This window comes from Chiloscyllium punctatum, chromosome 29, assembly GCF_047496795.1.
Source record: "Chiloscyllium punctatum isolate Juve2018m chromosome 29, sChiPun1.3, whole genome shotgun sequence".
Lineage (NCBI taxonomy): Eukaryota > Metazoa > Chordata > Chondrichthyes > Orectolobiformes > Hemiscylliidae > Chiloscyllium > Chiloscyllium punctatum.
The window spans coordinates 11406288-11478376 of record NC_092767.1 but is presented as its reverse complement, the minus strand read 5'-3'; the positions used below and the strand labels follow the sequence as shown (position 1 = coordinate 11478376).

Here is a 72089-nt window from a genome sequence, read left to right as displayed (position 1 = left end):
AGGCAAATACACAGACCAGGATGAGCTGTATCTTAGGCTGACGTGAGGAGATTACAGTCTCTTAACTTTCATTTCTGTTTCGCCTCTGGCCACAGAGAAGGTGTGATAGGACAGGATAACATCTAATATTGGATACAACTTTCAAACAGAGTGCTAGAAATACCGCATGGGGTTAAAGACCACCAAGTCTCACATCAGTGAGAGGGAAATCATTTTCAAAAATTCTTCGGGCTGTTGAGGCTGGCTCAGTAAATATCTTTAGGATTGAGGCAGACTGATTTTATGGGGAAAATATAGACAAGTGGAATGGGGGATTATCAAAATCGTTCTCACCTAATTGAGTGGAAAAGCAGACTCAGTGAGCGGATAGACATATTGTTGTCCCTCTGTCGAATTGTATCATTTTTACAATAGCCTTGTATTCACTGGAACTTCAAACTCTCTCGCTGTGGAGTGGGACACAGTTTGGAATGCAGTCGACGGATTCAAGGAATTAATAAATGCAGTACTCTTAAACAGAAAGGATCAAGGGACTGTGACAACGCAGATTGGCTGTCGGGGTGAAGATTAGCATCAGCACAGTTAGCACTACCAGAAGGAAAATCTCAGTAAGACATCTTCCAAGGTCAATCAGTGATCTTGGATGGAGAGCAGGTAGTCAGCAGCCAGGTGTCAAGGAGTGCTTAATGCCCAAATGCTACATCACTGCAGTGTCTCCCTCCTTCCCTCACCAAAACTAAATGTGAAGGGGTAGAGAGACATGCGGTTGGTAGCAGAGTCAGTAGTAATGTTTGGCTCAAGAGGTTTTGGACAGCAGCAGCTCAGCGAAAACTACAGGCAAGCTCAAATAAAGTCCTTTCAACTTTAGTCTTGCAGCAATGGAGATGGCAGTTAGGACTGTTGAACGTTCCTCCTACGGGATGTGGGGAGCTCAGGGAAATTCCCACAGTCCCTGGTAACTACACGTGTGGAAAATGTACCCAGCCGCAACTCCTGGGAGACCGTGTTCGGGAGCTGGAGCTGGATGCACTCAGGATCATCTGAGATATTGAGAACTTCATAGATAAGAGCTTCCGTGCTGTGGTCACACCCAAGACTCGCCCCAATCATGTTTCTGCAATGACTATAATATCCCAGTCCTGCGTTAAGATCCATGCTATGAGTACATCAGGCTTACCTATCTGTCCTGTTGAATTTAAATAAAGGCAATTTAATCCAACAGGAGTCCTTACTCCCTGTTGTGTTCAAGACAAAGAGGAAGTTGGCGACCACCTGGAATGGCGAACGGAGTAGGCAGAGAATGCAGGAATCCCCTATGGCAATTCCCCTCGAAAACAAGTACACCGTTTTGGATACTGTTCAGGGGAAATACATTCCAGGGGAAAGCAGCAGTAGCCAGGTTGATGGCACTACCATTGACTCTGGGCACTACCATTGATTTAAACTATATTGGCGAGGAGCAATACCATCATGATCAGGGAGGCAAGAACGAGGCTGATAGGAGATACAGTAATCAGAAACAATAAAGTGAAGAGACAGGTCAGGCTGGAACATGATAAGGAGTAAGGAATGCCTGTTGGATTAAACTACTTTTATTTCTGTGCAAGAGGGTTGGCAGGTAAGACCAATAAATTAATGGCGTGGATAGGAACATGGGATTGGGATAATATAGCCTTTATAGAAACATGGCTAAGTGAGGGTCAGGACTGGCAGCTTCACGCATCAGGTACAGGTGCTTTAGGCGGGACAGGGATGGTGGAAGGAGGGGAGGAGGAGTTGAATTTTTGATTAAGGGCATTATCACAGCAGTAATCAGAGATAAAATAACTGACCAATCATCCAGTGAGGCTTCGCGGGTGGAGCTAAGAAGTAGGAAGTGGATGATGATGCCACCGGGGTTGTACTATAGGCCTCCAAATAGTCAACGTGAATTTGAGTAACAAATATGCAGGGAGAAGGGAGACATGCAGGAGCAATATGGTTGTCATAAGAGTGGATTTTAATTTTTGTAACAGACTGAGACTGCCAGAGCGGGAAGGGATTTGATGGAGTGGAATCCGATAAGTGAATTCAGGAAAGTTTCCTCCAGCAGTATGTAGAGGGTCCTACTTGGGAAGGGGCAAAACTCGAACAACTCTTGGGAAACGGAGCAGGACAGGTGACTGAGGTGACAGTGGGGGAGCACTTTAGGACCAGTAACCATCGCCCTATTAATTTACAAATAGCTATGGAGAGGGACAAAGCTGGTTCACAGGCTGAAGTTCGAAATTGGGACAAGGGGAATGTTGATGGGATTGGACAGGATCTTGCAGGGGTCGACTGGAGTAATTTGTTTGCAGGAAATGGCCCGCTGGCTAGTGGGAAATGCTCCTCTTCAAATCGCCCTGCCCCCACCCAGGAAGCGGACATGTCCATGCGCCTCGCTGTACCTTGCCCCCAATAAAGATGGTGGCTAGAACCCAGGACCTATCATTGCCTGAGGGCCACAGACATTTTCCCATTTGCTGCAAACGTGGGAGCAGGAGTTTCCAATTCAGGACTAGCGACCTGTACAGAGTGGAATTAAACCCCTCCCAGTCTAAACTGATACATTTAATTCGGTTTCCGCTGCCACTCCCCCTTTCCCGTTTCCACCTCCTTCACACACCAAGTGTCATTCCGGTACCTGTGACCCTTCCTTAGATCCGATTGTAGGAATTCTAAATTTTCCCAGCCACAGTGTGGAAACAGGGCCATCGGCCCAACAAGCTCACACCCACCCTAACCCATTCCCCGACCCTATAACTCTACATTTCCCCTGACTAATGCACCTAAACTATGCATCCCAGAACACTACGGGAAATGTAGCTTGGCCAATTTAATGAACCTGCATATCTCTGGACTGCAGAAGATAGGGGATAAAGAGTAAATAATAGGTTGAGATGGAGTGCAAAGAGAGACAGGAATATTTGGAAAGACAAAGGAGTGGATTACGATCTGGCTGGGGGGCGGGGGGTGCATAGCTGTTAATGGAGGGGACAGGAACCTGTGTCTGGCAGCATTTCAGTGGAGGTGGTGGAAATGGTGGCTGATGATCTACGTTCTGCTGCAAAAAAGACCCTGAGCTTCCAGTTGCCTGCTCTTTAACACACGAGCCTGTTCCCTGGGCAACATCTCTGTCTCAAGCTTACTGCAGTGTTCCAGTGAAACTTGATGCAAGCTGGCAGAACCCTCCAGAACATACCAAATTACCTCCTCTTTCAACGATTCACAATTTCCCCTCCCATGTGGTCAACAATGTTCTCCAGTGTATCTCCTCCACTTCCTGCACCTCTACTCTTGCACCCCACACCTCTAACCGCAACAAGGAGAGAACCCCTCCAGTCCTCACCTTCCACCCAGATACAACACATCATCCTCTGCCAGTTCCACCACCTACAATCAGACCGCACCATCAGAGATATATTTCCCTTCCCACCCCTTTCAGCATTCCACAAAGACCATTTCCTCTGCGACTCCCTCATTAGATCCATGCTCCCCATTAACACACCCTCCACTCCCAGCACCTTTGATTGCCAGTTCAAGAGGTGTAAAACCTGTGCCCACACCTTCCCCTCACGTCAATCACGGCACCAAAGGATCCTCTCACATCCAGCAGAGATTTCCCTGCACGTCCAGATACCTCACCTATTTTATCCTTTGCTCTCGATGTGGTCTCCTCTACACTGGGGAGTCAGGACGCCAACTTGATTCAGAGAACATTTCTGGAACACATGCACCAAACAACTCCACCACCCTGTGTCCGACCACTTCATCGCCCTCTCCCACTCCACCAAGGACATGCAGGTTCTGGGCTGCCTCCATCGCTAAATCCCAGCCATCCGACGCCTGGAGGAATAACACCTTATCTTCCACCTTGGGACCCTTCAACCACACGGTATCAAGGTTTGCTCATCTCCCCTCCCCCCACCTTATCTCAGATCCAACCCTCCAACTCGACACTGGCCTCTTGAACTGTCCCACCTGTCCATCTTCCTTCCCAAATATCCACCCCACCCTCTCATCATTACCTCCCATCTACATCGACCTATTGCCTTCAGAGTTCCCATCCCACCAACCCCACACCCCCCTCTTATTTACCTCTCAGCCCTCTTACCTTTGGAGAGCTGATGAGTTAAGCAGCCTCCTTTCTGCATTAACAATTGTGAACATTTCATTCTGAGCCCTCTAAGGGAATATCAGGGCAGGGTTTGTAAAGAGGTCAGATTGAATGAGGGTCTCAGTGAACAAAAGTGAGACACAGATACAGAGGTTTTGTGATGGATTGAATCAAATGTTATCAATTTGCACGGCTGCCAGCATTACAGCAGTTACAGATGAGAGTGATCAAGAGAGTGGAATTAGAGCAGCAAATAAATCTTAAACATTTATGCAGCTAAAGGGGATGCTGGGTAAAGATACCACAGTTAGTGCTGATTTCATTCCAGACACACCAGCCAGGGCACACATTCTTGCTGTGTCTACCATATTGATCTCTTTAAGATTTCTGTTCATTTGAAGTGTTTCATGTTTAGATAGTCCAGAGAAGACAGTTTCATTCTCCTCAACCTCTTCTGCCAAGGCAATGCTGCTGTTAGAATTCAAGTCACAATGGCATGTTACTGGCTACTTCAAGGACTGGAACTGGCAATTGAGACTGAAAGGTTACTGTATAAAATATCTTCGATTGTATTGCCAGATTGCCAGACACATGAGGGGCTTTAAGAAAAATAACTTAAATGATGGGCACTGAGTGTCAGAGTGCCTACTGTTGTGGGGACATTCTGTTCAGATACAATCTATTGGTAATTGTTAGAATTGACTTATCCTGGCTCCAGAGAAGTGGGCAGGGCATTATAACGGTCATCGAAGATGGGAACAAATTTCCCAGAGGTTACAAATCGTAAATGACAGAGTAGGCATGAGTTCTGCTGGTAAAGTGTAAAAATTTATTCAAAATGGCTCCAATTTACTTTCAGAAAACAAGTGAGAGAAAAGCACATTACTGAGGTGCATTAGTCCAAATTTAGAAATTCAGGAGAGCTGAAGGGAGAGCTGGTGTTGGGAGTTGTAGTAATGATAGGGAAAAACTTGTTTCACAGATAGAGAGAGAGTTCACGATGGAAAACTCAGCTTTAACATCACATCAACTGCAGAATCGTCCAATTCTGCAGGTCCTGCTCCTTATCAGTAATATAAAAGGGGAAAGCATCATTCCTAGCTCAGAGAAATCATTCCCATGTTAGGCAGCTGGTCGAATATTTAACCGGTCATGTGATCTGGGAAGACACCACTGTAACGGGACCAGGGCGAAGCTGTGTAAATGTGGGGACTGTGGGAAGAAATTTACTTACCCCCCCCAGTGGGACACTCACTGACACAGTCACACTGGGGAGAGGCTGTTCACCTGCCTCTCGTATGGGAAGGGATTTACTCGATCTTACAATCTACTGAGGCACCAGAGGGGGCACAATGGATTTCGATCCTTCACCTGCTCCGTGTGTGGGAAAGGATTCACTCAGTCCTCTGATCTGCTGAAACACCAGTGAGCTCACTCTGGAGAATGACCATTCACTTGCTCCCAATGTGGGGAGAGATTCACTCAAATGCACCACCTGCTGAGACCCCAGTGAGCCCACACAGAGGAGAGGCCTTTCAGATGGTCAGTGTGTGAGAGGGGATTCAGTGATTCATCCTGACTCCCTGAGACCCCAGTGAGCCCACACAGGGGAGAGGCCATTCAGATGGTCAGGGTGTGAGGGGGGATTCAGTGATTCATCCTGACCCCCTGAGACCCCAGTGAGCCCACACAGGGGAGAGGCCATTCAGATGGTCAGTGTGGGAGAGGGGATTCAGTGATTCATCCTGACCCCCTGAGACCCCAGTGAGCCCACACAGGGCAGAGACCATTCAGATGGTCAGTGTGTGAGAGGGGATTCAGTGATTCATCCTGACCCCTGAGACCCCAGTGAGCCCACACAGGGGAGAGGCCATGGTCAGTGTGTGAGAGGGGATTCAGTGATTCATCCTGACCCCCTGAGACACCAGCTGGTTCACACTGGGTAGGAGCTGTTTCCCTCTCTGTGTGACAAGGGATTTGCTGAGACTCAACATGACTGAGAGCCCAGTGAGTGCATACAGGGAAGTGGTCATCCCCCTGCTCCGTGTGGTGTAGAGTTCACACATCACTGCAGGACTCGGATTCTGCAGTTACTGTCCATCAGAGTCAGGAGTGGACCTGGTACATGATGACACTGCTGGAGTATTGATGTTGTTGTTGTTAACCACATTAACTGGGCTGGAGGTGACTGAATTTATATTGCCACTTTCTGAACCTCAGGATGTCTCTCTGGGCAGTAAGTCGCCACAAACAGCAATGTGACAAGGAGCAGGATTCATCTGTATTGATTTAAAATGTGATCATAGCACTGCTGTTTCACAGCACCAGGTAAAAGGTTGGAGTCCAGCCTTGGTCAACGGCCTATGTGGGGTATCCACATTCTCCCCAAAATAGTGTAGGTCCCCTCCATGTGTGCTGGTTTTCTCCCACAATTCAAAGATATGCAGGTTAGGTGGATCGGTCGTCATAAATTGTCCACAGTGTTCAGAATTTGCAGACTAAGTGAATCAGCCATGGGAAATGCAGTGTTACAGGGATGGAGTGCTCTGGGCGGGATGTTCTTCAGATGGTTGGTGGGATTTGATGGACCAATGCTCTCCTTCTACACTGTAGGGATTATATTCTATGATTGAGGATAAAGAATATTCTCAGGGTCTCCTTGGAGGAGGAGCATGTGGAGTGTTTCAATGCTCTCTATGCCATTAGATAGAGGTGGGCACCGCAGGGGATACAGTGCATTATCTCCACCGCCACCACCACCCCCTCACCCCCAACTCTACTTTGATTTAGTCCCTTCCCACTCTGTCACTTGTAATGGTTTGCTTTGCCCATAATGGGCTTTGTTTGTAAATATTCAACTGATGACACTGGTGTGCTACTGCTGGTGATTATACGTTAACAAAAAGCAAAATAATGGAATAATGATGTTGATGGTGGGAAGGTTGCTCAGCTGGGTGAGATAACACTTCTGGGGAGGAGAAATGGGAGAAAAATGCTTCACAGCTCACAGAACAAGAACTGAAAGTAGTTAAATCAAACCAAAGGTTCAGAGAGGCAAGGAATATTTCCCTGGAGTTTGAGGAACTGAAAAGTGATGGGGTCCGGGAGTAGACAGGATTTTGTTTAAAGGGCATTTGAAATTTTAAAAACTGTTATATGCAGATAGTTTCCATTCTTAAAGTTTTATTTATTGTGGAATAAACTTGTACTTTAAAAAAAAAAACAAATTCACAAACCTTGCGTTAAAGACAAATGTTAAATAAAATCCATCAAACCATCCCTCACTGAAAACTGAGGTGGAAGTGCAATCTCCTGCAGAATCCCTGCCCTGACTACTTCTTCCTACCCGGGCTCCATGGCTATATACATACCTGGGAGATAGCAGCAGGAAAAGGCCATTCAACCTTTGAATCCTGCTCCACCATTCAATGGGAAACAGCTGACCATCCAGCTCAGTCTCCTGTTCCTGCTCTGTTCCAATCCCCTTTCATGACTTTACCTTGAAGAACTATATTTCAGTCCTCCTTGGGCTTCACTGCCTTTTATACCAGCGATGTTGCTGTGTTACTGTGTGGGTGTAGGCAGGGGTAATGTGATGGTGATCTTCCTGGAGGACACACTCAGCGTCCCTCATCATCCTGCAGTAACATCAACTGGGTTTCAGCAACTAGAGATAGAACCCATTTCCAGGATATGGGCATCACTGGCTCAGCCAGCATTTATACCCCATCACTCGGTACCATTGAGAAGATGGTCGTGAGCTGCTTTCTTGAACCATTCGCAGTCCATTTGGCGCAGATAGACCAACAATGCTGGGAGGGAGAGTGTTGCAGGATTTTGGCCAAATGATTTTCCATCTTTGGTTCTTCAAATGCTGGTTAACTTAATCACAATCTGCACATGATTTTGAGATTTCAGTCTGCAAATCTTCACCATCTCGCACCCTGTGTAAAGGAATATGTACAGATTAGAAATTCAGAACAGACTATTCTAGTTTCTCTGGAATATCTTTTTCCCCTTTCTTCCCCCAAAGCTGTAACCCTCCAGCCCACTTACTCTCTCCTACCATTCTGACTCTGCTGCCCCTAATGTACACCCTCCTCATTCTCATGGAATTACTGATAAACAGATCCATGCCACCACTTCCCATCCTGGTTAGACTCTGCACCCTTTCTGGGTTCACTTCCTTTCCCTTCAGTTGCTGCAAGTCAATAATGTAAGAGCAGAATGAAACAGACGGAAACAGAAAGGGAGGTGGCAGATCCTGGACAGAAGAGGAACCTTCAGTCTGGGAGAATGGGTCAGATTCTTCATTGTTTCCCATTAGTTTATTCCCAGCATGACAATGAACTGGGGATGGAGAGTGGTCCCACGAGAGTGTAGTGACACTTTGACCGCCCAATTGATCAATAATACAAACAGATACGTTCCTCCTCTAGCCAATCACGGTGTGAAATACTTTCCCCTAATTACCCCAAAACATGTGCTCCAAAACCCGCCCACATTCTGTACATATACAGTGCTGGGTTTTCCAGTACACCCGTGGTTCCTGCCTCAGGAATTATGGGAGTTGCAGTCCCCATGAAGTCACTGGAGCCCTGTCTCTGGAAAGTGAATGAAACGTGTGGGGTGGAAGGGTCTTATGTATAGGATCCCCATTCTGACAGACAGGACATATGGCTTGTCACTGGATTTTACTGAGACATCTGGTTAGACAACCCAATTTTTGACGTAAGGAATATAGATTCAGTCAATTGCGGGGTGGAGGGATCAATAAGGGGAAGCAGTTTTAGGCACAGCTGGCTCAGTGGCTCGCCCCTCTGCCTCACATCTTCAGAGACCCTGGTTTGATTCAAGCCTTAGGTGACCGTGTGGAGTTTACATGTTCTCCCAGTGGCTGCATGGTTTTGTTCTGTGTGCCAGTTTCTTCCCAAGTCCCAAGATGTGCAGGTTAGGTGGATTCGCCATGCTAAACCACAGTGTCCATGCATGTGTAGGTTAAGCCATTAACCATGGGAAATACTGGGAATGGGTGAGTCTGAATGGGCTGCTCATTATAGGATTGGTGTGGACTCGATGGATGAATACCCTGCTTCTGTACTGTAGGGATTCTATTCTAGTCTCATGAAGAAGAATGTACCTATCTCGATGTGTTGTGAATCTGAGGAATTCCCTATTCAAAACAAAGTGGATGCCAAGACAATGAGCAAATTTAATGGACAAATACAGATTTTTAATTTGCAATGAGCTGAAGGGTGAGAGAGAGAGAGAGAGCAGTCGGGAAAATCCAGCTGAGACCGAGGTGAGCTCAATCATCATGGTATTAAATGGTGGAGTTGATTCGAAGGGCTGCATTGCCTCTCCTGTGCCCAGGGCTTATCTTCTTACGGTAATAACTGGAAAGCTGAATCCAAAACTCACCACCTTCACCAAAGGAGATTTTCAGAAAATGTAGGACAGTCAAGTGGAATAGTATTCAAAACTGAGATAGTGAGGAAGTGTGTACAAGATAATGATTTTGCAATTTTAAACTGAGGGGTAACAATGATTTATGGTTATAGATTGTGTGGTACATTCACACCGTCCAGAATACTCTGTGGTGAATATCTATTCTGTAATTTATTACAAAGCCAAGGTCAATGATAATGAAAATAAAAACACCCAGGAAACAGCGCCTCACCTCGTAATCTGACAAAAGACATGTGATAAATCTGGTTGAATTTAGAACACAGATGGAAAGCGGGTAGATTAAATCCAGTCCGAAGATCCTGTGCTAAAACAAAGAAGACTACAATATGATGAGGCAGGAGTTGGTAATGTAGACTGGGATCAAAGACTTTACAGTGGGATAGTTGACAGACAGTGGAGGAATATCAAAGCAATTTTTCGAAGTGCTCAGCAAAAGTATATATCAGTGAAAAGGAAGGACTGTCGGAAAAGGACTAATCTGCCATGGGTGTCTAAGGAAATAAGGGAGTCTATCAAATTGAAATAGAAGGCATACAAATTGGCAAAGACCAAGGAGAAATTAGGAGATTAGAAAAACTTCAAAGGTCAACTGAAACCTTGATGGGATTGGGTGAAAATAGTGATGAGTAGCAATGCCCAGGGCCAGAATAGCAGTTTACACTGTTAGAGGGAAACCTATTGTTTGGTGAATATATGGCCTCTGTAATTGTTGAAGCATTTAACAGTTACCAGAGAGATAATCCTGATCAAGTTAAAAATCACAGCACACTCCAAAAGCTTGTACTTCCAAATAAACCTGTCGGACTATAACCTGGTGTTGTGTGGTTTTTAACTTTGTCCACCCCATCCCAACTCCGGCTCCTCCACATCAGAATCCTGATAGACAGCCCCACTGAAACTGAAGCGCCGGTCAGGTACTTGAGGGAGCCACGGGGGTGTGGGGGAGGGGTGTGTGGTTTAACCACAGAGTTGAACTGAACTAGACTTTTTAAACTGTTGTTGCCATGGAGATAATCATGAGAGACAGTCTCTATGCAAAGTCAGAAATCACAAAGGTAGAAGAATGGGAGCCGTACATCGGACCTGATGCTGCCGAAAGGCGTTTTGCACGTAAAATACCCAAGTAACTACCATGTCTCATCAATAAATACTCAAAGAAGACCTCTCAGAGTTCTGTGCCTTGTAATTCCTATCCAGCAGGGTTCAGGAAGATGAGGACACAGCAGTCAGTCTTCACAATGGAGGATACGAAGAACATGCCAGTAATTGATAACGAGACTGAGGAAGGTGAGGACCTAGATAATAACCATTATCGTGAAAGACTTAGAGCTGGGCAAGGTAATGGAGTTAAAGGTACACAAGTCTCATTGCCCTGATGGAATACATCCCAGGATACCAACAGAGTTCATGGGAGAACTAGCAAATGCACTTAGTTACAGCATCCTACAGCAGAGACAGGCCCTTTGGCCCAAAATGGCCCATGCTGATCAGAATGTCCATCCACGCTGACCCCATTTCCCTGCACTTGGCTCATCTTCCTCTGAAACTTTCCTATCCATGTATTTGTCCAAATGCCTTTTACATGTTGTTAGTGTACCCGCCCCAACCACTTCCACTGGCAGCTCATTCCATATGCATACCACCCTCTGTGTAAAACAGTTGCCCCTCAGCTTCCCTTTTATTCTTTCTCCTCTAACCTTAAACTGATGCCCTCCAGTCCTTGGTTCCCTGGGAAAAAGACGGAGTGCATTCACCTTACCCACGCCTCTCATGATCTTATACACTTCTATAAAATATTCCCCCCCGGTTTCCTCTGCTCTAAACAAAAAAGCCCTCACTTGTCCAACCTCTCCCTGTAACTCAGACCCCTGAGCCCTAGCATCATCCTTGGAAATTTCTTCAGCACCATTTCCAGTTTAATAACTGAAACCTACACTGCATTCATCACATTTCCAGTGTTTCCCCATGGCAATGGAACTGACGGGACGCCAATGGATTACAATCAATGATCGATAATTTACCCCATTACAACAATCCCATTTTCATAGCTTCGTCCATGATGCAGGAATCCTTTTGTCTTCTTGTTTCATGGTTAATTGTCCTCATACAAAACCAGTGGTTTAACTGTTCCTGGGAAACGTGCCATGATTTTTCAGACTTTCAAAAACAAATGAAATCTCTCTACACACTCCATATGCTGACATGGACTTGGCTGTGTCTCAGTAATTTTTTCCCAGTCACACTGAGATTTGAAATATTCGCCCACGGACAGAATGCACACCTTTCCATCCAGATGAAAAGGCCAATGATATTCAGATTGGCAGGGATCAAGTAACTGTCAGATCTGAAAATGAAATTCAATTTGTATTTCTCATCTGCAAATCCACCCTTCCAGTACCATACAACAGAGAAAACAGAAAGTGCTGGAAATCCTCAGCAGTTCTGGCAGCATCTGAAATGCTGATAGATGCAGGAAACATTGCAGCCTTGAAGAAGTGGTTAGATTACCACACCAGGTACGTGCGCTTGATGGCCAGTTTGTACAAGATGGGGGCATTGTGTTCAACAGTTTCATACCAGAGACTCTGACCTCATTTGATTTCATGTTTCTCTGCGATTCCCTCTTTTCTGAAGCATGCAGGAGTGGGAAGCAATGGAGAATGTAAATGATGGGTGACCTTCCTCGTGAGAGGATTCGTGTACAGTAGCAGGGATCCCTTTCTGGAAGGGCCTTGGTGAGACCACACCTGGAGTACTGTGTATACCTTTGTTCCCCTTTCCCAAGGAAGGCTCTCCTGGTTATTGAGAGAGTAAAGGAAGGTCACCAGCCTGAGTCCTGGGATGCGCAGATAGTCAAGGGCTGCAGATGCTAGAAGTCAGAGTCTATACAATGTGGATCTGGGGAAGTGCAGCAGGTCAGGCTGCATTGCAGGAGCAGGAAGGTTGATGTTTTGGGTTGGAACCCTTTGTCAGCCCTGATGAATCGTCCTGACCCGAAATGTCACGTTTCCAGCCCCATGGTATTCATGCTGGTCATCAAGCACCTATTAATTCTAGTCCCACGTTCTGGCGCTCAGCGTGTAACCGACATTGTACTGCCTGGTGTGATCATCTAAACACTTCTTCAAGGCTGCAATTTTCCTGCATCTGTCACCATTTTGGATGCTGCCCGACCTACTGAGGATCTCCAGCACTTTTTGTTTTTATTGTGGATTTCCCCCATTTTGCTCAAGCACGTAGAGTCAGAGAGCTGTACAGCTCCGTATTTTGCTGACTATAATTCCTGGCATGGTAGGACTGATGGATGAAGAGGGACTCAATCCTCATTTCATCCTCCTTTCCTTTGGCTTTCTGTGCCGCTAACTACATCACTAATATTCTACCTCCCATTCCCTGTCCTGAATCTGACCCATCTAAGCCTACACTTTAGTTCCCATCCCCATGTTAGACTAGTTGAAACCGCACCAATGGGCCTGGCAAAAGCCTCCACCAGGAGATTTCTCCCAGCTCTGCCCAGGGGTAACCGGTCAGGCTGGTACAGGACCCACCCAGAAACGGTCCCAGTGCCTGAAGAATCTAAAACCTTCTGTGGTCCACCATTTCACCAGTCACACCTCCAACTGATCTGTCCTCTTATTCCTGCTCTCACTAGCACATGGCACTGTCAGTAAGTCTGATATTATTTTATTTCAGGAGCTACATTTTACTGTATCCCTGATCTCCCTATATCCAGCTTTCAGGACCTCATCCCTTTGTTCAGTGATGTCATTGGTATCAGTGTGTTCCACAACCACTGACTTTACCCTCCAGCTCCAGAATGTCCTGCAGCTGCTCCATGATAATCGTGGATCCTGGCACCAGGGTGGTAACATACCATCCTGGATTCATGTCTGTGGCCACCGAAGTGCCTGCCTGTACCCCTGAACATTGAATCCCCTGTCACTATAGCCCTGCCACTGTCTTTCCTCCGGTTCTGTACAGCAGAGCTATCTGTGGTATCATGAACCTGACTGTTGCTGATTTCCCGAGAAGCCACTCCACGCATTCACCCCCAACAGAATCCCAACCAGGATTCAGTATCTTTTTGAGAAGTGGATGATCACTGGGGATTCCTGCCCTGCCTTCCTGAGCCTTTTATTTGGTTTGATGGTCACCCATCCCCTTTGTGCCTGTGTAACCCTCACCTTGCAGTGTGACGAACTCACTAAATGTGCTGTCCATAACATTCTCAGATGCTCCACAGTGAGTACACTCATAACTCCAGGTCTGAAAAGCAGTTTCCCAGCAGCTACACGTGGGCCCACTTCCTGCACACATAGCCGTCAGGGACACAAAGTATCCCTTATTTCCCACATTGTACAAGAGATGCACACCACGGGTCTGAGGGCTCCTGTCACAACGTCTCTCTAGATTCAGCTAATTAATCCCATTAAGAGAATTTAAAAGAGCTTTCAACCTTCCTTCACTTCAAACACTTCCAATATATATCAAAAGCCCCAATCTTTACTTAAGCTGATAAGTTTTTAAAATATAACGTAACAAATACTCTGCAGGTATCACTTCCAAATTGGCTGCTTCCATTGGGACCATGTGAACACTCAGTGCAGCCCTGTCATTTTCATTGTCTGGTCACACCTACACTGCCCTCAGCCTCCTGTCCTGTTCCAATGCATCTCAATGGGAGCTCAGGAACTGCATCTCATCTTTCAGCTCAGCCCTTTGTAACCCCAGAGTCAACATGGACCTCAGCAGTTTCTGGATGAACAGACAGTTGTCAGAACCTGGAACATTCCACCTGAAAATGTGCTGGAATTTGAGTTCACAAAGAATTTTAATGAGAATTTTGCAGGGAGTTGAAAATTAGGAGTTTACAGGTTAACATCATGAAGTGAGTGATTGGGACTAAATCTGACAGTTCCTGCAAAAAGACTAGGTATAATCTGGATAAATCTGTGCTCCCACTCAGGCCAAATCGCCCATGGGGATCCAACCACAAATTTGAACATCTTTCTGCAATGTTGCTTCACAGACGTATTGGAGATATTTTCCCGGAGACAGAACAGACAGCCCTTTCTCTTTCCACAGTAAAATGCTAATGATATTCAGATCCTGATGACTCCACTGAGTGCAGAAATCTGCTATTTTGAGATCCCGTCCTCAATTATTCTCATTTAATATCCAATAAAAAGAATTCACAAAACAAATCTCAGCTAGTGCAGGATGAATTGAAAAGACAAATATTTCTCTGGTATGTGTCTGATGTGGAAACACTCCTCTTCAAATCCTCCCCCACCCAGGAAGAGGACATGTCCATGCACCTTGCTGTACGGTGCGCCCAATAAAAATGTCGGCCATAACCCAGGACCTTTCACTGACTGAGTCCCACAGCCGTTTTCCCATTTGCTGTAAACATGGGACCAAGAGTTTCTAATTCAGGACTAACACCATGTACAGACGTGTAAATAAAACCTCCCAGTCTAAACTGAATCATTTTCTCCCGGTTTCCGCTGCCACTCCCCCTTCCCAGTTTCCGGCTCCTGCACACACCAAGGGCCATTCCGGGTCCAGTGACCCTTCCTCAAAACCGATAGCAGCTGGGAAAATTAGACTCCCTACAGTGTGGAAACAGGCCATTCGGTCCAACAAATCCACACTGACCCTCTGAAGAGTATCCCACCCAGACCCATTCCGCTACTCTGTTATTCTAAATTTCTCCTGAACAACGCATCTCACCTACACATCCCTGAACACGACGGGAAATTTAGCTTGGCCAATTCACTTAACCTACACATCTTTGGACTGCAGGAGATGGGGTAAAAGAGTAAATAATAGGAGGGATGGAGCGACCCTTCAACAACATGGCAACATTTCCTCATTTCCTCTCCCCGACCTTATCTCAGATCCAACCCTCCAACTCAGCACCGCCCTCAAACTGTCCCATCTGTCCATCTTCCTTCCCAATTATACACTCCACCCTCTCACCATTACCCCCACCTGCATTTTCCTATCGCCTTCCCAACTACCTTCCCACCAGCCCTATACACCCATCCTATTATCTGTCCTCTTCCCCACCCTCACATTCCTGAAGAAGTGCTTCGGCCCAATATGTCAATTCGCCTTCTCCTTGCATACTGCCTGACCTGCTGTGCACATCCAGCGCCACACTTTAACACAAGCTGGAAGAACATCACCTCATCTTGTACCTGGGGATCCTTCAGCCCTCTGGCCTCAATATTGGATTCCATAATTTTAGGTCCGAAGTCTCCTACGTACTAGTGTCCTAGCCCCCATCCCATAGACCAGGCCCTGTTATTATATCGCCTGCAATTACACACTACCTGTGGTTAGTCACTAACAGTCTCCATAAACAGCTATTCACCCTCCCCCAGCCAGATCGTTATCCACTCCTTTGTCCAACTGCTCCCATCGCGTTCTTTGGAATCTATCATCACCTATCATTTACTCCTTAACCCCTACCTTCTGCATATAAACCGACATTGTTTCTCAGGAACATCAGTTGTGACGAAGGGTGATTGGATCAGAAATGTTCACTTTGACTTCTCTTCACAGATGCTGCCAGACCTGCTGAGTATTTTCAGGATCTTCTGGTTGTTGTTTCTGATTTACAGCATCCGCAATTCCTTTGGTTTTCATTTACTGGGAGTTTGTAATTCAGGTCCAGGAGCCAACAGCGTGTGTTTATCAACCCACCCAGTACACAAACTCAATTTCTCTCCCAGTCTCTGCTGTCTCTCCCACTCCCTTCACACTCACTGGGTGTCCCCTCACAGTGACATTGCACCTGCACAGCTCATGGTCACATGTTGGCCTGCTGGCCACACCCCTCATTCACTCCCATTGGCGGGAGGATTACACCAACTCCCCTATTGGTCTGAAGCTGCCATCAATCAGCCAGGTCCCATTGTGACTTGAGTGGGAGGAGGCTGAGGGGTGATCTCAGAGGTTTATAAAATCATGAGGGGCGTGGATGGGATACAGAGACAAGGTCTTTTCCCTGGGGTTAGGAAGTCCAGAACGAGGGGGCATAGGTTTAAGGGGAGAGGAGAATGATATAAAAGAGACCCAAGGGGCAACCTTTTTCATGTGTGTGTATGGAATCTACCGTCAGGAAGTGGTGTAACGAGACAAGCTTTCACCATCTGAAAGGCAGCTGGATGGGTATATGAATAGGAAGGGCGTAGAGTGATATGGGCCAACTGCTGTCAGATAGGACTAGATTAGGTTGGGATATCTGGTCGGTGTGGACGAGTTTGACTAAAGGGTCTGTTTCCTTGCTGTACATGACTGTGGCTCTGCCCTGGGATGAGCTTCATCATTCAGTGAATGGGGCAGTATCACAGAGCACAGGGGCTGGGGGCTATTCAGCCCATTGGAGCTGTACTTTCTTCCTCTGGAGATGCTGCCAATCTGCACTTACTCCACTCCTATTTACCAGTAGCCCTCCACATTTATCCTCAAATAGTTAAATTCCAAATCTGTTTTGACAATAACAAAAGCTGCATCCAGCTGTGATTCAAACTGTTCTAGATGCTCAGAACCAACTGAGTAAAATAACCTTCACATTTTTAACCTGCATTATTTGCCAATTACCTGAAAGTAGTTACTAAAAATTGTGACAATATTTTCTCTCTGTGTCTCGGTAAATTAAATATCCTGGAAACAAATCTGTTTCTGGTTGAAATCACTGCTTAAGCTTCTCAGCTCCAAGGAAAATTGTCAGGTCTTTTGCTAACTCTCCATAAAAGAGAAATCTATCATAATTTTAATTTATTTGTGTCATAGAGATGCACAGCACAGAAACAGACACTTCGGTCCAACTCGTCAATGCCGCCCAGATATCCTAAATTAATCTTGTCCCATTTGCCAACACTTGGCCTATATCCTTCTAAGTTTCCTAAACACGTACCCAATCAGTTCCCATTTAAATGTAATCGTACCAGCCTCCACACGACCTCAGGCAGCTCATTCCATACACGTACCATATTCAGCTTGAAAACATTGCTCTTTAGATCGCATTTAAATCTTTTCCCTCACACCTCCCGTCTGTGCTCTCTGGTTTTGGACTCCCCTAACCTGGGAATAAGACCCTGGCTGTTCACCCTAACCATGTCCTTCACGATTTATCAACCTCGAAGGTCACCTCTCAGCATCCAATGCTCCAGTGAAAACAGCCCGAGCCTATTCAGCCTCTCTGTATGGGTCAAAACCTCAACCCTGGAAACATCTTTGCACATCTTTTCTGAATCTTTTCAAGCTTTATAATATCATTCCGATAGCAGGGAGACCAGGACTGAAAGGAGAATTCCAGAAATGGCTGAATCAATGTCCTGTACAGCTGCAAAATAATGTCGCAACTCCGATACATAATGCACAGACCAATAAAGGCAAGTTAACCAAACGCTTTCTTCACCACCCTGCCTATTCCACTTTCAAAGAACTATGAACCTGCACCTCAACATCTCTTTGTTCAGCAACACTCCCAGGCCCTTCCCTGATTTGTTTTTCCAAAATGCAGCACCTCACATTTATCTGAATTCCACTCCATCTGCCCCTCCTCAGCCCAGTTGATTGAAGTCTCATTGTACTCGGAGGTAACTTTCTTCCCTGTCCACTGCATCTCCAATTTTGGTGTCGATGTAAAGTCACTAATCATAGCTCAGATATTCACATAGAAATCATTTATATAAATGATGAAAAGCAGTGGACCCAACACCAATCATTACACCATATTGCTCATCACAGGCCTCCAGTCCGAAAAGCAACCCTCCACCACTATCCTCTGTATACAATTTTCCAGCCAATTTTGTATAATTTGTTAACCGGTCTGTTATGTTGAATCTGTTGAACATCTTTCTGAAGACCAAGTTAGTGATTTCCATGCACAAAGCCATGCTGACTATCCCGAATTATTTCTTGCCTTTCCAATTACATCCAAATCCTGTCCCTGAGAAGCCCTTCCAACAACTTGCCTGTCTTCAGGCTCACTGGTGTATTGTTCCCTGGACTTTCCTCATCACCTTTCTCAAATAATGGCGCCCGTCTTACAGCACCTCACCTGTGGCTATTGGTGATACAAATATCTCAGCGAGGGGCCCGGCAATCACTTCCCTAACTTCCCACAAAGTTCTGGGACACACCTGATCAGGTCCCAGGGATTTATTCAGCTTTATGTATAATACGATATCCAGTACCTCATTCTCTGTAATATGGAAACTTGTCAAGTTATCCCTATTTATTTTTCCAAACTGTCTCACTTCCACATCCTCTAAGTAAAAGCTGACATGAAATCCTCCCACCTCCGATGGTTCCACAGACAGCCTTGCTGATCTTTGAGGGTCCCTAATCTCTGCCTGGTTACTCTTTTGTCCTAGGCGTATTTGTCGAATCTCTTTGGGTTCTCCCTTAAACCTATTTCCAAAAGCTATCTCATGTCCCCTTTTAGCCCTCATGGTTTCCCCCGACTATACTCCTACTGCCCTTTTACTCCTGGAGGGATTCACGCAAACCCAGCTGTCTGTACCTGCCATATCCCTCCTTCATTTTCTTGACCAGGCCCTCAATTTCTCTCGACAGGCAGCATTCCTTACACCTCCCAGCCTTGGCCTTAACAAGAACATACTGTCTGTGTACTCTCGTTATTGCAGGCCTATGGATGCAAAGGCAGATGAGGACAGAGAAGCAATCATTCTCAGTAAAGAGGTGGTGCTGGGAAAGATAACAGTCTAAAGGTAGATGGGTCGTCTGGCCGTGATGGAGTGCATCCCAGGGGACTATAACAGATGGCAGAGGCTAAATAGCAAACGCACTCGTGATAATTCACTAAAATGTGCTGGACTCTGGGACGGTTCTGACAGATTAGATAGCTGCAAATGTGATGCCAATATTTTAAAATGGACCTGTTAGCATAACTTCTGTAGTGGGGGAAATGCTCGATCGCTCAAGGAAGAAATAGTGAGCTATCTGGATCGAAATTGTCTCAGAGCAGACACAGCATCGATTCATGAAAGGTAGACAACACTAAGCTGAGTGGTAGAGCAATGTGTGCAGAGGCCAATGTAAGTCTGCAGAGGGATACGGATAGGTTAAGTGAGTGGGTCAGGGTCGAACAGATGGAGGACAATGTTGGGAAATGTGAGGTCATCCATTTTGGTCGGACGAACAGCGAACTGATGAAATGCAGCAGTCTGCTGTGCAGAGGGAGCTGGGTTTCCTTGTACATGAATCAGAGGAAGTTGGTTTGAAGGTGCAGCAGGTAAATAAGACAGTGAAGGGAATATTGTCCTTCATTGCTAGAGGGATGGTTATGCTGCAGCTGTACAGGGTGCTGGAGGGGCCACACCTGGAGTACTGTGTACAGGTTTGGTCTCCTTACTTCAGGAAGGATGCACTGGCACTGGAGAGGGTGCAGAGAAGGATCACTAGTTTGAGTCAGGATTTCAGAGGGTTGACGTATGCGGAGAGATTGAGAAAACTAGTTCTATACTCATCGGAATTTCGAAGTATGGGGGGTTGGATAGGAAAAAAATTGCAATTATGAAGGGAGTAGATAAACTAGAAGCAGGGAGGTGATTTCCACTGGGGACGGAGCAAACTAGGGAGCAGAGAGTCAAAATAAGGGGATATCAGATTTAGGACTGAGTTCAGGATGGACTTCTTCAGATAAATCTGTGAATCTGTGGAATTTGCTGCTGAGTGCAGCAGTTGACGTTATCAGTTTGACTATCGTTAGGTCAAAAGGTAGATTTGTGAGCAGGAAAGGAATTAAGGGTTATGGTGAGAGAACAGGAAAGTGGAGCTGAGGCCATGAAAAGATCAGCCCTGATCTTATTGAATGGCAGAGCAGGCTTGAGGGGCCAGGGAGCCTACTCCTGCTCCTATTCCTTCTGTTCTTATGTTCCCACTTTCCAGCTGTCCCTTTACCTGGGAATAGCAAAGAAATATTGAAAGTTCTCGCCTTGTACCGTCAAAATTCGAATTGTCCAATTTAGGACACCATTTAGATCTGGTTTATTATTTTCTGTAACTATTTTAAAACTAGCAGAATTATCAGAGAATCCGGAGAGTGTGGAAGCAGGCCATTCGGCCCATCACATCCACACTGACCCTCAAAGCCTCCTACCTTAAACCTGTAACGCTGCATTTCCCATGGCTAATCCACCTAGCCTTCACATCCCTGAACAATATGGGCAATTCAGCCTGGAATATCCACCCAACCTGCATATCTTTAGATAGTGGTGGGAAACCACAGCAAACAGACGAAACCCACACAGGTAATAACAACAAGGTGATCATCCCTTTCTTATTTCCCAGGTCAACCTAAATCACTTCGCTGGACGTAATCTCAGAATATCCTCCCTCAGCACAACTGTAATGCTACCCCTAATGAAAAAGGCCACTCTGCCTCCTCTCATGTCCCCCTTTCTATCCTTCCTCTTGCATCGATACCCTGGAACATTACGCTGCCAGTCCTACCCATCTCTGAGCAACGTTTCTGTAATACTCATGATATCCCAGTGCCACATTCAAAACCATACCCTGAGCCCATCTGCCTTCCCTGTCAGGCCTCTTGTTTTGAAGCAAATGCAGTGTAACTTGTCAGTTCTACCTGGTTCTGTGCCTTACCCTTGCCTGGCTTGACTGTCTGACTTCTGAACTGTACCAGCCTCAGACTTCCCTCTTTTCTCACTATCTCTTTGAGTTTACCCACACTCCCTCACTGGTTTAATGACTCCTGAGTAGCACGAGCAAATCTCCCTGCCTGGATATCCGACACCTTCCAATTCAGGTACAATCCATCCTTCGTATGCACATCAACTCTACTCAAGAGGAGATTACAATGATCAAAAGATGTGAATCCTTCTGCCCTACACCAGCTCCTTAGCCAATCATTCATCTCCTCCATCCTGCTATTCCTAGTCTCACGAGCATGTAGCACCTGGAGTAATCCACATATTATGACCGAGGACCTGGTTTATTATGTTCCAGGCTAATTTGCTATATTCTCTCATCAGGTTTTTTTCCCCTTCTTATGTCATTGGTACCAATGTACAATGACCTCCCACTGGTCATTCTTTCCTTTGAGAATATTCTGCTACCTGTCCGAAACATCCTTGACCCTAGCACCAGGGAGGTACCACCCCATTCTGATGACTCACTGTCAGCTGCAGAAACAGCAGTCTGTGCCCGACTAGAAAGTCCCTTGTCATCCTTGAGCGTTTGGAATCTGATAGACCTCTCATTATAGTGGAGCCAATCTCAGTATCAGTCACTTGGCTGTCAGTGCAACATTCCCTCAAAGTCTATGATAACCTACATTATCCAAAACAGTAAACTTGTTTGAGATGGGGATAGCCACAGGAGACCCATGGCTGAAAAAATGTGTTGCTGGAAAAGCGCAGAAGGTCAGGCAGCATTAAAGGAGCAGGAGAATCGACGTTTCGGGCAGAAGCACTTTTCGAGCAAAACATTTTTCAGCTCTGATCTCCAGCATCTGCAGTCCTCACTTTCTCCACAGGAGACTCATGCTCTACCTACCTCCCTCTCCTACCTTTCCGAGAGGTAACCCATCTACCTGACTGTATCTGCAGTTTTCCGGCCTGAAACTGCCACCTATCACACACCCTGACTCTTGTAAATTCTTCATTACCATTAAGCACCGCTCCATCTGATCCATGTGATCTAAGAGGATTTGCATCACTTCCTGCAGGCTATCATCAGGATCATTCAAACTCCCCCTACTCTCCTCCAGGAAGCGCACATCACTGTACAAATGGCCATCTCTGCACCTTAATCTGTAGACCCATAAAAAGGCAGAGTCTTACAGCTTTACAAAAGACTACTCTCGAATACATTGGTACCTGTGTTTTACATTTAAAACATTCAACCAAAAGATCATAACAGAGGCACTTAAACTAGTAAACACTCACCCTACTGAATGTTGCGGATTTTAAAAGTAAAGCAGAGTAAGATTTACCTTTTAATAGACTGAAACCCACTGAGCTGATCCCCGGCTGCGAGTCACAGACATACAGCACGGAAACAGACCCTTCAGTCAAACTCTTCCATACCGACCAGATATCCAAACCTAATCTCGTCCCATTTGCCAGCACTTGGTCGATATGCCTCTAAACCCTTCCTATTCATATACCCATCCAGATGCCTAATAAATGTTGCAATTGTAGCAGCCTTCACAACTCCCTCTGGCAGCTCGTTCCATAAACGCAACACCGTCGCATGAAAACGTTACCCCTTAGGTCCGTTTTACATCTTTTCCCTCTCATGCTAAATCTATGCCCTCTAGTTCTAGACTCCCTCACTCCAGTGAAGGTACCTTTTCTATCTATCTGATGCATGCTCATGATTTGATCAACCTCTGAGATCACTCCTCAGCCTTTGACACTCCAGGGAAAACAGCCCAAGCCTGTACAGCCTCTCCCTAGATCTCAAACTCTCCAACCTTGGCAAGATCCTTATAAATCGTTTGTGAACCTTTCAACTTACACAACATCCTTGTGCTAGGTGGAGAACAGAATTGCGCACAATATTGCAAGAGTGGCCAGACCAATGTCCTGAACAGCTGCAACATGACCTCCCAACTCTCGTACTCAATACGCTGACCAATAAAGGAAATCTTACCAAACACCTTCACGAACCTATCTACCTGTGCTTCTAATTTCAAGGAGCTATGAACCTGCACATCAAGGTCTCTTTGTTCAGCAATACTCCCCAGGACCTGACCATGATGTGTATCAGTCCTGCGAAGCTTTGCTTTTCCAAAATGCAGCACCTCGCACTTATCTGAATTGAACTCCATCTGCCACTGCTCAGCCCATTTGCCCATCTGATCAAAATCCCATTGAAATTGGAGGTAACCTTCTTCAGTGTCCACTACACCTCCAATTTTGGTGCTATCTACAAACTTACTAACTATACCTCCTGTGTTCACATCCAAATCATTTATATAAATGATGAAAAGTAGTGGACCCAGCACCGATCCTTGTCGAACGCCTTCCTGAAGTCCATATAGATCACATCTAGTGCTCTTCCCTCCTCAATCCTCTTTGTTACTTCTTAAAAACCAGATCGAGTATGTGACACATGATTTCCCATGCAGAAAGTTATGCTGACTATCCTTAATCAGTCTGTGCTTTTCCAAATACACGCAAATCCTGTCGCTCAGGGCTCCCTCCAACACCTAGTCTAGCACAGCGTCTGTAGTTCCCGGGTTTGTCCAAACCGCTCTATTCACCAAAGCGGTGTCCTGTCCCCTTTTTGCCTTTCTGATTTTACTCTGAAGTATGCTCCTCTTGCCTTTATACTCGAAGGATGTTTGTGATTTTTGGATTGGAATAAATGCAAAATATTACATCTTTGTAAAACTAACGAGGGCAGGAATTACACTGATTAAAAGTTGGGCCTCGGATCGTGATTTGGAACAAAGAGACCGAGGGGTTCAGATCTTTGAACTATGTGTCACATGCAGACAGGGTGGTTCAGAAGGGCTTTAGCACACTTGCCTTCATTGCTCAGATTTTTGAATATAAGAGTTGGGACGTTATGTTGAGGTTGTACAGGATGTCGCGGAGGCCTCTTCTGGAATTCTGGAATACTGTCCCCAGTTCTAGTTGTGCTGTTATAGGAGGAATATTATTAAATCGGAGCAGGTTCAGAAGAGATTTACCAGGATGGTAATGGGAACGGAGGGATTTAATTATAAGCAGAGTCTGGAGAGGCTGGGTCCTTTTTCACTGGGGCACAGGAGGCTGAGGGGTGATCTTATGAGAGGTTTATAAAATCCTGAAGAGTTTCAGTAATGTGAATAGCAGATGCCCTTTCCAGGAGGGCCGCGATTCAAGATTGGGGACATACTTTTTAACGTGAGAAAAGGAAGGCTTTAAAAAGAATTTCTGGATTTTATTTTTGGTTTCTGCACACAGAGTGGTTCACACGTGGAATAAACTTGCAGAGGACATGGTAGCTGTGAATATATTTACAATTTAAGTGTGGCACAGTGGCTCAATGGTTAGCACTGCTACCTCTCAGCGCCAGGGACACAGGCTCAATTCCTGTACTGGGTGACTGTCCATGTGGAGTTTGCATATTCTTCCCCATGAGAGCGCGGGTTCCTCCAGGTGCTGCCGTTTCCTCCCACAATCCACAGATGTACAGGGTAGGTGAACTGGGCGTGCTCAATTGCCCATAGTGTTCAGGAATGATTGGGTTGAGTGAATTAGTCAGGGTTAATTGTAGAGCAAAAGGGTAGGGGAATGGGATTCTATTAGGAAAAAAAAAAACATTTGGACCCGTATATCAATAGGGAATGCTAGGATGGACTTGGACCAAGTGGAGGCAGGTGCGATTAGTTCAGTTCGAATTTATGGTCGACACGGACTGGTTGGACCACAGGGTCTGTGTCGATGCTGTGTAACTTTCTGACTCGTTATCTCTGTAAATTCCTCTCTGTTTGGAACTCTCCCTATCAGTGCCACCCCATCCAGCCTTACAAATCCTCCTCATCTCTGTAAGTCCACTCCAGCCTCAAAATCAAAAGAACCTCTATCACAAATATCTCTATCTCTGTAACATCCTCCATCCTCACAATCCTTTCCAACTTGCATCTCCTCCAGCTTCATTATCCTCCCCATGTCTAATCCCCTCCAGTCTCTCAAAGCTCTGCTATATGTGCCTTTCTTTATTTCCAGCTTTCAGGATGCCCAATGTTTATTTCTCACTTGATGATTGCCCTTTACAATTCCTGCGCTGAGCTTCTGAATTTGCTTTTAAACCTCTGTGTCTCACTTTCCTTCCAAACATATCGACCAATCACGTGTCATCTATTCTAGTATCACCTTTTCTGACCTGATGTCCAATGGAGCCTGTCATATTCCTATAATAAACATCTCAGTGGTCTACAGAACAGAAAAACGCTCTGGTGGTCCATCAGGTCTGTGAAAAAGAAAACTACCACCATACTACTATCCTCATCTATTTTCCAGTACTTATGGAAAAGTGTCAACTATCATGGCACAGCAAGTGCACACTAAATACATCTCAAATGTTTTGGGGATTTGTGTCTCCCACCCTCACAGACAGTGAGGTTTAGTGCAACTGGTGCTCGATGATGACATCACCCACAGGAACACAGAGCAGCTGGGTCTGTGCAAACCAGAGATCGCCCACACATTGGGAAGGATGGCAGGGTCCCTGAGAGGGGGCACAGGAGAGTTACCAGGATGGCTCAAGGAATGGGGGATTTTAGTTCCAGGGACATGGGTGTTGTTAATACAGATGGACTCCCATTCTCAACCTCTCCCCTTGCCTGGGCTGTGTTAACCTTCAGGTTAAACCACCACCAGACATCTCTCCCTAATGAGAGAGCATCCCTATGGTCTGGTAGGACAATGCTGACTTTACCTTTTACACCGTGATGGCACTGTGCATCGGGGGTGGAGAGAGGAAATGCTGAAGGTGGTGCATGGGACACCGCTCAGGCACAGTGCTTTGTCCTGGAGGATGTTCGCTTTCTTTAATACTGTTGAGGGCTGCACTGATGAAGGCAAGTGGAGAATGTTCCAACACGATCCTGATGTGTGCCTTATAGAGAGCAAACAGACATTGGGGAATCAGGGGTTTGGGAAAACAGATTGTTCTCCTTGTAGCAAAGGAAATTGAGGGGAGCTGAGAGACAAGTGCTTGCAAAACATATACATCAGGATGTTAAACCTTATACTCATCAACTCATCATAAAAGGATGACTGGACATATATTGAAGATTTTGGGGAGATCTATTGACAGGACGGTTTGATTCAAAGGAGAATTTTTATGCAGAAAATGGAATTGAGCTGGAACAAAATACTCACACACAGTGCAAATATCCAGGTCCTGATTAATGGAGTAATTCAATCAGAGTTTGGCGTTACAATGACTGAGATTCCTATCTGAACATCCACCTGTAGTATCCTGTAATACAAGTTTATAAAATCTGTCACTGTCAGTTCAGGTTAGAAACTCACACCATCCCCTCCTCCTGGTCCAGGATGACTGTACACATTACCCCTTGTGGAGATCAGCAATCAGTTCAGGGGGAAATCTGTGTGGGTTTCTATGAGTTTTCACCTTGGGACTTCATGTGACTGAACAGGGCAGAGCTTTGACACATGGGACAAACTGTTTATAATCCTTTTGGAAGTTTACTGTTCTACATTTTCTAGGAGATTCCCCTCTCATTCTTCTAAATCTTTCCAGGGAGCACCGGGCAGTGGGAAGCATGCTGAGTTGCTGTCAGTGAGATGCGGACAGCAGGATTTTATTCCCTTCCGTGCTGCCACTGTGCCTCATCAATAAGACATGGAGGGTGAAAGGCTCATGCAGCTTGATGGGCAAGTTGTCTCCATTCTGACAAATGGGCAGCAAGATCCTCCCAGTCACTCCAAAGAGTCTCTCTGAAAACACAGCAAATCAGCATGCTTCCCACTGTCCGGAGCTCCCTGGAAAGATTTAGAAGAATGAGGGGGGAATCTCCTAGAAAATGTAGAACAGTAAACTTCCAAAAGGATTATAAACAGTTTAAAGAGAGGGATTCGGAGAAGTGGACAAGTTGGTAAATGGAGCATAACTTGGGATAATGTGAAGTTGTTCATTTTGGAGGAGGTAATAAAAGAACAGAGGACTATTTAAATGGTGGAAACTGTAGGAACCTGCAACACAAAAGGGACCGGGGGTAACTGTGCAGGAAACACAGAAAGCTAGCACACAGTTACAACAGGTCATCAGGAAGGGAGATGAAACGTTGTTCCTTGTTTGAAGGGATTTGCAGTATAAGAGTTGGGAGTATATACCTGAGAGCCACATTATATAGTGCGAGTGAGACCACATATGGAGTAATGAGAGAAGGTTTGGTCCCTTTATTTAAGGAAATACATCACTTCATCGGAAACATTCAGAGAAGATTGACTGGGATGATCCCTGGTTTGCAGGGACTCTCTTTGAAGAAAAGGCTGAAGAAGTTGGGACTTGACTCATTGGATTTGGGGAAGAATGAGAGGGGATCTTATTGAAACATATAGGCTTATTAAGGGGTATGACAGTGTAAATACTGAGAGGATGTGTCCCATCATGAGGGAACCTGGAACCAGTCTCTGGGTCAGTTACAGAATCAAGGGTTCTGTTTTAGATTTGTCAACATTAATGCAACACAGACATGGGTAAGGGGTTTCAGTAGCAATGGAGCTGGGGTGAGGTGGAGAAAAGCAACATTTTAGAGATTGGAATTCCTGGTGTTTGCGATTATGTAGATGTCTGATTAGAAGGTCACTTTGGGGTCAGGATATGAGAGCAATATTGTGAAGTTCTGCCTCAGGCATTTCCCAGTAAGAGGGAGGGGCTCAGCAGTAAGGGAAAGGAATAGCAACTGAAGGCAATGGGTTTAACCATTGCAGTGTTTCATTGGACGAAATTGCAGCCAATCGAGTTGTAAGCGTTTGGTAAGCAGTTTGATGAATGGGTAACAGTGGAGCAATGGAGAGGGATGATCGGGAGAGAGAGCTGGGCATTGTCAGTGTACATGTGAAACCAATACGATGTCACCTCCTGGCAGTGTGTAGGTGAGATACAGGAGGGAACAAAGATAGATCCTGGATGGACACCACATACGAGGAATTCAGAAAGGAAAGGGAGAGTGGAGATGGAGCAGGATTTTCCAACAACCTTGAGGTCAAATATTAGTTCTTAGCAGAATTAGAGAGAAGGACATAACCAGAAAAGACAGACAGAACAAGGAACAATATTTGTGAATTGGGGAGGGGGAGTGATGGGGAGGAGCCCGACTCCAAAACTGCTATTTCTACATCAGTGACATCACCCAACTCCACCCTAGTCTCAGCTCATTTACTGAAATACTCATCCAGCCCTGTGTTATCTCCAGACTTCGTTATCCAAACACAGTCCTGGCCAGCCTCCCACATTCAACTTACATATAGGCTCAAGAGTATCTAAAACCCTACTGCCCAAGTGCTCACTTGTACCAAAACTTGTTGATCCATCAAAAGGCTCCTATTAACAAGCAACAATTTAATATTCTCTCCCTTGATGCAATTCCTGGCTGTGAACATCCCTGTCTCCCTGCACCACACAACCTGAGAGACCCCGATAACTCATTTTCTTTCAGACTCCCAAAGATGCATTTATTCATTGCTTCACCGGTCTGGCTGTTTCGACACGGTCAAGGGAACACTGTCTGGAATTCGCACCCTGACCCTCTCAGACTTGCTTTCCTCCTTTAAGGTATTCCTGAAAACCTGCTTATTTGGCAATACTTTTGATCACCTGACCCAATATCCCCATCAGAATGGGGACATGTCAGAAATTCTCAATTTCTGTGAAATTATAAAAATACAAACCGTTGTTGATTTGCACACACATTGTCAACTCTTCACTGTCGCTGAGTGAATAATCTGCAACATCTCTTACCCAAGTTAATTGTGGGAGCACATTCACCACACGAACTGCAGCTGGACAAGGAAGTCAAACATCACCCTCTCCACAGGCAATGGGACTCTGGCATTAATCACTGGTGTCTGTGGAGGGAGAAACACATAGTTGATATTTCAGGGAGTGCTAAATGCATGACAGGAAGTGAGAATGTTGCAGAATTTGATGGTCAGAAATGGAAGGAAAATGCACTCTTTTGTTGAAAAAAAGAATTATTCACTATCCAAGATACTGTGGAAAATTTAGTCCGTTGAGAGAGCAGCACATTGTCAGGGGTTGGGCAGCAGAGGAAAATTAACTTACAAAAGGTCTGTGAAAGTAACAGTAAAACACTAAACAAGCCAAACTGCCTGTGCCCAAAGACTTTAACTCCCCTTCCCGCTCCACCAAAGATATGCAGGTCCTGGGCCACCTCCACCGCCAAATCCCAGGCATCTGATGCCTGGACGAAGAACGCCTCATCATCTGTGTTCAGATCCTCCAACCACATGGGATCAATGTGGATTTCACCAGTTTCCTCATTTCCACTCCCCCACCTTATCCCAGATCCAGCCTTCCAATTCGGCACTGCCCTCTTGAGCTGTCCTACGTTTCCATCTTCCTTCCCACCAATCGGCTGCTGCCTGACCTGCTGTGCTTTTCCAGCATCACACTCTTTGACATTGAAAACATCCTGACTCTGACACTGTGTAAATCCTGCCCTATCACTCCCTACCAAGGAAGGCTGCGCATGCGTCCCCCTACAGCTTGCCCCTCTCAAAGTTGGCGGCCACACACCTGTCCCGTGGATCACTGCCCCCAATAAAGATGGCGGTGATCACTCACACCTTTCACCATTTGAAGCATTTTGCCATTTGCCACAAACACGGGCCTGGGATTTTCTAATTTGTGTTTTCCGATGTGCACTAAGTTCTGTAAAACGTCTCAGCCCGTTCCATTAAAATTTCCTTATCTTCCTGGTCAATATGTCTTTCCTTAACCATGCCCTGCACCTTCACACATTTCCAATGCCTTGGTCACAACATCACAGTGCTGCCAGTGAAGCTTATCACGTGGTATCACTTTATTCCTGATGAAGGGCTTTTGACCGAAACGTCAATTTCGCTGCTCCTTGGATGCTGCCTGAACTGCTGTTCTCTTCCAGCACCACTAATCCAGAAGCTTATCACGTGGGTGAGTGTAGCCACGCCCCTCATTCACTCAGACCAACCGGCACGACCTTGTCTTCCAGCCCCATCCCCATCCTCTTATTGGTCCTGTACTGAGATCAATCACCAGAGGCCCTTTGTGGGTTGGAGCATGCTCAGTGCTTCCTGCTTTTGCTGCTGTTCATCAGGTATAAGAGAGAGTGTTCATTCCTGTTTCTCCTCATGTCAGACATTAACAACAACGACCTGCATTGGATGGAGCCTTTCGCACTGACAATTCTGCTAAAGTGCTTCACGAATGCTGGAAACATTGATTAAAGAGAACAACTTTAAGATACATCTTTGAGGAGGAGTCCAGAGGGGGTTGGGAAGGATATTGAAGAGTTTTTTAGATCAGACAAACCGTCTAAAGAGCAACCCACCCAGACCCATTTCCCTACATCTAACACTACGGGCAATTTAGCGTGGCCAATTCACCTAACCTGTACATTTTTGGACTGTGGGAGAAAACCGGAGCACCCGGAGGAAACCCACGCAGACACTGGGAGAATGTGCAAACTCCACACAGACAGTTGCCGGAGTTAGGAATAGAACCCAGGTCTCTGGCGCTGAGAGGCGGCAGTGCTAACCACTATACCACCGTGCCGCCCATCTGCAGCTGTCCTCTGCAGCTCCAATCATGGAGTGATGTCTGTGGGAAACAGCTTACAACGGAGACAGTTAGTGGCTGACCATAGTTTAACAACCCCATGTCCTAGCCCCCCTACCCCCACACACCAGACCTTGTTCTCACAGCCTGCCATTACATACTACCAATGGTTAACCACTAACAGGCTCCAGTAACAGCTAGTCGCCCTCCCCCAGCCAGATCGTTATCCACTCCCTTCTTCTCGCTCTATCCCCACCTATCCTTTAATCCTTACATCCTCCCCTAAACCCTACCTGCTGCATGTAAACCAACATTTTTTCTCTCATTATCAGTTCTGAGGAAGGGACACTGGATCTGAAACTTTAACTCTGATTTCTCATCACAGATGCTGCCAGACCTGCTGAGCTTTTCCAGAACCTCCTGGTTGTTGTTTCTGATTTACATCTTCCACAGTTCTTTTGGTTTTTATTGACCGGGAGTTTGTAATTCAGGTCCCACAGCCTCTGTCCCAGTCTCTGCTGTCTCTCCCAACCCCAAACAGTGACACTGCGCCTGCACAGCTCATCGACAGGTGTCATCTTGTTGGCCACACACCTCATTCACTCTTATTGCCTGCAGGACCACACAGACTCTCCTCCCATTGGTCTGGAAGTGCCGTCAATCAGCCAGGCTCAATTGTGATGAGAGTGGAGGGCTCCTCCCTCTCTCTGCCCTGGGATGAGCTTCATCATTCACAGTGAATGGGACAGTATCACAGATACACACATCACAGGGCCTGGGGGCTATTCAGCCCATTGGGGCTGGACTCTCTCCCTCTGGAGATGCTGCAAATCTGTCTCAATTCCCCTTCTATTTGCCCACAGCCCCGCAAATCTTTCCTTAAAAATTAAAATTCCAAGTCTCTTTCAGAATGCCTGCTGAATCTGTGTCGTTCAGACTGTTCCAGATGCTCAGAACTTACCGAGTAAAATAGTGTTCACATTTTCACTTTGTATTATTTGCCAATTACTTGAAAGTAGTTACTAAAAGTTGGGACAGTGTTAACAATTCCTCTCTCTCCACAAATTCAAGACCTTGGAACCAAATCTGTACCAGGTCAAAATCACTGCTTCACCTTCTCAGCTCCAAGGACAATTATCTGTGCTGCAGCTTGCTCTCCACAAAAGAGGAACGCATCTTAGTTTATTAACGTCATAGACATATACAGCACAGAAACAGAACTTCGGTCCAATTCGTCCATGCCAACTAGGAATCCTAAACTACTGGAGTCCCATTTGCCAGCTATTGGCCTGCATCCATCAAAACCCTTCCTGTTCACGTACCCAATCGGATGCCTTTTAAATGTTGTGATTTTATCAGCCTCCACTACTGCATCTGGCAGCTCATTCCATACACACACCACACTCAGCTTGAAAACGTTGCCCTTAGATTCCTTTTAAATCGTTGCCCTCTCAACCATGTGCTCTAGTTTTGGACCCACCTAACCTCAGGAAAAAGAACCCCGGCTGCTCACCTTATCCATGCCCCTCGTGATTTTATAAACCTCCATGAAGTCACCTCTCAGTCTTGGACTCTCCAGGGAAATTAACCCCAGCCTATTCAGCCGCTCCCTTTAGCCCAAATCCTCCAAACCTGGCAACGTTTTGTAAATCTTGTCTGAACCTTTTCACGTTTCACAACATCCTTCCCAGAACAGGGAAATTCAAACTGAAAACAGAATACGAGAAGTGGCTTAATCAATGACTTTTAAATGTTGTAATTGTACTAGCCTCCACCCCTTCCTCTGACAGCTCACTCCAAACATGCACTGCCCTCAAACTGTCCAACTCTGGCAAAGTCCTTGCAAACATTTTCTGAAATGTTTCAAGTTTCACAACATCATTCCTGGAACTGAAAACGGAATTCCAGAAGAGGCTTAATCAATGTCTAGTACAGACACAACATGACGGAGAGCATAACAAAGACTGCATTCACTCCCTTACCTACATGTGACTCTACTTTCAAGGAACTATGTACCTGCACTCCAAGGTCTCTTTGCTCAGCAACACTCCCCAGGACCTTACCAGTAAGTGTATACGTCCTGCCCTGATTGGCCTTTACAAAATCCAACAGCTAACATTTATCGAAATTTAACTCTATCTGCCATTCCTTGCTCCACTGGCCCATCTGATCAAGATCCTGTTGTATTCTGAACTAACCTTCTTCGCTGTCAACTACACCTCCAATTTTGGTGTCTTGTGTAAAGCTACTAACCATACCTCATATATTCACATCCAAGTCATTTATTTAAGTACCCAATAATCGATCCTTGTTGCACACTGCTGCTCACAGGCCTCCAGTCCACAAAGCAAATCTCCATCATCACCCTCTGTCTCCTACCATGAAGCCAGTTTTGTACCCAAATGGCTTGTTCTCCCTTCATTCCATGTTATCTAACCCTGCTAACCAGTCTGCTTTGTGGAACCTTGTCGAATGTCCATATAAACAATGTTCACAGCCTGGTTTAATCAATTTTCTTTGTCACTTCAAAACACTCACTCAAGTTAGTGAGACACGATTGTGCACGTACAAAGCCACAGTGACAACAGTCAATGAGTATTCCTTACTTTTCCAAATAGATGGATATCCTGTCCCTCAGAATCCCTTCCAACAACTTGCCTGCCACTGACTTCAGGCTCACTATTCTCTTGTTCCATGGCCTCTCCTTATCACCTTTTTAAAATAATGGCACCTCACCTGTCGCTATCAATGATACAAATACCTCAGGAGAGGCCCAACAATCACTTTCCTAGATTTCCAGACAGTTCCGGGATACATCTGATCAGGTCCCAGGGCTTTATCTACCTTGATGCGATTCAAGACGTCCAGGAACACCTCCACTGTAACATGGATACTTTTCAAGTTCTCTCTGTTTATTTCCCCAAATTCTCGAGATTCCATATCTTTCTCCAGTAAAAAGGACGTGAAATATTTGCATATCTTTCCCACCCCCCGGTGGTTCCATAGACAGCCTCGTTAATCTTTAAGGGGTCCTATTCTCTGGTCCAGTTCAACTTTTGTCTGTGATATATTTGTTTAATCTCTTTGATTTCTACTTAAACCATTTCCTGAAGCTATTTCATGTCAAACAGCATCAGCAGCAAGCAACAGAGGTAAACAAATCCCACAACCAATAGATCAGATCGGAGCTCTGCAGTTCAGCCACACCCAGTTGTGAACGGTGATGGACAATTGAACAACTCTCTGGAGAAAACATCACAGATATCCCCACCCTTACTGATGGAGGGGTCTCACACACCCACGCACCAGATAAGATGACAGCATTTGCAGCAATCTGCAGCCAGAAGTGCAAAGTGGGATGATCCATCTCAGCCTTCTCCAGTGGTTTCTAACATCACAGATGTGAGTTTTAAGCCTGTATGATTCAGTGCGAATAACATCAAGAAATGGTTAAGTAGTGCAAAGGCTACGGGCCCTACCAATATTCTGGCAATAATACTGATGGTTTGAGCTCCAGAACTTACCACCCACCAAGCCAGGTACCGCTCCAGCACTGGCATCTACCGACAATGTGGAACATTGCCCAGGAATGTTCAACACAAAAACACAGGGCAACCCAACCCAGGCAATTTCCATCTATCAGTCCACACTCGATCAGCAGTAAAGTGATGGAAGATGTCATCGACAGGGCTATCAAGCAGCTGCTGCTCAGCAACAGACAGCTGAGTGACACTCATTTTAGGCTCCACCAGGGCCACTCAGCTCCCGATTGTGTTACTGCCCTGATTCACAACCTGGCAACTAACTGAATCCCAAAGGTGAGGTGTGGGTGACAGCCCAGTCCCACTCCAAGACTACGATTTCTAGTTGTGTAAAACCCTTTTCTCAGCTCATACACTCTCATCCACCCTGTGTTATCTCCAGACTTCAGTATCCAAACACACTCCTGGCCAGCTTCCCACATTCAATCTCCCTGTAATCTTAAAAACTAAATCTCTGCTGCCCAAGTACTCCCTCGTACCAAAACTTGTCGATCCATCAAAAGGCTCCTATTCATAATCAACAACATAGAGCCAAAGAGATGTACAGCATGAAAAACAGATCCTTCAATCCAACCCGTCCATGCCGACCAGATATTCCAACCCAATTCCGTCTCACCTGCCAGCATCCGGCCCACATCCCTTAATTTAAAATTCTCACCCTTGATTTAATTCCTGGTTGTGATCATCCCTAGCTCGCTGCATCTCACATCCTTGAAGATCTCGACAACCCATTCTGTTCGAGACTCCCAATGACCTGTTAATTGATTACTTCACCTGTGTGGCTGCTTTTACAGTTGCCAAAGCAACGTTTTCTGAAATTCGCAGCCAAAACCTCACAGGTCTGCTTTCCTCCTTGAAGACATTCCTCAAAGCCTGCTTATTTGGCAATGCTTTTGGTCACCTGACCTAATATCATCCTTCTCTGGCCTCATGTCTAAAGTTCCCAATAATATTTTTGTGAAATTATAAGCAGGATAATAAAACTACAAACTGTTCTTGATGTGGACATTACCTTCAAATCATCACTGTTGCTGTAATGAATACTCTGTAATGTCTCTTACCCAACCACATTGTGGGAGCACCTTCACCACTGCAGCTGTACAAGAAAGTCAAACATCACCCTCTCAACAAGCAACAGGGCTTTGGCATTAATCACTGGTTTCTGTGGAAGGAGAAACACAGTTGATGTTTCAGGGATTGCAAAACAGATTACAGGGAATGAAAATGGTGCAGAATGTGATCGTCAGAAATGGAAGGAAAATACACTTGCTTATTGGAAAAATGAATTCTTGACTGTCAAAGATTTTCCAGAAAAAAATTAATAAGCAGCACATGGTCAGGGGCTGGGCGGCAGAGAAAAATTAACTTACAAAAATGTCTGTAAAAGTAATTGTAAAATACTAAACACACCAAAAATACACCCATTGTTCGGTACTGAGCAAGCTAGATATTGACAAAGTGGTCATAAGGGAGCCCAGAGATGAAGCAAAGCTGTATAAGCTGTTATGATCCCACAGTCATCGAGATGTATAGCACCGACACAGACCCTTCGGTTTAACTCATCCATGCCAACAAGGTATCCGAACCTAATCCATTCCCATTTGTCAGCACTTGGCCCATATCCCTGTAAACGCTTCCCAATCATATCATGTGTCCATTTAGATGCCTTCAACAAGTTTTAATTGTACTAGCCTCCACCACTTTCTCTGGCAGCTCATTCCACTCACTGCATGAAAGAGTTGCCCTTCAGCCCCCTTTGAATTTTTGCCCCGTTCACCCTAAAGCAATGTCCTCTACTTTTGGAGACCACTACTCCAGGGAAAACATCTTGTTCATTTACCCTGTTCATGCTCCTCATGATTGTATAAACCTCCATAACATCACCGCTCAGCCAATGGCACTCCAGGGAAAACAGCCCCAGCCTTTTACGCCTCACCCTATAGCTCAAATCCTCCAACCCTAACAACTTCCTTGTAAGTCTTTTTTGAAACATTTCAAGTTTCACAGCACCCTTCTGATTGGAGGCAGGCCAGAACTGCACACAATATTCCAAAAGTGGCCGAACGAATGTCCTGTACAGCAACATGACCTCCCACATCCTATACTCAATGCTCTAACCAATAAAGGAAAATATACTGAACACCTTCTTCATCATCCTATCTACCTGCAACTTGACTTGCAAGGACTATGATCCTGCAGTCCAAGGTCTCTTTGTTCCGCAAGCGTCTCCAGGGCCTTGCCATTCAGTGTATAAGTCCTGGGCTGAAAAACGTGTTGCTGGAAAAGCACAGCAGGTCAGGCAGCATCCAAAGATCAGGAGAATCGACGTTTCGGACATGAGCCCTTCTTCAGGAATCCTGAAGAAGGGTTCATGCCCGAAATGTCGATTCTCCTGATCTTTGGATGCTGCTTGACCTGCTGTGATTTTCCAGCAACACATTTTTCAGCTCTGATCTCCAGTATCTGCAGTCTTCACTTTCCCCTAGTGTATAAGTCCTGCCCTGACTTGCTTTTCCAAAACGCAGCACCACACATTTATCTAAATTAATCCGTATCTGATCAATATCTCACTGTAACCTGAGGTAACCTTTTTCACTATGCACAATACCTCCAATTTTGAATGACATGCAAACTCAGTTACGACAGCAAGTCATTTAAATGAATGACGAAACAAATCCAGAAATAAACATCCATTACTCTGAGTGTGAATGTGTTCTGTGTAAATCCTGCCCAATGACTCTGTACCAGAGAAAGGCTGCACATGCGCCATGTTTGTAAACATGTTTGTAAAACCTCTCCGCTCACAGTAACACAGTTTTTCTCCCGTTTCCCTCTGTTTATTTATTTCTTTCCTTACCGTATCCTTTCGCTCCATAACTTCCCGATCATTCATTACAGCGACTCTCCTCAGCGCGCGAGGGTGATCAGGTGGTTTAGTCTAGTTCTGCCTCTAGTTCACTTTGATTGGTTGGAGGACCACCCTCCCGCCAGGTGTCCCATAAAACATCACGAGGGATATCTTGGTAATTGATTACTCTACTGGTGACTTAATTTTCCTATGTTCAAGCAAACCATCTCTTTAATTGTGAGCATCAGAAAAGGCTTTGTTTTGCCAGCAAGAAATAAATATGTGATTAACCTTTGTTCGTTTCATGTATAAGAACACTGAGACTCCTCTGCACCGCAGTTCTTTTTTTATCGATCGATTTTAACACTAGTGTGTCTTTTGATTCTTCCCAACAAAGTATATGACCTCGCATTCCCTACATGAAACTGCATCTGCCAAGAATACTCTAATTGTTGGAGGGAATCCTGAGGAACAGAATGTACATGTATTTGGAAAGGCAAGGACTGATTCGAGATTATTAACATGGCTTTGTGCGTGGGAAATCATGTCTCACAAACTTGATAATTTTTTTGAAGAAGTAACAAAGAAGATTGATGAGGGCAGAGCAGTAAATGTGATCCATACGGTCTTCAGTAAGGTGTTCAATAATGTTTCCCATGGGAGACTGATTGGCAAGGTTAGATCTCATGTAACAGCAGTGGACCTAACACCAACCCTTGTGTTACGGCGCCAGGACCTAAACACCAAGAAGAACATGTTACATCAACTACAACACTGTTTTCTGTTGGCAAGCCAATTACTGATCAAAGCTGGAAACTCTCCCATAATTCCATTCCTCCGCATTTTGTATAAAAGCCTATTGTGGGGAAACTTATCGAACAACTTGCTGAAACCCATATACACCACATCAACCGGGTTACTGTCATCTACCTGTTTGGTCACTTTGTCAAAAAAGTAAACGAGATTCGTTAAGCAAGGCCTAACCATCACAAAACTGTGCTGACTGTCCCTGATCAGATTATTCTTTGCGAGATGGTCATAAATCCTATCTATAATAACCTTTTCCAACACGTTACCAACAACTGCAGTGTATTCACTGGTCTGTAATTATCAGGGTTGTCTCTACGAAACCTTTTGCACAAGAGAACAACATATGCTATGCTCCATTCCACGGGCACTATTCCTGTAGACAACGATGATTTGACGATCAATTCCAAAGGCTCATCAATGTCTTCCCTTGCTTCCCAGAAGGTTCCTAGGACAGATCCCATCCGGCCCAGGGGACTTGTCTGTTTTCACAATCTTCAGTATTTCTATTACCTAATCCTTGTGAACCTCAATCTCTACTACACTAGACGCAAGTATCTCTGTATCTTCCTCGCCAACGTTTTCATTTCTATATCGAACACTGTCGAAAAATATTAATTTAGTGCTTCCCCTATCTCCTCTGACTCCACACAAAACTTCCCACTATTATCCTTGATTGTCCCAAATTTAACTCTCGTCATTCTTAGAGATAATGCTTTAAATACAGAACATTTCTGATGAAGAACTCGAATTTCCCAAGTCTAATCAAATTACCGGTCTGGTTTGCAAGATAAGCGTTCTGAACATCGAGTAGAAATTGTTCCAGCGGGAAAGCATTCACAACGTACGTCAGCAGGACACGAAGCGACGTGGGGAAACGCCAAAGAACTTCTCATCATTCAGCTTAACCACGCGGCCATGACGACAGACAAAGCTGCAATGTTGAGCAGTGACCAAATCAGCCGATATCTCATTGAAAGCTGCCGCTGACATGATGAGTTAAATGCTTCCATCTCCTTTCATACCTTTGCTGTCATTTGTAAGGTGCGAGACACCAATGTAAAAGAACAAAAGCACCATGTTTGGAAAAGATATTTGCAGCAAAACTGAGTCAAAATTATTTATTGAAAGGAAAATCACACTTGGCAATTTGCCAGACCTCTTTGCGAACATGACCAGCAGAGGTAATCAAGGGAGCTATTGATCTGAGTATTCTTGGACATGAAACAAACAAAGGTTAGTGACATATTCATTTCTTTTTTTAGCGAACGAAATGGTCTTTCCTGATGGTTACAATGAAAGAGATGGTTCCCAATAAAAGACAGAGATTAAGTCGCTTGTAGGTATACTTCAATGTGATACGATTCACTTTCAGCCCCTAATTACCCCAGAGATGGAGGGGGTGAGTTACTTTTCTTCACTCTTCTACTCGACAGCATGGAGGTACAGACATGAAACGGCTAGAGATGGAGTTCTTGAATTGGGAACCAGCAGCACTGAAGGAACTCGGCAAAAGTGAGGACTGCAGATGCTGGAAATCTGATTTTATATCAGGAAACGCTGGAAAAGCACAGCAGCATTCGAGGAGCAGGAAAGTCGATGTTTCTGTTGCCAGTCTTTCTGCGTTCAGCAAACATTTTTCGTTTTTGGCTCAGATTTCCAGCAATTGCAGCTATTTGTATTATGTTAACATTCATAATGTTTTGGACAAAACCAATGACCTGCTAGCATCGGAAAATCGGCAGAAGTACTGGTACACCGACATGTTAGCTGAACAATACCAGTATTCCATGAGCGGGAATACGATCCGGGCCACGAGGCTGTGAGTATCGAATCCTCACAAGTAAATAGCAAGACAAGGCGATAGATACTATCGTATTTGGTGTAAATAAAACACCCTTTATGAACATTTTCCTTGCAGATTATTTTCAACTTGTCTTCGTAGATTTTAAAAGTGGGAAAAGCCCATTCCACCTGTGTGCATCGCGGCTAATCAGAGGGCCAATCATTCCAGTCGCAGTTTCCAACTTTGGCGCAAAGTCTCGTGTGTTCTAATGTTCCCATTGCAAATGTCAATGACTTTATCCTGTGTTCTTAAATGGCACAATAATGGGGCAGATGTGTGACCAGTGCACAGCGACTTGTAACTCTTTTGAGGAACTTATGCTCATTTTCACCCACAAAGGGAGACACACAGAAAGATACCCCCAAAGCGACAGAGGTCTCCGTCGTGGTGAGCTGGAATTTGAAATGGATCATTGTACAAATGCGGAAGCACAGAATCGACGTCCCGGCAGGACTTCACAGGGGAGCGTCAACGTGGGGCACGGTTAAAGTCAGACATTCCCCTCGACAGGTACATACTTATCCAGGACACACAGGAGCTTTTCCTTGAATAAGCTCCACATTTTTCATGTGCTCACCCCCTACAGTTTCCTACCCCTCTCTACGATTCCTAAATCTTACCTCATTGCATCGTGATTTCCCTTCCACCAGCTGAAACTCTTGCTCCGTGGAGTACACCTATCCCTTTCCATCACGAAAGTAAACCTGAGAGAATTGTGATCGCTGTCTCCACAGTGCTCACCTACTTCCAAATCTAAAACCTGGCCAGGCTCGTTACCCAGTACTAAATCGAAAGTGGCTTCTTCCCTTGAAGGCATGTCTACATACTGTGTCAGGAAGCCCTCCCGCACACAGTGGACAAAAACTGACCCATCTAAAGTACTCGTACTGTAGTGATCTCAGTCAATATTTGGATATTGTCTTGAGTGTTCCAGAGTTTTTCATTATCCCACAGTCCAGATGAAGTTTGTATTCCTCGCGTACGGGAGCGAGAATTCTTTCAATGTCTCAGATCAGTTCCTGTGCCGAGAAGATCAGAGTCAATGTCCCTTCCTCTACTCGGACTGACAATTTACACTTCTTCAATCTCCTATGATTCCATTTCCCAAGTGTTTCTCAAGATTTCCGAAGCTGGAGCCTAAATTATATGGTTTGCTTCATACACATTTTTCCAACTGACAACTGACAATATTTTCACAGTAACTCTTCACAATCCTCTGGCTTGCACCATGTCCAGGGATGAGAAGTCCCGTTTGGTGGAGAGAGTTCCGAGGCTGGTGAGTTTCACTTTGGAACAAAGATGGTTAAGTCGCAATTTCCTGCGGTCATTTGTAAATGATGGGAGAGGGAGCGGTGGGGAAGGAGCACTCTGACGAGCAGGAGGAAGTGTTGCCAATGTCCAGAGTCAGAGAACAGAGGACAAGGGATGAAAGGAATCTAATGAAAAGCAGCACTTCTGCTCAGGGCGTTCAATAACAACTGCAGAAACCCGATGTGTCGAGCAGTGTATCTGGAAAGAGAAACAGAGATCATGTTTTAAATGTGGAGCATTTCTGATGAAGAACTCGAGTTTCTCAAGTCTAATCAAATTACAGGCCTTGTTTGCAAAACAGGCTTTCTTAACTTTGAATAGTTCCAGCAGGAAAGCGTTCATAACGTAGTCAGCAGGATTCGAACCTACGTGGGGAAACCCCAATGGATTTCTAATCCATCGCCTTAACCACTCCGCCATGACTACAAACAGCACCGCCCCCTGAGCATTGACCAAATCAGCCGTGATCTCATTGAAAGCTGCCGCTGACTTGAGTTGCATGTTTCCATCTCCATTCATACCTTTGCTGTCATTTGTAAGGTGCGAGACACCAATGTAAAAGAAGAAAAGCACAAAGTTAGGACAAGATATTTGCAGCAAAATTGATTCAACATTATTTATTGAAAGGAAAATCACACTTGGCAAATTGCTAGACCTCTTTGCGAACATGACCAGCAGAGGTAATCAAGGGAGCTATTGATCTGAGTATTCTTGGCCATGAAACAAACAAAGGTTAGTGACATATTCATTTCTCTTTTTAGCGAACGAAATGGTCTTTCCTGATGGTTACAATGAAAGAGATGGTTCCCAATAAAAGACAGAGATTAAGTCGCTTGTAGATACACTTCAATGTGATACGATTCACTTTCAGCCCCTAATTACCCCAGAGATGGAGGGGGTGAGTTACTTTTCTTCACTCTTCAACTCGACAGCATGGAGGTACAGACATGAAACCGCTAGAGATGGAGTTCTTGAATTGGGAACCAGCGACACTGAAGGAACTCGGCAAAAGTGAGGACTGCAGATGCTGGAAACCTGATTTTAGATCAGAAAATTTTGGAAAAGCACAGCAGCATCCGAGGAGCAGGAAAGTCGATGTTTCTGTTGCCAGTCTTTCTGCGTTCCGCAAACAATTTTCGTTTTTGGCTCAGATTTCCAGCAACTGCAGCTATTCGTATTATGTTAACATTCATAATGTTTTGGACAAAACCAATGACCTGCTAGCATCGGAAAATCGGCAGAAGTACTGGTACACCGACATGTTAGCTGAACAATACCAGCATTCCATGAGCCGGAATACGATCCGGGCCGCGGTTCTGAGAGTATGGAATCCTCACAAGTAAATAACAAGACAAGGCGATAGATACTGTCGTATTTGGTGTAAATAAAACACCCTTTATGAACATTTTCAACTTGTCTTCGTAGATTTACAAAGTGGGAAAAGGCCATTCCACCTGTGTGCATCGCGGCTAATCAGAGAGCCAATCATTCCAGTCGCAGTTTCCAACTTTGGCCCAAAGTCTCGTGTGTTCTAATGTTCCCAGTGCAAATGTCAATTACTTTATCCTGTGTTCTTAAATGGCACAATAATGGGGCAGATGTGTGACCTTTGCACAGCGACTTGTAACTCTTTTGAGGAACTTATGCTCATTTTCACCCACAAAGGGAGACACACAGAAAGACAACCCAAAAGCGACAGAGGTCTCCGTTGTGGTGAGCTGGAATTTGAAATGGATAATAGGACAAATGTAAGTTTCAAATGTGGAAGCACAGAAGCGAAGTCCTGGCAGGACATCACAGTGGAGCGTCAACGTGGGGCACGGTTAAAGTCAGACATTCCCCTCGAGCCAGGTAGGACTCGAACCTACAAACTTCTGATCCGAAGTCAGACGCGTTATCCATTACGCCACTGGCCCAACAGACGCGCTCACCGCTGGCAGAATGTCGATATGTAATGCCATGGACTTTCACGGAATCAGAATTAAAAAGGTGAACAAGCAGCGAAGAAAATCACCAACACTGCTTCACTTCGAAGTTTCCAATTTGTGAAGCAGTGACTTTCACTGGCAAAGGAGAAACATTTGTCCTCAGTTGCCTGCTTCGGGGTCGCCTCCTTCTCTGCTGGAAGTTTCCATCGTTTTATTCGCAGTCCCGACGCGATTTCATGATCCACTCCAGTGAAAACGTGTCATGGTGTCGTCGAAGCAAGACCCTGCCGAAACTCTGCGAGAGACATCTGGTCATTTCGAGCTCAGGATGTGGAATTAGACGAGCTGCGTGACACCTTTTATTGGCGCCGCCACTTCACTGCAAATTAGCGGCTCAAAACGAGCCGTTGTTAGCATCAGCTTGATTTGTACCTTCCTGTCGTGCATTTGCTGAACAACATCAGATAGATCCCGTCCGGCCCAGCTGACTTATCTATTTTCACACTCTGCAGTATTTCTAATATCTCTTCTATGTGAACCTCAATCTCTTCTAGTCTAGACGCAAGTATCTCTCTATCTTCCTCGCCAACATTTTCATTATCTATAGCGAACTCTGTCGAAAAATATTTATTTCGTGCTTCCTCTATCTCCACTGACTCCACATACGACTTCCCACTCTTATCCTTGATTGTCCCAAATTTAATTCTCGTCATTCTTTTAGTGCTCACATACCTATGGAAAGCCTTAGGGTTAACCCTGATCCTATCTGCCAACAACTTCTCATGTCTCCTCCTGGTTCTTCTCAGCTCTCTTTTTAGGTCTTTCCTGATATCGTTGGAAACCTCGAGCGCTCGAACTGAGTTTTCACGTTTTCTCCTAACATAAGACTTCTTGTTCTTCTTGACCAGGGTTTCCACTTCCTTAGTAAAGTACGGCTCACGCGTTCTATATCTTACTCCCTCCCTGACAGGTACATACTTATCTAGGACACACAGGAGCTTTTCCTTGAATAACCTTCACATTTTTAATGTGCTCACCCCCTACAGTTTCCTACCCCACTCTACGATTCCTAAATCTTACCTCATTGCATCGTGATTTCCCTTCCACCCGCTGAAACTCTTGCTCCGTGGAGTACACCTATCCCTTTCCATCACGAAAGTAAACCTGAGAGAATTGTGATCGCTGTCTCCCCAGTGCTCACCTACTTCCAAATCTAAAACCTGGCCAGGCTCGTTACCCAGTACTAAATCGAAAGTGACTTCTTCCCTTGAAGGCATGTCTACATACTGTGTCAGGAAGCCCTCCCGCACACAGTGGACAAAAACTGACCCATCTATAGTACTCGTACTGTAGTGATCTCAGTCAATATTTGGATACTGTCTTGAATGTTCCAGAGTTTTTCATTATCGCACAGTCCAGATGAAGTTTGTATTCCTCGCGTACGGGAGCGAGAATTCTTTCAATGTCTCAGATCAGTTCCTGTGCCGAGAAGATCAGAGTCAATGTCCCTTCCTCTACTCGGACTGACAATTTGCACTTCTTCAATCTCCTATGATTCCATTTCCCAAAGGGTTTCTCAAGATTTCCAAAGCTGGAGCCTAAATTATATGGTTTGCTTCCTCATCATTTTTCCAACTGCCAACTGACAATATTTTCACAGTAACTCTTCACAATCCTCTGGCTTGCACCATGTCCAGGGATGAGAAGTCCCGTTTGGTGGAGAGAGTTCCTAGGCTGGTGAGTTTCACTTTGGAACAAAGATGCTTAAGTGGCAATTTCCTGCGGTCGTTTGTAATGATGGGAGAGGGAGCGGTGGGGAATGAGCACTCTGACGAGCAGGAGGAAGTGTTGCCAATGACCAGAGTCAGAGAACAGAGGACAAGGGATGAAAGGAATCTAATGAAAAGCAGCACTTCTGCTCAGGGCGTTCAATAACAACTGCAGAAACCCGATGTGTCGAGCAGTGTATCTGGAAAGAGAAACAGAGATCATGTTTTAAATGTGGAGCATTTCTGATGAAGAACTCGAGTTTATCAAGTCTAATCAAGTTACAGGCCTGGTTTGCAAAACAGGCTTTCTGAACTTTGAATAGTTCCAGCAGGAAAGCGTTCATAACGTAGTCAGCAGGATTCGAACCTACGTGGGGAAACCCCAATGGATTTCTAATCCATCGCCTTAACCACTCGGCCATGACTACAGACAGCACCGCCCCCTGAGCATTGACCCAATCAGCCGTGATCTCATTGAAAGCTGCCGCTGACTTGAGTTACATGTTTCCATCTCCATTCATACTTTTGCTGTCATTTGTAAGGTGCGAGACACCAATGTAAAAGAAGAAAAGCACAAAGTTAGGACAAGATATTTGCAGCAAAATTGATTCAACATTATTTATTGAAAGGAAAATCACACTTGGCAATTTGCTAGACCTCTTTGCGAACATGACCAGCAGAGGTAATCAAGGGAGCTATTGATCTGAGTATTCTTGGCCATGAAACAAACAAAGGTTAGTGACATATTCATTTCTCTTTTTAGCGAACGAAATGGTCTTTCCTGATGGTTACAATGAAAGAGATGGTTCCCAATAAAAGACAGAGATTAAGTCGCTTGTAGATACACTTCAATGTGATACGATTCACTTTCAGCCCCTAATTACCCCAGAGATGGAGGGGGTGAGTTACTTTTCTTCACTCTTCAACTCGACAGCATGGAGGTACAGACATGAAACCGCTAGAGATGGAGTTCTTGAATTGGGAACCAGCGACACTGAAGGAACTCGGCAAAAGTGAGGACTGCAGATGCTGGAAACCTGATTTTAGATCAGAAAATTTTGGAAAAGCACAGCAGCATCCGAGGAGCAGGAAAGTCGATGTTTCTGTTGCCAGTCTTTCTGCGTTCCGCAAACAATTTTCGTTTTTGGCTCAGATTTCCAGCAACTGCAGCTATTCGTATTATGTTAACATTCATAATGTTTTGGACAAAACCAATGACCTGCTAGCATCGGAAAATCGGCAGAAGTACTGGTACACCGACATGTTAGCTGAACAATACCAGCATTCCATGAGCCGGAATACGATCCGGGCCGCGGTTCTGAGAGTATGGAATCCTCACAAGTAAATAACAAGACAAGGCGATAGATACTGTCGTATTTGGTGTAAATAAAACACCCTTTATGAACATTTTCAACTTGTCTTCGTAGATTTACAAAGTGGGAAAAGGCCATTCCACCTGTGTGCATCGCGGCTAATCAGAGAGCCAATCATTCCAGTCGCAGTTTCCAACTTTGGCCCAAAGTCTCGTGTGTTCTAATGTTCCCAGTGCAAATGTCAATTACTTTATCCTGTGTTCTTAAATGGCACAATAATGGGGCAGATGTGTGACCTTTGCACAGCGACTTGTAACTCTTTTGAGGAACTTATGCTCATTTTCACCCACAAAGGGAGACACACAGAAAGATACCCCCAAAGCGACAGAGGTCTCCGTTGTGGTGAGCTGGAATTTGAAATGGATAATAGGACAAATGTAAGTTTCAAATGTGGAAGCACAGAAGCGAAGTCCCGGCAGGACATCACAGTGGAGCGTCAACGTGGGGCACGGTTAAAGTCAGACATTCCCCTCGAGCCAGGTAGGACTCGAACCTACAGTCTTCTGATCCGAAGTCAGACGCGTTATCCATTACGCCACTGGCCCAACAGACGCGCTCACCGCTGGCAGAATGTCGATATGTAATGCCATGGACTTTCACGGAATCAGAATTAAAAAGGTGAACAAGCAGCGAAGAAAATCACCAACACTGCTTCACTTCGAAGTTTCCAATTTGTGAAGCAGTGACTTTCACTGGCAAAGGAGAAACATTTGTCCTCAGTTGCCTGCTTCGGGGTCGCCTCCTTCTCTGCTGGAAGTTTCCATCGTTTTATTCGCAGTCCCGACGCGATTTCATGATCCACTCCAGTGAAAACGTGTCATGGTGTCGTCTAAGCAAGACCCTGCCGAAACTCTGCGAGAGACATCTGGTCATTTCGAGCTCAGGATGTGGAATTAGACGAGCTGCGTGACACCTTTTATTGGCGCCGCCACTTCACTGCAAATTAGCGGCTCAAAACGAGCCGTTGTTAGCATCAGCTTGATTTGTACCTTCCTGTCGTGCATTTGCTGAACAACATCAGATAGATCCCGTCCGGCCCAGCTGACTTATCTATTTTCACACTCTGCAGTATTTCTAATATCTCTTCTATGTGAACCTCAATCTCTTCTAGTCTAGACGCAAGTATCTCTCTATCTTCCTCGCCAACATTTTCATTATCTATAGCGAACTCTGTCGAAAAATATTTATTTCGTGCTTCCTCTATCTCCACTGACTCCACATACGACTTCCCACTCTTATCCTTGATTGTCCCAAATTTAACTCTCGTCATTCTTTTAGTGCTCACATACCTATGGAAAGCCTTAGGGTTAACCCTGATCCTATCTGCCAACAACTTCTCATGTCTCCTCCTGGTTCTTCTCAGCTCTCTTTTTAGGTCTTTCCTGATATCGTTGGAACCCTCGAGCGCTCGAACTGAGTTTTCACGTTTTCTCCTAACATAAGACTTCTTGTTCTTCTTGACCAGGGTTTCCACTTCCTTAGTAAAGTACGGCTCACGCGTTCTATATCTTACTCCCTCCCTGACAGGTACATACTTATCTAGGACACACAGGAGCTTTTCCTTGAATAACCTTCACATTTTTAATGTGCTCACCCCCTACAGTTTCCTACCCCACTCTACGATTCCTAAATCTTACCTCATTGCATCGTGATTTCCCTTCCACCCGCTGAAACTCTTGCTCCGTGGAGTACACCTATCCCTTTCCATCACGAAAGTAAACCTGAGAGAATTGTGATCGCTGTCTCCACAGTGCTCACCTACTTCCAAATCTAAAACCTGGCCAGGCTCGTTACCCAGTACTAAATCGAAAGTGACTTCTTCCCTTGAAGGCATGTCTACATACTGTGTCAGGAAGCCCTCCCGCACACAGTGGACAAAAACTGACCCATCTATAGTACTCGTACTGTAGTGATCTCAGTCAATATTTGGATACTGTCTTGAATGTTCCAGAGTTTTTCATTATCGCACAGTCCAGATGAAGTTTGTATTCCTCGCGTACGGGAGCGAGAATTCTTTCAATGTCTCAGATCAGTTCCTGTGCCGAGAAGATCAGAGTCAATGTCCCTTCCTCTACTCGGACTGACAATTTGCACTTCTTCAATCTCCTATGATTCCATTTCCCAAAGGGTTTCTCAAGATTTCCAAAGCTGGAGCCTAAATTATATGGTTTGCTTCCTCATCATTTTTCCAACTGCCAACTGACAATATTTTCACAGTAACTCTTCACAATCCTCTGGCTTGCACCATGTCCAGGGATGAGAAGTCCCGTTTGGTGGAGAGAGTTCCTAGGCTGGTGAGTTTCACTTTGGAACAAAGATGCTTAAGTGGCAATTTCCTGCGGTCGTTTGTAATGATGGGAGAGGGAGCGGTGGGGAATGAGCACTCTGACGAGCAGGAGGAAGTGTTGCCAATGACCAGAGTCAGAGAACAGAGGACAAGGGATGAAAGGAATCTAATGAAAAGCAGCACTTCTGCTCAGGGCGTTCAATAACAACTGCAGAAACCCGATGTGTCGAGCAGTGTATCTGGAAAGAGAAACAGAGATCATGTTTTAAATGTGGAGCATTTCTGATGAAGAACTCGAGTTTATCAAGTCTAATCAAGTTACAGGCCTGGTTTGCAAAACAGGCTTTCTGAACTTTGAATAGTTCCAGCAGGAAAGCGTTCATAACGTAGTCAGCAGGATTCGAACCTACGTGGGGAAACCCCAATGGATTTCTAATCCATCGCCTTAACCACTCCGCCATGACTACAGACAGCACCGCGCCCTGAGCATTGACCCAATCAGCCGTGATCTCATTGAAAGCTGCCGCTGACTTGAGTTACATGTTTCCATCTCCATTCATACCTTTGCTGTCATTTGTAAGGTGCGAGACACCAATGTAAAAGAAGAAAAGCACAAAGTTAGGACAAGATATTTGCAGCAAAATTGATTCAACATTATTTATTGAAAGGAAAATCACACTTGGCAATTTGCTAGACCTCTTTGCGAACATGACCAGCAGAGGTAATCAAGGGAGCTATTGATCTGAGTATTCTTGGCCATGAAACAAACAAAGGTTAGTGACATATTCATTTCTCTTTTTAGCGAACGAAATGGTCTTTCCTGATGGTTACAATGAAAGAGATGGTTCCCAATAAAAGACAGAGATTAAGTCGCTTGTAGATACACTTCAATGTGATACGATTCACTTTCAGCCCCTAATTACCCCAGAGATGGAGGGGGTGAGTTACTTTTCTTCACTCTTCAACTCGACAGCATGGAGGTACAGACATGAAACCGCTAGAGATGGAGTTCTTGAATTGGGAACCAGCGACACTGAAGGAACTCGGCAAAAGTGAGGACTGCAGATGCTGGAAACCTGATTTTAGATCAGAAAATTTTGGAAAAGCACAGCAGCATCCGAGGAGCAGGAAAGTCGATGTTTCTGTTGCCAGTCTTTCTGCGTTCCGCAAACAATTTTCGTTTTTGGCTCAGATTTCCAGCAACTGCAGCTATTCGTATTATGTTAACATTCATAATGTTTTGGACAAAACCAATGACCTGCTAGCATCGGAAAATCGGCAGAAGTACTGGTACACCGACATGTTAGCTGAACAATACCAGCATTCCATGAGCCGGAATACGATCCGGGCCGCGGTTCTGAGAGTATGGAATCCTCACAAGTAAATAACAAGACAAGGCGATAGATACTGTCGTATTTGGTGTAAATAAAACACCCTTTATGAACATTTTCAACTTGTCTTCGTAGATTTACAAAGTGGGAAAAGGCCATTCCACCTGTGTGCATCGCGGCTAATCAGAGAGCCAATCATTCCAGTCGCAGTTTCCAACTTTGGCCCAAAGTCTCGTGTGTTCTAATGTTCCCAGTGCAAATGTCAATTACTTTATCCTGTGTTCTTAAATGGCACAATAATGGGGCAGATGTGTGACCTTTGCACAGCGACTTGTAACTCTTTTGAGGAACTTATGCTCATTTTCACCCACAAAGGGAGACACACAGAAAGACACCCCCAAAGCGACAGAGGTCTCCGTTGTGGTGAGCTGGAATTTGAAATGGATAATAGGACAAATGCAAGTTTCAAATGTGGAAGCACAGAAGCGAAGTCCCGGCAGGACATCACAGTGGAGCGTCAACGCGGGGCACGGTTAAAGTCAGACATTCCCCTCGAGCCAGGTAGGACTCGAACCTACAATCTTCTGATCCGAAGTCAGACGCGTTATCCATTACGCCACTGGCCCAACAGACGCGCTCACCGCTGGCAGAATGTCGATATGTAATGCCATGGACTTTCACGGAATCAGAATTAAAAAGGTGAACAAGCAGCGAAGAAAATCACCAACACTGCTTCACTTCGAAGTTTCCAATTTGTGAAGCAGTGACTTTCACTGGCAAAGGAGAAACATTTGTCCTCAGCTGCCTGCTTCGGTGTCGCCTCCTTCTCTGCTGGAAGTTTCCATCGTTTTATTCGCAGTCCCGACGCGATTTCATGATCCACTCCAGTGAAAACGTGTCATGGTGTCGTCGAAGCAAGACCCTGCCGAAACTCTGCGAGAGACATCTGGTCATTTCGAGCTCAGGATGTGGAATTAGACGAGCTGCGTGACACCTTTTATTGGCGCCGCCACTTCACTGCAAATTAGCGGCTCAAAACGAGCCGTTGTTAGCATCAGCTTGATTTGTACCTTCCTGTCGTGCATTTGCTGAACAACATCAGATAGATCCCGTCCGGCCCAGCTGACTTATCTATTTTCACACTCTGCAGTATTTCTAATATCTCTTCCATGTGAACCTCAATCTCTTCTAGTCTAGACGCAAGTATCTCTCTATCTTCCTCGCCAACATTTTCATTATCTATAGCGAACTCTGTCGAAAAATATTTATTTAGTGCTTCCTCTATCTCCACTGACTCCACATACGACTTCCCACTATTATCCTTGATTGTCCCAAATTTAACTCTCGTCATTCTTTTAGTGCTCACATACCTATGGAAAGCCTTAGGGTTAACCCTGATCCTATCTGCCAACAACTTCTCATATCTCCTCCTGGTTCTTCTCAGCTCTCTTTTTAGGTCTTTCCTGATATCGTTGGAACCCTCGAGCGCTCGAACTGAGTTTTCACGTTTTCTCCGAACATAAGACTTCTTGTTCTTCTTGACCAGGGTTTCCACTAGCTTAGTAAAGCAAGGCTCACGCGTTCTATATCTTACTCCCTCCCTGACAGGTACATACTTATCTAGGACACACAGGAGCTTTTCCTTGAATAACCTCCACATTTTTAATGTGCTCACCCCCTACAGTTTCCTACCCCACTCTACGATTCCTAAATCTTACCTCATTGCATCGTGATTTCCCTTCCACCAGCTAAAACTCTTGCTCCGTGGAGTACACCTATCCCTTTCCATCACGAAAGTAAACCTGAGAGAATTGTGATCGCTGTCTCCACAGTGCTCACCTACTTCCAAATCTAAAACCTGGCCAGGCTCATTACCCAGTACTAAATCGAAAGTGGCTTCTTCCCTTGAAGGCATGTCTACATACTGTGTCAGGAAGCCCTCCCGCACACAGTGGACAAAAACTGACCCATCTATAGTACTCGTACTGTAGTGATCTCATTAAATATTTGGATACTCTCTTGAGTGTTCCAGAGTTTTTCATTATCCCACAGTCCAGATGAAGTTTGTATTCATCGCGTACGGGAGCGAGAATTCTTTCAATGTCTCAGATCAGTTCCTGTGCCGAGAAGATCAGAGTCAATGTCCCTTCCTCTTCTCGGACTGACAATTTACACTTCTTGTATCTCCTATGATTCATTTTCCCAAAGGGTTTCTCAAGATTTCCAAAGCTGGAGCCTAAATTATATGGTTTGCTTCCTCATCATTTTTCCAACTGCCAACTGACAATATTTTCACAGTAACTCTTCACAATCCTCTGGCTTGCACCATGTCCAGGGATGAGAAGTCCCGTTTGGTGGAGAGAGTTCCTCGGCTGGTGAGTTTCACTTTGGAACAAAGATGGTTAAGTCGCAATTTCCTGCGGTCATTTGTAAATGATGGGAGAGGGAGCGGTGGGGAAGGAGCACTCTGACGAGCAGGAGGAAGTGTTGCCAATGACCAGAGTCAGAGAACAGAGGACAAGGGATGAAAGGAATCTAATGAAAAGCAGCACTTCTGCTCAGGGCGTTCAATAACAACTGCAGGAACCCGATGTGTCGAGAAGTGTATCTGGAAAGAGAAACAGAGATCATGTTTTAAATGTGGAGCATTTCTGATGAAGAACTCGAGGTTCTCAAGTCTAATCAAATTACAGGCCTGGTTTGCAAAACAGGCTTTCTGAACTTTGAATAGTTCCAGCAGGAAAGCGTTCATAACGTAGTCAGCAGGATTCGAACCTACGTGGGGAAACCCCAATGGATTTCTAATCCATCGCCTTAACCACTCGGCCATGACTACAGACAGCACCGCTCCCTGAGCATTGACCAAATCAGCCGTGATCTCATTGAAAGCTGCCGCTGACTTGAGTTACATGTTTCCATCTCCATTCATACCTTTGCTGTCATTTGTAAGGTGCGAGACACCAATGTAAAAGAAGAAAAGCACAAAGTTAGGACAAGATATTTGCAGCAAAATTGGTTCAACATTATTTATTGAAAGGAAAATCACACTTGGCAATTTGCTAGACCTCTTTGCGAACATGACCAGCAGAGGTAATCAAGGGAGCTATTGATCTGAGTATTCTTGGCCATGAAACAAACAAAGGTTAGTGACATATTCATTTCTCTTTTTAGCGAACGAAATGGTCTTTCCTGATGGTTACAATGAAAGAGATGGTTCCCAATAAAAGACAGAGATTAAGTCGCTTGTAGATACACTTCAATGTGATACGATTCACTTTCAGCCCCTAATTAACCCAGAGATGGAGGGTGTGAGTTACTTTTCTTCACTCTTCAACTCGACAGCATGGAGGTACAGACATGAAACCGCTAGAGATGGAGTTCTTGAATTGGGAACCAGCGGCACTGAAGGAACTAGGCAAAAGTGAGGACTGCAGATGCTGGAAACCTGATTTTAGATCAGAAAATTTTGGAAAAGCACAGCAGCATCCGAGGAGCAGGAAAGTCGATGTTTCTGTTGCCAGTCTTTCTGCGTTCCGCAAACAATTTTCGTTTTTGGCTCAGATTTCCAGCAACTGCAGCTATTCGTATTATGTTAACATTCATAATGTTTTGGACAAAACCAATGACCTGCTAGCATCGGAAAATCGGCAGAAGTACTGGTACACCGACATGTTAGCTGAACAATACCAGCATTCCATGAGCCGGAATACGATCCGGGCCACGGTTCTGAGAGTATGGAATCCTCACAAGTAAATAACAAGACAAGGCGACAGATACTGTCGTATTTGGTGTAAATAAAACACCCTTTATGAACATTTTCCTTGCAGATTATTTTCAACTTGTCTTCGTAGATTTAGAAAGTGGGAAAAGGCCATTCCACCTGTGTGCATCGCGGCTAATCAGAGAGCCAATCATTCCAGTCGCAGTTTCCAACTTTGGCCCAAAGTCTCGTGTGTTCTAATGTTCCCAGTGCAAATGTCAATGACTTTATCCTGTGTTCTTAAATGGCACAATAATGGGGCAGATGTGTGACCTTTGCACAGCGACTTGTAACTCTTTTGAGGAACTTATGCTCATTTTCACCAACAAAGGGAGACACACAGAAAGATACCCCCAAAGCAACAGAGGTCTCCGTTGTGGTGAGCTGGAATTTGAAATGGATAATAGCACAAATGCAAGTTTCAAATGTGGAAGCACGGAAGCGACAGGACATCACAGGGGAGCGTCAACGTGGGGCACGGTTAAAGTCAGACATTCCCCTCGAGCCAGGTAGGACTCGAACCTACAATCTTCTGATCCGAAATCAGACGCGTTATCCATTACGCCACTGGCGCAAGAGACACGCTCACATGAAACAAACAAAGTTTAATTACATATTCATTTCTTTTTCTGGCGAAGGAACCGATCTTTCCAGATGCTCACAATGACAGAGATTTTTCCCAATTAAAGAGGAAAATAAGTCCCATCTCACGCTGATACCATCGTAAGCGCTGCTGTTTCACAATGCTACAGAGTCAGGGTCAATTCCCGCCTCGAGGAACTTAATGTGTGGAGTTTGCACGTTGTCCCCGTGGCTGCGTACGCTTGCTCTGGTTTTGTCCCACGGTCCAAAAATGTACCGGTTAGTTGAAATCGCCGTGCTAAATTGACGGGGTTAAAGGAGAGGAATGCATTTGGTCTCGGGCGGGTCGGTGTGGAGTTGCTGGGCCGAAGGGCCTGTTTGCACATTGTAAGTATTCTAATCTACAGTAATCAATGACCAAGGTACAGCGCACGTTGTTCGATGGGCAAATATGACTTTTTGATTGTTTTTCTTCAAAGTTTCTTCCAATTCAAACAGGAGAGGAAGAAGGGAAATGAATGTCTCCCATAATTCTTGCCTTCTTTTATCATTCACAGGCGGTTTTTTTTCCTCTACTTTTTTTTAAACACTGTGTTTACTGTTAGTGTTCTTGTCAGCCACACCGGCTGGTTTCCTCTTTCCTCAATGTTCCTCATCTCTACCCAAACACACTTTCCATCCTTATCTCCTGAATCAAAGTAATCTCTAACCATTGCATAATTGCCACGGAAACTGGGCTTTTCACACGCCTGTGTATGTCATTTTCCAATATTAATTGATCGTTTACTGTATTGCAATTGCGCACGAGAAGAGGAAAACAAAATAGAGGCCGGTGATCCTGGGTTTCAAACACACGTAATTGCAGCTAAAACGAAGGTTACTGCACACAATGCGATCACGGAAGCATGCACCAAACCGTCAGGAAGCACACAATAAGTGCAATGCTGGATGTCATTTCCGGAACAGGACGAGAAACACAACAGAAATACGTCTCTTGGGTACTATTTTGGATGTATTTCTCAATAAACTATCGTGTGTTACATATGTTCCATCGGGAGGTACCTCACACAAGGAAGTAACCAGTGCTGCAGACGGTCATATAATCCGAGATCCAAGTCCTGGAGTCAGAGACACTCAGATCCCTGTGTGTCCCTGCAAGGAACAGCTGTGCATGGGGTTTACAGGGTAACTGAACTGCATGAATGCGGCTCGATAGTCGTCTGTCTGCTTCTCCTCTATAGTTTTCTGTGCAGTCCCTGCGTGCAATCTTGTCAACTACGTTTGTCCGGCACAAGATGGGCATTGGTCACTTGTCTCTGAGAGAGGCTGTTGGTTTATGTGTTGTCATAATTCCGAGTGTAAGGAGGAATCTGGCTGTCAGTTCCTAGAAACTTACTTTAATAAATGGAAGCGTGCGTTTTAACTTGCCGTGTGGCATATACTCATTGCAAAGTTTGTGCACTGCGAATCACGTTGTGGGACTATCCAATTTTGGCAAAGAATTTGTGTGGCATTCACGAGTTTCCACGACCAGCTATCCCTAGTAGCAATACGGACAAATGGCAAGAACTACAAATTCGATTAGAGCAGCACAAGGTTAATCTGACAGGGCAAACAGAAGGCAGCCAGAAGATTTCTGGGTGTAGGGCAATCACCCAAGGTACCTTTTCATATGAAAGTCTGTGCATCAGTAGAATCTGGGACCAAAGTAGTCTATGTTGGTTATTCATATTCCAGAAAACTTGCGTTGTTCCCTGTTTACTCTGAAAGTGAATAGACATAGTTATTTCACCGTTATTTCGAAAGAAGATCCTGCATTGAATCTGTTCGCCGTTTTTTGATGTTGTGGCGAAAAGGTGGGCAATCGCGATGTGAAACGTTGCTATGCTTTCATTTCCTTCATTACTGTCCAGGTGAGGGAGAAAGGTGATTGGCTCTCTGGATCAGATGGGGGCACCGGTGCATTAATGGCCGAATTTAATCACGGATATACTTGGAAATGTTCACTTTTAATGGTTCGTTGTTGTGTTTTGTTTTATGATACTTGAGCACTTTCTGGGACTTGGCAACACACTAAATCTCCAGTAGGTTTGGAATTGCCTCGCTGTTATTTGTGCGAGCAGTTCATGTCAGAGACGACTCACAGTGCCTCACAGACAGCACTTCAGCTTCGGTGTGTCTGATCATGGTACTGCCTTTTCAGTTTTGATTCTGTTCCCCGATAAGAGCTGTCAGTTTTTGGATTCGCTGGAGAGCAAAGTGGGTAATGCGATATGTGAGGTATTTTTCTTCAGCCAAAATCTTTGATGGTGAACTTGGGAAAGTGTCAAGAAGAATGGTCATTGGCAGGAAATATCCGGAAAACCATCATCTCTGGATCGGTTAGGCTCATCCACCCTCCAAACAAAATAGCCAAGCTCGCTGACTGAGTAACAAACATCATGCGGTTTTTTGCAAATGGTGTATTCAAACCGGTGCCGGTGGCTGGAGCATCTCAGACTTGTCGAGCATGGAAACAAATCCCGCAATCCAACTTGCCCTTGCTGAATAGATAACCGAAATTAATCCATACATTTCTGCCAATATTTGTGCCTTTTCTCTCCGAGGTCTTCCTGTCTATTCAGATGCCTTTGAAATGTTGTGAGTGCACCAGACTCTGCCACTAAATGTGGCGATTCATTCCACACACACAAAGGTTCTGTGTGAAAAACATGTGACCCTCACATCCCTTTTAAATCTTTCCTCTCTCACATTTAACATTTACTATGTAGATTTGAACTCGCGTGTCTTGTGAAGACGTGCTCCCTGACTATTTACTCTGTCTGTCTTCCTCATGATTTTATAAGCTTCTGTGAGGTCATATCTAAGCCCTGAAGCTCCTGGGAATCTGACGAAGCCTATTCAGTTTCGTTCTCATGTCCAAGCATGGCAAACCTTGCAAATCCTTGTAAAGGTTTTCTAAACTTACACTTGCAAGAAGTGTGTCCAGCTGCAGCACTTGTTTGACCGCGTGGCCACTCTGGAGCTGTGGTTGGACTCACTGTGGAGTGTCAGCAATTCTGGAGATTTATGTTGCCTCCCAGGTGCTCAGGCCAGGGATGTCGCCCATCGGCTGAAGAGCATTCGAAAAGGGGATTGTGAACAGCCAGTTGTCTTGGTGCATACAGGAACTGACGAAAACAAAAACGAGATGAGGACCTGCAGGGAGAATTCAGGGAGCTCGGATAGAAATTAAAGAGGAGGACCACAAAGCTAGTAATCTCAGGATTACTGCCGGTGCTGTGTGACTGCCAGCGTAGAAATGAATTTTTAAAAATGGCACGATGAACACGTGAGTTGAGGAATGGTGCTGCAGGGCGGGTTTCAGATTTGTTGGATTTTGTGACCAATTCTGGGGAATGTGGGACTATAAGAAAATTGACGATCTACATCTGAACCATACGGGATCGTATGTCCTTTCGGTAGTTTTTGCTACTGCTGTTGGGGAGGTTTTATACTAATGTGGCAGGGGGCTGGGAAGCACAAGATTAAACAGGTCGGTAGGTGAGGTGGAAACTGGAAACGCCAAGAATCAGGAAGCCAGCATTAATAATGGGAAGAGTAGGCAGAGAGCAGATGAATGCAAAAGAACTGGTGGCCTGAAATGCATCTACTTTAATGCGTCGAGTATAGACAGATGAACTTAGGGTTTAGATTGGTGCCTGGGAATATGACGTTATTGCGATCACAGAGATTTAGTTGACGGAAGGGCATGGTTGGCAACCAAATGTTCTAGGATATAGACGCTTCAGACGGGACAGGGAGGGAAGTAAAAGGGGAATGAGTTGCATTGCTGGTCAGGGATGATATCATGGCTGTGCGAAAGGAGGACACCATGTAGGGCTTTTGTCGTGAGATGGAGCAGTGAAATAAGAAGGGTGAGGTTAGATTTTTGGGGCTGTATTACAGTGAGCGTGAGGTGTAAGAAAGAGTAGTTAAACAGATCATGGAAAGACGTAGAGGCAATAATTTAGTGTTGATTGGAGATTTGCGTTTTCCCAACATTGACCGTGATACTCTTAGCTTCAGAGGTCTGGATGGGATGCCATTTGTAAGAAGCCTCCAGGTGAATTTTCTGGAGCGGTATATCAATAGTCAGACGAGGGAATAGGCCATATTGGAACTGATGTTGGGGAATAAGCCGGGGCTGGTGATAGCAGTTGCCGTGGGTGATTTCTTTGGGAAGTGTCCAATATTCTGTAAGTTTTAGAATACTCATTGACAAAGATGAGGGTGGTCCTAAGGAAAGAGTACGAAACTGGGCCAAAGCTAATTATATCAAAATTATGCATGAGGTCGGAAATGTGGATTGGACACAGCTATTTGTAGGAAAGTCCACAGTTCATATGTGTCAGGCTTTCAAAGCTAGGTTAAATATAGTGCAGGATAGGCATGTCCCGTTGAAGGCAAAGGATTTGAGAACTGTTGATGACAGGACAATTGTACGACTCGCCAAGAGGAAAAAGGAAGCACACATAACGCCTCGCCAGCTAACAACATAATGGTCCCTGTAGGAACATGAGAAGAGTAGGACAAGTCTTAAACGAGGAATCAAGGGTGTTAAAAGGGGTCATGAAACAACCTCACGCTAGCACAATTAAGGAGAATCCTAAAGCCTATTATTCATATATAAGAAGCAAGCAGGTAACCAGAGAAAGGATTGGTACACTAAAGGAAAATTAAGGAAGGCTGTATGTCAAATCTGAGAGAGTGGGTATGATTCTGAATGATTATTTTGCATCAGTGTTCACTGAGCAGAGGAACATGATGAATGTTGAGTCTAGAGGAAGACGTTTGATTAATCTGGATCATGTTGACATAAGTAGGGAAGCTGTATTGGGCAGGCTAGGAGTAATTAATGTGGACAAATCCCCAGGAACGGATGGGATCTATTCCTGATTCCTGAGTGATGTGAGAGAGGAAATAGCTGGGGCCCTGACAGATATCTTCGTGGCATCCTTCAGCACAGGTGAGGTTCTGGCCGACTGGGACGTTGCTCATATTGTCCCCTGTAAAAGAAGGATAATAGGGATATTCCGGATAACTACAGAACAATGGGCCGAACATCAGTGTTGGGAAAGTTGCTGGAGAAGGTACTGAGTGACAGGATCTATTCATATTTAGAAAATAATGTGCATATCAGTGAGAGGCATTGAGTTTTTCGGGGAAGTGCCTAAGTTGATAGATGAAGGAAAGGCTGTTGATGTCATATACATGCACTGCAGTAAGGAGTTACATAATGTTCCCCATGGTAACCAAATACAGAACGTAAAGTAACATGGTGTGCAGGGTGTTCTAGACAGGTGGATAAAGAATTAGTTGAGCAATAGGAGACAGAGTGGCAGTTGAATGGAGTTTCTGGAAATGGAGAAAGATGACCAGTAGTGCTCCACAGGGGTCAGTGTTGTGGTTACTGCTGTTTGTGATATACTTAAATGATCTGGAAGAGAGCACTGTTGCAATAATCAGAAAGTTTGCAGATGACACGAAGATTTCTGGACTAGCAGAAATTATAAATGACTATTAAAGAATAAAGGAGGATATAGATATACTGGAAAGTTGGGCAGAAAAGTGGCAGCTGGGGTTCAAAACAGACAAATGTGAGGTGACGCATTTCGGTCAGTCTAATTCTAGATGGGGTTATACAATGAACGGAACAGCTTTGGGGGAAAAAAACTGATGGATAGAGAGATCTGTGAGTGCAGGTCCATTATACACTGAAGTTTGATGCACAGGTGGATAGAGTGGTCAAGCAGGCATAGAATATGCTTGGCTTCATTGGATGGGGTATTGAATAAAATGGCTAACAAGTCATGTTAAAACTGAACAATACATTGGTCTGACCACACTTAGAATACTGTGTAAATTTGTGGTCGCCACATTACCAAAAGGATGTGGACGCTTTGGAGAGGGCGTGTAAAAGGTTTCAGCGGATGTTGCCTCATATGGATGGTGCAATCTGGGAAGAGAGGTTGAGTAGATTAGGTTTGTTTTCATTAGAAAAAAGGAAAGTTTGAGGGAGACCTTTTTGAGGTTTACATAATCATGAAGGGTACAGATAGGGTAGATAGAGAAAAGTTTTATTTCCCAGGTTGAAGGATTAAATACCGACAGGTCACGCTTTCAAGGTGAGACGTGATAAGTTTAAGAGGCATACACGCGGCAACGACTTGACACAGCGGCTGGTGGGTGTCTGGAACGCGTTCCCAGCAGAGACGGGAGAGGTAATCACGGTAGATATATTTAAGAGGCGTCTGGACAGATGCATGAGTAGGTGGGGAGCAGAGGGATACAGATGCTTAGGAATTCGGTGACAGGTTTAAACAGTAGATTTGGATCGGCTCAGGCTTGAATGGATGAAGGGCCTGTTCCTTGTCTGTACACTTTTTTTGTTCTTTCTTCTCAAATTACGCCAATTTCATTACAAAATTTGCGAGGTCTAAGTGTCTGAAGTGAATCCATGCTGAAACACTAGTCATAACAAATCTGAGTGCTGGCTTTTATGTGATAGCGTGGTCGAGTGGTCTAATATGCTGGATTTTAAGCTTCAGTTTCTATCGAATGGTGGCTTCAAATACCAGCATTATCAGTGAGCAACTATGTGAGAGAACTGCGCATGTGTGGATGCCTTTTAATTTGAGTGTTTGCAGCTCCTCAGTGAGCTTACCCTCTCGGTGATAAAATCAGCGACCGTATCTGAAAACAACGCAAGTTCCTGCTGTCGGACAGATCCTCACATCCCGTCGATAACTTTGCTTTTGGATATCTGCGTTGCCAGTTTCTGTATCTCAAATGGTCAGTGCATTTGGCTGAAATGTTGGTGGTTCGAGCCCACCCAGGGAATAAGCCTCAAATATTTCGGCACAAGCATTTACCCCGACAATGTATTGATATTATAACCGGGAAAACTCATCCATGATTCATCCCAAGTCCGCAGGGAGCGAGACAGTTACACGCAGCAGAATACAACATCACTTTCTCCAAGCTCCCGATGCCAACAGAAAGCGGCCACTGCAGCTTCAATCAGCGGCTTTCTGCCAAGCCATGGGAAACAACTCGTGGAAACTGCTCCCTTAGTAACAGCTCTTTCCGTGTGAAAGGAGCAAAACTTTCACTTAAAATTGGAAAGGGCTTCAGGATATTGGAATGTTGCTCCAGTTCTTCGAACGTGTTATAAATAAAACTCCTGACTAGAAAATAAGAAGTGGTAAAGGTTTTAGGTAGAAAGAACAAATAAAGTGTTCATTCAGACGACTCTGTCTCGTCAGCAGATGGGAAATGCCCCAAACTTTAAAGGGAAATGATTGGGTTTCCTTAGGTAATTGCCCGACTGATTTACTGTCTGCCAGAGAGATTGGAATTCACATCAGCGACAGAAAGGTGAGGGTAAAAATATGAAGATATTAAGGTTGAAACTTAAATCCCGGGACAAGTGGGGAATAGATTGTAATGCTCTGAAGGAATAACTGAAGTGAAAGGTGTGAATGATATTTTTGTGATTAGGAGGAATGAAATGGATTCGAACAAATTGCTGATGAATGATGCTCACAATGTCATAGCAAACTAATCCACAGCGCACGTGCTGGGTTAGCTCAGTTGGTGCAGTGTGAGATGCTTAATCTGAGGGTGGTGGGTGCAAGCCTCACAATGGGCGCTTTCACTGCTTCATACAATTCCAGCTCTTCGTTCCACGTGCAGTATTGTTGCTGCTTTCATTGACACACCTGTCCACCTGCTTTTGATCACACGTCGGTTTCTGAGTGAACACTGTTTCCATTTAACTGGTGGCGCCAGAGACAACTTTATCAATGCAGCCGAAAATAGAATGAATGATGTCCGTTTGAAAACGTGAGGTTCCAAACCAACCATGCACCACCCAAAGTGTTCAAAGGCACGGAAAGCGAATGGCCACTTGCGAGGGGTCTGACAGAGACGGATCAATGTCACATGGGTCCTGAACCAATTTTCAGTGATTCAGATTGTTCTGATAGAAACCGAAGGGTACTCTCCCTCAACGTTTTGCAATTATTCTTCTTGTGTTTAACGTAATGAACAGTATATTGTCAGGAACGAGAATGGAGGTGCGACAGGATCGTGAGGTTTCAGTGTGGGACATAGACACAGTAAGTCAAATATACCCAGAGCACTGGAGAGCTGTTTGGTCCAGGATCACTGCCATCTTCTGTTTCAGAATCAACAAATGAAATTACTGGAAAATCTCAGCAGGTCTGGTAGCATCTTGGAAATATAAATTGATTTAAGACTTCGGGACTAGTGGCACTTCTTTTCCATGTCCATCTCCACCTGCTTTTGCACACTCTTCCTTTTTATTGAATGTCTCCTGACTTCCAACTTTATATTCAGCTTCTCTTTTATTACTTCCTCTCCAACAATTTTCCCAGTCTCCAGTTTTGAATCATAACTGTTCAATCTTTCACATTGCCCAGGACTTCGAACTAACAAATAATAGTTTCTATTTCCTTAGATAGCAGATGGCCAGAGACTGGAAGGCAGCATTGTTCCGAAAACTCATCCATGATTCACCCCGAGTACATAGGGAGTAAGACGGTTACACGCATCAGAATACGACACCATGTTCTCCAATCCCCCGATGCCAACTCAAAGCGGCCACTGCAGCTTCAATCAGGGCTTCCTGCCAAACCCTGGGACACAGCTCGTGGAAACTCCTTTCTCATTAACTGCTCTTCCTGTGGGAAAGGAAGAAAACTTCCATTATAAATTGGAAACGGCTTCAGGAGATTGGAAGGTTGTTCCTGTATTTGGAACGTGTTATAAACAAAACTCCTGTCTTGAAAATAAGAAGTGGTAAACGTTTTAAAAATGAAAAACAAAGAAAATGTTGATTGTGAGGACTCTGTCTCGTCAGCAGATGGGAAATTCCCAACACTGTAAACAGAAATGATTGGGTTTCCTAAGGTAACTTTCTGACTGATTTACTGTTCGCCAGAGTGACTGGAAATCACTTCGTATGAAAATATTCGGGTTGAATCTTAAATACCAGGACAAGTGCTAAATAGATTGTAATGTTTTGAAGAAATAACAAAAGTGAAAGATGTAAATTATAATCTTTGTGATTGGGAGGAATGAGCTGGATCTTTGCAAATTGCTGTGCCATGTGAATTGTGCTCAGAATGAAATAGCAAACTAATTCGTCGTTTGCCAAGCCTGCATACCTCAGTTTGAAAAAATGTGAGGTGTTTAATCAGAGAGTCGTGCGTCCAAGCCCCATAATAGTCGTTTTCACGGTTTAATCGAGTTCCAGCTCTTCGTTCCACATGCAGAATTGCAAACCAACGCTGATGGAGCATTCCTGTTGCTTTCATTGACACATATGTCCTCCTGCTTTGATCACATGCCGGTTTCTGAGTGAAAACTCTCTGCACTTCACTGGAAGCGCCAGAGTCAACTTTATCAGTGCAGTTGAAAATACTATGAATGATATCCATTTCAAAACGTGAGATTCCACTCAATCCGTGCACTCTCCAAAGTATTCAAAGACACAGAACGCGAATGGCCATTTGTTAGTGGTCTGACAGAGACGGCTTAATGTCTCATGGGTCCTGAACAACAATTAACTGATTCAGAATGTGCTGATGGAACGGAACGGAGTTCTCCCTGAACGTTTTGCAATTGTTCTTGTGTGTGGTCCTGTAAGTTTATGTAATGAACAGTTTATTGCCAGTAACGAGGGTGGGGGTTGCGAAGGATTCTGAGGTTTCAGTGTGGGACAAACGTGATCTGATCGAACGGGTAAGTCAAATATTCCTAGAACATTGGAGAGCTGATTGGTCCAGGATCACTCCCATCTTCTGTTTCAGAATCAACAAATGAAATTGCTGGAAATTCTCAGCAGGTCCGGTCGCATCTTGAAAATGAAAACCGAATGAGATTTCGGGACTGGTGACACTTCTTTTTCCATCTCCATGTCCCTCTGCCTTTCTACAAACTTCCTTTTTATTGAACTTGCCCTGACTTCAAACTTTCTATTCAGCTTCACATTGCTTCCTCTCCAAACATTTTCCCAGTCTCTAAAATTTCCTTAGATACCATATGGCCAGAGATTGGAAGACAGAGGAGGACGGTTAGCGCTTTCAGAATATCTAGTCTGCTCCGCCATTCCATTTGGCTAATATCGTTCTTAACCCCATTCTCCAGTCCTCTCCCTGAACACTTAATCCCCAGTCTTAGGATCCAGTCTTTTTTCCAGAGTGGGTCCTAATCCGTCCCAAAACCCTCCACATGTGTTTGCAGCTGTTACACCGTGTCTACGTGTCATCAATCTCAGTTTCAGTGATTCTCGGCAAACACGAACTGTTCTGAGCAGCTCGATAGTGTCTCTTGCCCCACTGTGATCCTGCGGAGGAGCAGTAATCATCTTCATCTCCTACGGAAAGGATCGGCGCTTCAAAAAAAACCGACAGAAAGAAAGATAGGCTTGTGAGTCAAGATATGTGGAGGTAATTGCTTTCTGACCTGGTCAGTAAACCTTACTCTGTATATTCCCGCACATTCTAGCTGCTGTGGTGAAAGGGAATGCAAGTCCAATTAATTGCCGTCTACGCTTTTATTCGATGTGTATTCTTCCTTGTTCTGAATATGCAGGGATGTTTCCAGCACTGATGGTCACCATTTCTTAGAGTGCATGCCGCGAGCCCTGATATTTTCTGGAGAGTAGCAGTATCAGTTTGTGGGAAAGTGGCCCAGTACTAAGCTTAGAAGAAACATTGTTGTTCCCACTTTACGGACATCAGTCTTTCATATCATGATCGATGGGGCTTTGTTGCATACTCATCAGCAAGCCTTGTTTTGAATTTACTCGCCCAATACTACTGTAGCGGTGGGAAGAATATAATTCCGAATACCTGCTGCGTGAATTTCATTTTCAAATATCTATTTGCAGTGGTCCTTCATATGTGGCGATGTTTCTATCACTGCTGGCCATCCTGTTTAAGAGTGCAGTTACATATGTTCCTCTGTCTTGGCACTGCAGGGAAAATTGTCTGCGCCTTTTAAGCCAATATTTCCTGGATATTTCAACATGGTATTCTTTATTTTTTCGATCATGTCCACTTTAAGGACACAGATACCGGGCACTGATCCTTTCTGCAACAACAGTACCACATTTGCTTTACATGCGAAGGTGGCCTGGATCAGTAACAAGGAGAGTATTCATTTCCTCCTGTCACAGCGAACACTGGATTCATGATGTTAGTCTCTGTCAAATGCATCCGAAAATGTGCTCTGAAAGCTTCATTTGAACGCTGTCTGGCGTTTCTCAACGTGTGTCAACCAAAACCAGAAATCCTCGATCACAGTTTGGAGCAGTTCACATATTCGAGTTTCGAAGCAGCAGACACGGATACAGTTCAGTCAGAATGAAAAGATTTACAGGCACAGATGAACTATCGACTCTTGTTCTCATACTGTTACTACTATTACCGTGTGGCCTGAAGTCTAAGCCATGTTGTAATGGAAAAGGACAAATCACAGACAGGCTGCCGAATGACAGTATGTATTTTGTTTTCTTGTTCTCACAGAGTTCCAGGAAAATATGACAGCGAGGGAGAAGAATGCAAGTCACGTGCAGCTCTGGTGAAACACCTTCTGTTTGATTCAGTCATCAATAAGAAACGTGAATGTGACTAAAGCGGGAAACCTTTTCACAATCGAACAAAGAACAATCACGAACAGTGACCACCTCTTTGACATCTCAGATCGCCTTTGACCTTCCCTGAATATGTATAGAAACTAATTTTTGCACACCTCAAAGTGAGAACTGTTTGATTTACCCACCATAAGTGAGTCACATGTCCTTGATTCCCACATAGGTTTCCAACTCAGCTTGCAGCCAGGTGGCAGTTGCGCATGGCTCTGCTGGATAATGCACTATTATGGAAAAATAAAATGAATGTTGGAACTCTTATTGTCTGTGGGTTTCGAATAAGCTTGCTGCGTGTTCTGCCATTCTTGGATTCCAGTGATAAACCAGTTTTTCAATTCATCTGAGCAGCAGGAGAGTTGGCGTATCTGGCAGGAGCAGAAAAAATCATCTCCACTGATCACGTTATCTGAGGAGAGAGTGTGAACAAAGATTCACACAGCGACTAATCGGAATTGCATTCCGTTTCAGCATGGCAGCAGATATGGGCTAGCAAATTCAAAGCCAGATTTGCTGATGAGAACAACAAGCACGACCGCTCAGATAGAGCAATTCCTTCCCACCGCTTATTCTGCAGAACTGGTACAGTTGCTGTGAGTATGCTGCAGGGTATCATCAGGTACATGCTCTTGGGTTTCCGGTTTTGGCCTGTGTGCTCGCGTGGCTGAGCAAGCTGAGACTCTGTTTTCAGATTCCACTTCTTAAGAAGGCTTGTGTTTGTATCCCTACGCGGCCAGGTGTGCTAATGGATTAAGCTGGCAACGTTTTGCAGGGATGAGCTGTGTTAAAGTTGAACAGAAAAAAAAACAGTCATTTCTTCGAACCCGGCTGTGATGTGGCACAGCGGAAAACAACCAACATGTCAGTTCCCACGCTGGTTTCCCCTTCTGCTGTAGTTGTCACGTTCCCCTCCAGCTCGAAAGGCCACCAGCATAATATGCGACTCAAAAACAGGCTGCGCCAAACTTTCATATTCCAGACAATTTGCATTTTTCACCGTTTCTCTGAAAGTGAATGGAGATGTTTATTTCCCTGTTGATGTGAAATTAGGTTCTACATTGAATCTGCTCGCAGTTTTCTGTTGTTGTTACGAAAAGGAGGGAAATTGCGATATGAAACTTGGTTACTTATCCCTAATTTCCTTAATTTCTGTCCTGATGAGAGAGGCTGGTGATTGGTCCTCTCGATCCGGTGGAGACATCAGCCCAATTGTTAACCTCATCTAATCGAGACTGTAATTGATAATCTTCATTTTTCATGGTTCATTGTTCGTCAGTTCTGATTCGTGTTACTTGAGCACTTTCCTGGAAGTATTGGTGCTCTAAGGCGCCAGTACGTTGCAAGCACCATTTGGAATTGCCTCGCTGCAATTTGTGTGAGCAGCTCATGACCCAGACGACTCGCTCTGCCTCACAGACAGCATTCATGAGTCCGTGTGTCTGAAAATATGATCTCTTTGTCAGTTCTGCTTCTGTTCATTAGTTGTCAGTTTTTGGTTTCGCTGGAGACACACACACACAGACAAAGACCCACAGGCACACATATATTTTGTGTGGTGAATTTTTTTGATACTTTCAGAGTTACATTGCACTTTACTCAGAAACCACATACATTCATGTAGAACTCTGAGCTCAAAAACTGCATTAAATTATTTAAAACTCTGTTATCTCACTTTTTGGATTGGAATCAATATAAGCATAAGGTCATAGACACATAACTCAGGGAGGTAACAGGTTTTGTGATTTACACATAGAATACAGTGATAGTTTCTCTTCTTTCAACAGTTGAAAGGGTTAACAGACCATCAATTCTTCAATGTATAATTTCAGTTACATCACACTGCAAATGTTTGCTATAAATTCTGTGTTACGATCGAGCCCTCCACAAACACCTGATGAAGGAGCATCGCTCCGAAAGCTAGTGTGCTTCCAATTAAACCTGTTGGACTATAACCTGGTGTTGTGTGATTTTTGACTTGGTACACCCCAGTCCAACACCGGCATCTCCGAAACCCAATTTATTCCCGACAGCTTGCAAGTTTTCCCTTAGAAACTGCAGCTTTTGGAAACGTATTACTGCGAAAAAGTCATTGCTCAATGTGATGGGATGCACCGTCAATCCCTAAGTACTCGAGAGATTGAGATTTTGAGTTACTCCGCCGAACTCTGGATGTCCTCAGTAGCGGGGTAGAGGCATGATGCCATGAGGCAAGGATTTAGAAATAGTGACATTGAAGAAGCAGCGAAGTATTTTAGACTGGGAAACGTGAAAACCTAGGAGGGGTAATTGCGGTGATAGCTTTCGCTTATATTTGCTGCCATTGTCCTTCCAGACAGATGCTGATCGATCACTGAATTGTTCTGGCAGGATCCGTGTGTGTGTTCTGGGTGCAACCAAGATTTAGTTTTCCTTCGGATAATTCACAAGAAGAGAATTAAATCTTCATTTCATGACTGGGAATGAAAGCCTGTTCTGGGTAATGCAAACACAGACTCGGTTGCAGGGATGTCCATTGATACTGCAGTAGCCTTTGGGACCTGTACAAACTCTAGTGCCTGCTCTTCACGTCATAATCGTCGTCGTCAGCAGTGTTTCTCTCTCCAAGTTTCCAAGTCGGTTCATATTATCACCCTTGGTTTCAATGTGAAGAAGGCAATGCTGTGATAATCTGATGTTGTTCAGCAGATATATTGCAGCAAGTTAAGTAAAGACTGATGCTAACACGAGCTCGTTTTGAGCTGCGCTGATGTGTTGGCAGCAAGAAAGGCAACGTTCAACTCGCCTCATTCCGGATGACGGGCTCGAAATGCCCAGTGGGTTCTCGCTGAATTAGTTCAGGCTCTGGAATGTAAAAAACTTCAAGTATGAAAGTGCAGTGAAAGGAAATGTTTCACAGAGTGGGGCATTCCAAGTGAAACAGTGACGGTGATTATGTTTGCTGATTTTTCACCTTGTGAATGCTGTTTCCCTGATGTGGACGATTACATTACCTATAGACAAACTGTCACATCCAAACCTGGTCTTTGGGTCAGTGACGGAATTGGTAACACGCCTGATGTCGAATTTGGGGATTGTCGGTTCGCATTTAAAATCACGAGGATGCAGCGTGCTAGTCCATTCTTGTTGTCTGTCAGGAACGGAAGGGTTTGGGTTTTCGAATTCACAGTTTCTTTCGTCCAATTCAAATTCTAGCTCAGATCAACGTCTCTCATTCTCTGTAGAACTGGCTTTGGTTTAACCAAAAGCTGCCGTTTGGAGGTTGAACTTGCATGTTGGAGCGGACATCTGAAGTGAAGCACAAGGAGCTGTTCAAATCCAGAGAACTCTGCCCCTCTCAGGGAATCTGTCTGTGTGTCTCTTTCTGTGGGAGACACGATGTGGGTAATAACACAGTGTGACTATGTCGAACTTCAATCCCATTGTTGTGTTCATCTAAGATCAAAGCGAGAACCTCACTGCCATTTGCACTGGAAACATCAGAACACATAAGGTTATGGATCAAAGCTGGAAACTGTGAATAGAATCGATGAATGTCTTTAAACCAGATTGCACCATGGGCCAAATGGGATTTTCCATTCTGCAAAACTTGGAGACGAGTAGAAACCAATCTGCAGTTAATCTGATCATAAATGAAATGAAAAATCCATTTCATTGAGAATAAGTGCAAGAGTGTCTTCTTCATTCCGTGTAATATTGTAGTTAGGATTTGGAACTCTTACTGCAATAGTGTTGGTTCTATTCTCGGACAGGGAATGCATGTTTTATTGTGCAAATGTATCGTGGTACCAGTATTTCTTACCACTGGTCCGAACCTGGTAATGCTTGGTTTTGTGCCAGGTTATCAAAAATCAAAAAGGTACAGGTTTTGGAAATATGAACTAAAAACGAGAATTGATAGAGAATCCCGCTACACCTGGCAACATGTGTGGAGATAAACAGGGTTTTTTCTTAAGATGGACAGGAAATAGGTTAGTTATAGATTTCTAGATTATACTGTTGGGAAAAGGATAATCTTCCCTGTCGAATCAGGATATTTATCTAAATCACTCTTGAGCTGACAAACATCGAATTTACAATCTTAAAAGGACTTAATCAGCTGTCATGCTACTTTCATTTTCCTGAGCTGGTGGAAGGCTATGTTTTATTGGCTACATTTCCTTTAGGTTCCGTTATTTAGCAGTCACGCCGAATGGAGAATTGTTTCTTTCAGTGTCTGCCTCAATATGTGTCTTTGTTTTTTCTATATTTGTCTTTGTATCCTCCTGAGCCTTTTCACATTCTCTGACTCTCTGGATCTCCATATCCCTCATTTCCCATTTCTGCTCTTGAAAAGCCTGACATTCAGAGACAGTTTGAGATTCGAACTGCTGAGAGGCTTTCTGAGTTCTGGCTGGAGTCGGTTGAAGTAGTCTCACATTCTCTGGATCATGCGTCTGTCACTTCGACCTGAGGCAAGGAGACATTTCTTCCTCAAAATCTAAAGACCCTTTCGAAGTTAAAGTTGTATTCCTTATCCATCAGTAAAAGAAAGTAATAACATGATAGCTGAAGAAGAACAACGATGCATTTACTGTTGGTGTACAACGAATGAATGGTGACAGCAGAGAATGAGGGTGATCATGTCGTGGTGTCAGTGCCATTACCACAACATTTCCAGGGAATGCTGTAGTGTCTCCTGCCTCACCACTTAATTTCCACAAAACTGGGAATGAAGGAATGAGAATAAGAGGATGAGAAGCAGAAGTGCTTGTGGAACTGCGGGAAGAATCTCCAGGTTAAAATAATAGTTAAAAAGAGCAACCTACACGACTGGATTTAAACCAGGAAAATGAAGCCAGAATGCGAAATCAGAATGCACAGCAATTCAAACAGGACACTGAGTTTCTCGATCAGCAACACAATACTTGTGAGAAATAACGAGCTTTCAATAGAATGAGCAGGCACCAGTGTGATGGGAGCTGCTTTAACCAGCTAAGCCATGGCGCCATGTTAAGAGCCAGATTTCTCGTCCATATGTGCAATGCCTGAACCACTTGATCATAGGAATTCGAAAATGCGTTTTCTGTATTAATGTTGCTCAGTATGAATGGCAATCAAACTCTCCTTGTGCAAAAACAGACGGTTCAATGCTGAGCATGCCCCACTAAAAAGGCACAGAAAAAGACAGTATCCTCTTGCATTGGCATCCAACAGATATTTTCGTCTGTTTAAACTGACAGAATAAAGAGGATGTGCTCATCTCCTCTCGCGTCCCATTAACCACGTTAATACACACGCAGGGATTTTCAAACCAAGATGAACAGGCTCATTGTTGTGAATTGACAGCAGTGGTGTGTGAGTCATTGCGAACAGTGAGCAATAAATGCTGACCCAATAGCACTGTCCATGTAGCTCACCCAGGAAACAGCAGACTATCCCCACTCTGTCTATTTAAGTTCACAAAAATCCTCTGAAGTACGTCCTATCCAGACACTCTCCACATCACTGTTTCTGTAACCGTGTGCGTTCAATGGCGAATCCAAATAACCTGCAAATGATCAGAATGTGGCAGCAAACCAGAGCTACCACACAGAAAATGGGCGAATGTGCAAACTTCCATCAGGCAGTCCCCAAAGCATGGAATGGAAACCAAACCCGACAGCAATCATGATTATAAAATGGCAGAACAGAAACGCAACAAAAAGAATTGCGTCCCTGGGTTTTGCAACGATTCTGAGTATTAATTAAGCAACTGTCACTGTAGTTAATTTCCATTTTCATCACTGCCAACCTTCTTCAAAGCAGAGCACACACTTGCTTTTTTCAGACTTCTAATATTCAGCCTTCATCCCGCTTTTTACCTAATCATATTTCTGACTTTACACTCTACGTCGTAACAGGTTGACAACTGCAGAATGAGCTTTGTTCCGTTCTCCACTGATGTTGAGTGTAGTAATACAACATATTCGAGTAGGACCTGATGCGCTTGCGGGTGGTGTATTCGCGGCATTATGGCTTTTCGTTTCGTTTATGGTCTTCTATTTCGAGTTCATTGCGCAGTCTTCTGAAGAAGACTTTTTGGAGTCGAAATGGT

The 72089-nt window shown here is 44.6% G+C and overlaps 8 non-coding genes across 8 annotated transcripts; all 8 read right to left on the bottom strand.

Annotated features, from left to right (window-relative positions):
* Positions 1–41611: 41611 nt before the first annotated feature.
* trnas-aga (transfer RNA serine (anticodon AGA)) lies at positions 41612–41693 on the bottom strand. Its single transcript has one exon. It is a non-coding gene; the product is annotated as a tRNA-Ser (tRNA).
* Positions 41694–43110: 1417 nt separating this feature from the next.
* Positions 43111–43183, bottom strand: trnar-ucg (transfer RNA arginine (anticodon UCG)). Its single transcript has one exon. It is a non-coding gene; the product is annotated as a tRNA-Arg (tRNA).
* A 2127-nt stretch (positions 43184–45310) lies between these two features.
* trnas-aga (transfer RNA serine (anticodon AGA)) lies at positions 45311–45392 on the bottom strand. Its single transcript has one exon. It is a non-coding gene; the product is annotated as a tRNA-Ser (tRNA).
* A 1417-nt stretch (positions 45393–46809) lies between these two features.
* On the bottom strand, positions 46810–46882 carry trnar-ucg (transfer RNA arginine (anticodon UCG)). The gene has a single exon. It is a non-coding gene; the product is annotated as a tRNA-Arg (tRNA).
* A 2127-nt stretch (positions 46883–49009) lies between these two features.
* Positions 49010–49091, bottom strand: trnas-aga (transfer RNA serine (anticodon AGA)). Its single transcript has one exon. It is a non-coding gene; the product is annotated as a tRNA-Ser (tRNA).
* A 1417-nt stretch (positions 49092–50508) lies between these two features.
* On the bottom strand, positions 50509–50581 carry trnar-ucg (transfer RNA arginine (anticodon UCG)). The gene has a single exon. It is a non-coding gene; the product is annotated as a tRNA-Arg (tRNA).
* A 2128-nt stretch (positions 50582–52709) lies between these two features.
* Positions 52710–52791, bottom strand: trnas-aga (transfer RNA serine (anticodon AGA)). The gene has a single exon. It is a non-coding gene; the product is annotated as a tRNA-Ser (tRNA).
* Positions 52792–54216: 1425 nt separating this feature from the next.
* On the bottom strand, positions 54217–54289 carry trnar-ucg (transfer RNA arginine (anticodon UCG)). Its single transcript has one exon. It is a non-coding gene; the product is annotated as a tRNA-Arg (tRNA).
* Between the last annotated feature and the right edge of the window lie 17800 nt (positions 54290–72089).